We start from the raw sequence: 72089 nt of genomic DNA, 5'->3' as shown, positions 1-72089 counted from the left end.
GTGTTCCTAGTAATCCTTTAGGTGAGTGTATGTATATATATATATATATATATATACATACATATATGTGTATGTATGTATATATATATATATATATATATATATATATATATAAAGAGACAGAGAGAGAGAGAGATATTTTTAAGTTAAAAGTTCACCAGCAATAACAACGGTGCTTACCACAATATTGGTTTTGATTTTACTATTTCTCGACACATTATATTGCCACATATAGTGCAATCTGTAAGTTATGATTGACAGTCTGACAATAAGTCTAGCTTATTTTCCCCATGTACCCAGTGCAACCAATTATGTTGTATTGTAACACTATTACACCAGCCAGGAGAAAATAAATTAAAAGGAAAAGAGTAAGAGCCAAAGAGAACACTAATCACCATAGTGGTGATTTCACATGAATAACTTTTACACAATCATTTTACAAATTCATTACGATATGTTGTTGCTGTTGATTGTGTTGTTGCAGATGCTGGATTGGTTTATTGAGTCAGCCAGAATTGTTGGAGTTGCTCTAAAGATTTACGGCTGAAGCATTAAGATTTCTGCTGACATAAAACAAAGAACCTTCCCTCAGATTTCTTGAGGAACTGCCATGGAATTACTGGTGTGAGGATTTAAACCCCAAATAAGATCCTCTCAATTGACGTCATTGCTTTTAAATAGCTGAAGCAGGTATTCTTTTAACTCTTTTTTGGATATCCATATCCTCAACACTATGACATATTTAAAGCAGTTGTTTAAATATAGATGTACTGTCATCTATCCTCATGATAATAACATTCTTCTGTAGAAGAAATATGAACAGATCAAATGCACTGAAAATCTTGTACTGACAGCTGAATGAAACACAGACAGTCCACTGAGATTGTTCAACATAATGATATTGTATGTCCAGGTCAAGACTGTCTGGATTCCGATAATTTGTTGTGGACCCAATTTCATTTGTATAATAATGAAACTGTTTAACAGTCCATTGTGTTTTAATGCAAATGGGGCGTAGAGGTGAGTGCAAGAGATGAGTATACTCCTGCACATACACTCCCCTTAAAATGGACAATGTAAGAAAATTGAATACATTAACCTTTCCTGCCTTTGTTTTTATTCTGCTGCTTGATACTTTAAAATGAAGTAACAGTGGTCAGCAATACTAGCAAGAACCAAGGCAAACCACCTGATTACCTGACTCCAATCAGCCTTTAAAGGGGTCATCGGATGCCCATTTTCCACAAGTTGGTATGATTCTTTAAGGTCTTCATGTAAAGTTTGTAACATACTTAGATTAAAATTCCTTAATGGTTGTGTAAAAAACACCCTTTTTACATCCTCAAAAACAGCTCTGTTCACAGCGACCCGTTTCGGTGCATGTCTCTTTAAATGATAATGAGCAACTGCCTCTCTTCCGTATGGCGTGTCAACACAAGACACGTAAAGTTCTGCCCTGGCAACCTGCCTTGGTGGACAGTATACAAATGGCTGAGGGGGAAATATGCTAATACGGGACCATGAGCAATATGATATCATATTCACCTTATTCCACCCCACCCACTTTTAATACTTTGCTCTTCCGCATTTTGTCATCTGACTTCCGATAAACTGACACGGCACATCCGGTTGTTAGAAGATTATTTATAGCTAGCCAAAACTTTAACGAAATGACAAATAACGTTAATGCCGTAAATGTTTTAAATTGGGAGCATGGAGAAAACTTCGTACGACGATCAGATGGTCTCATATTGTCCCATCCATCGTCATTATTAACGTGGGTAGATGATATGAAGAAGTGGCCATAAGTAACCTATGGGGACATATTTAACTATTTCGTCCTGTCAGAAGGAGTTGATGGAGCAGCAATGACAAATTATAAAAGTACTGAGGCCTATCAATATTTACATAGTGGAAAAGTGGGTCGTGTACTCTTACACAATGAGGGTGATTTCGTCTTTTTAAAAGCAAATGTGCACCCCAGCCAGTCGAGCAGTCCAAACCACTCTGCGTGGGTGCTAGTTAGTAACCAGGGATCAGTGGAGACTACTGGATGTTCGTGCATCGCTGGTTTGGGAAGGTGTGTAGCCACGCAGCCTCAATATTATGGAAGGTAAGACTATCACACACTTTATTAGTATTTATTATTCATGATAATATCTTGCAACGTTCGTGTTTTTAACTTAAATATGTTATAAATGTATATATTTAAGTATATTAACGTGTTTGTGACATATACACAGCTGATGACCATCGGCAGGCTAAGTATCTTATCAAATCTCTTAATTGTACAGTGGAGTAAGCTAAGTGAATGGAGTCCAGGTAAGTACAGTGCATTCATAATTAATATGCAACTTGATTTTCAGATCATTTTTTTTTTCAAGAACATTTTACCAGTTCCAAACCTCATCAATCTTAATAACTACTATTAATTGTGTATTTTAATAGGTGTGCATAATTATTAAGCAGGTGTTCTTTATGCACATCTGACTATAAGGCAATTTTCACTTACAGCCTTCATGAACAATTATATATCACTTATAAATAAATAAATACAAAATGAATGCTAATTAAGATTTATGTAGTTTGGAATTGGTAAAATATGCTAGGGAAAATATATGCATGCACTGAATATGCAAATGTAAGGTAAAGGTAAATTTGGTAGGTGTACATTGAGTGTAACATTAAGTCAAATTACGCTATCCCCTGACATAAGGAATAAGGTATGTAAACATTAAGTGTAATAATAATGAATGATTTTTAAATAAGACAACTGTGAAAGTTTTGATATATCTTTTAAGTATACAAGCTCATCAGTGCATGTGTTTGGTCTCAGGTGGAAAATGTTGTGTCCAGTGGGCTCACTGGCATTGCCTACACAAATGAGCAGTGGTTCTGGAATGTGGGGACCTAGAGGAACCTCTGCCCGAAGCGGTTAATGGACATCACCTTTTCCCACCACCGAGCTACTGATGTACTGACGAGTGTCAGAGGTAATGCCCAACAATGTCCCTCTGCCTCCCACTCCTTCATTTTGCACCCAGGGTGAGCTGAGAGAGGGTCTCAAGCATCTTCGTCTGCCTGTGTCAAGCCTTTTGCACAAATTTCACAGGAGCCACAGGAGCCAGAACAGCCTGCACCTCACCACATGCTGACCATGATGGCACCAACATCTGCCAGAGGTGCATGTTATTTTATGGCAGTTTCGTGACCATTGATCTCAACAAATGTACAGCATTGAAGAGTATAACTCTTGAACAGAGTTCCTCTCACTTGTGGCATGACTCTCGTAAAGTTAGAATCACTGCAAGCACAGCAAATAAGGTCCCCATCAGAGTCAACCCTAAGACCTTTCTCAGAGAGCACCTCTACCCCAGGTTCCATGGGAATGCGGCCACTCACCATGGCTTAGAAAGCGAGGCATCTGCCATACAGTGGCTAGAGGGTTGTGGGTTTACAGTCAGCCGCAGAGCAGAGGCGCAGTCGTGTGTGTGCAAGCGAGCCCTGGCTGTCATCAATATCAGGTTTATAAAAATAACTAATTCACAACAGGTAACATCTGGTCACACTGTAAAGGTTTATAAAAATAACTGTTCACAACAGGTAACATCTGGTCACACGGTAAATGTTTATAAAAATAACTATTCACAACAAGTAACATCTGGCCACACTGTAAAGGTTTATTAAAATAACTACTTACACTATTTACACTGATTAGTTAAATCAAAACCAAAGCAAAAAGTATTGACAGACCTGGAACGCACCTACAAATCAACATTTATTCATCCTCTATATCAGAAATGATGTCGCTTCGAAGGTTGCACAGGGCTGCACAAATTCTTAGAATTTTATAAATTGTAGGGGTGAGGTTAATTGGAACGGTTTGAGACAGGACTTTTAAGTTTTTAAGTCGGCATATGACCCGCTCAACGTGGACACGTACATTGGTGATGCGCCTAGTGTTAGTGGAGTCTTCTTCAGAGAGTTGCATGCCTCTCTTGGTGAATGCTGGAAGGACAAGTTTCACCTTCCTTTTATAGAGGAGATCAGTAATGGTGAAGCCTCTGTCTGCCATTACTTCATCGCCTGGACGAAGGTATTCCAGGAACCCGGAATTTGCAGTTATGAACTTATCACTGCACCTTCCTCCATACACTGGTGAGATGAACATGATCAGTCCACATGGTGCAATGGAGACCCAGGTATTTGATGGTGTTCTGGCCGTAGTAATGGTTGTAGGACTCACCTCTCGAGTCAAGGTTGCGTGACTTTTGAAGGGGTGTCTCTGAACAGTTGATCTCACTTGTTGTGTTTGGAAATTGTTCTCTGAAACACTGAGGCATTGTTGCCTGAATGTATGAAGTTGGTGTATGAATTGGTGCTCGGCAAATGAATGGAATGCATCCAATGTCAACGCTGTGTAGAGCTGACAAAGGTGGTCGTTTCTCAGCAGAGTTATACAATGGCGCCGGCTCAACGCATTGTGTTCCCATTTCAGATGTAGGTGGCTTCAGGTTGAGTTGAGATTTTGAAGCAAAGTTGTGGTCAGTGACAGATGGATCCTCCCATTGTGTTTCTGCATTACAGGTCTGGGACATGTGGATGTGATCATTCTCACAGTTGTTAACTGCATCACTGACGCTCATCGATGCATCTATGAAAATAATATAACCATAAACATTTTTATATTAGTACTTAAAGGTGCTCTATGTAACTTTTCTACTAAAATGAATCCTTTTTTTATTGCCTGTGTGTGAAGGGGTTGTAATCACACATTAAAATGATCCACTTGTCGAGTTTTGCTATTACCTCTGAAGGCCAGTATTCCTATTTCTATGTGAAGTCTCCGGGTCGGATTTACCGCGAAATCCAACGGATGTGACGTGCATGCGCGCTCCCGAGCCTCTCTCCTTATATACAGTCTATTGTAGACGGTCAGGGAGTTACGTCCGGTTAAAGGCGCACGTTTTTTGGCTTATATTTCAGTCAATCCTTGATCAATATTCCCAAGACTCTAATCGTTCGTAGTGCTGGACGGGGCCTTTCGAACGAGCCCACCCCCGAGGTCCAACTCGCCCGGCTCCCCGAGTTATAGCCGTTCGAAATCGGGGGTCCCAGCGAACGGCGATCCGGTAGGGGGCATCCCCGAGGCCCGCCACTCTAGCGTTCGGGCAAGGGTTCCCCTGGGACCTCCTCCCCCGAATTTGAGCTCTCTGGGTCTTTGCGTTCCAGAGATACGAGCGATTTTCTAATGAGATCGTGACGTCACCGGCGTCCGCAATTTTGCAGCGCGCCCGATGGTTTACTGCTAACATCTCCGCGAAAACACCACCAAAAACTATGGAACTTATATGGTTCTTTTCAGCTCGACTAGATGGTCCCAACGAGCTCGGTGCTCGCCGAATCCGTCAAGTATTCGCCGAGATATTTGCGTAATAGATGGTATTGTCTATGAGTTTGAGCACGAGCGCTCTTGTAAAATTTGGTTGCAATCTGAAACATCACCACTAGAGGCCGCTAAAAGTTACGTAGAGCACCTTTAAAATAGATCATGACAATTAATTTATGATGGCACCCATACTTACACAAATGTAAAAATTCACTTTTATATGGTCTTTGCATATAAATGTGTCTTTGCAGTGTGTGGCCACAACCACCATACAATGAAAAAAATCCAATCCAATCACTCATTTTTAATGCATCTCTCTCTCACACACTGTTCTGTGTAAGTATGGGTGCCATCATAAAGCAATTGTCATGATCTATTTTAAGTTTAGGAATAGAGCCTATTATTCAGGAATAAAGCCTATGTTTAGTACATGTACTGTAAACGTATATAAAGGGGACCTATTATGCCCCTTTTTACAAGATGTAAAATAAGTCTATCATGTCCCCAGAAGTCTATCATGTCCCCAGTACTAAACATAGGCTTTATTCCTGAATTTTCAGCTTCATTACTCTAGTCTTCAGTGTCACATGATCCTTCGGAAATCATTCTAATATGCTGATTGTTGCTTCAGAATTTTTTTTCTTTTTGCTATTATCAAAATTGAAAAAATGCTGTTCATTGAACTTTCTATTTATCAAAGTTTCCACAAAAATAATTTTAACATTGATAATAATAAGAACCATTATTAATAATGAGCACCGATAATAAATAATAATGGTAATGGCTGCTGAAAATTAAACTTTGCCACCACAAGAATAAATTACAATGAATAATTTGTTACATTTATATAGTGCTTTTCTGCGTACTCAAAGCTCTTTAGATGGAAGGGGGGAATCTCCTCAACCACCACCAATGTGCATCATCCATACCTGGACGATGCGACGGCAGCCATATTGCGCCAGAACGCCCAACACATACCAGCTTACTGGTGGAGAGGAGACAGTGATGAAGCCAATCAGTATATGGGGATGATTTGGAGGCCATGATGGACAGAGGCCAAGGGGAAAATTTGGCCAGGATGCCGGGGTTATACCCCTACTCTTTTTCGAAGGACATCCTGGGATTTTTAATGACCACAGAGAGTCAAGACCTCGGTTTAACGTCTCATCCGAAGGACGGTGCTCTTTGACACTATAGTGTCCCCATCACTACACTGGGGCGTTAGGACCCACACAGACCACAGGGTGAGCACCCCCTGCTGGCCTCACTAACACCTCTTCCAGCAGCAACCTGGTTTTCTCAGGAAGTCTCCCATCCAGGTACTAACCAGGCTCAGCCCTGCTTAGCTTCAGTGGGCAAACCAGTCTTTGGCTACAGGGTGATATGGCTGCTGATTACAATATTTTCAAAACAGTTCTTTTAAATGGTATTAATATCTCAAATTATTTCTGTTTTTACTGTTTTGTTGGTCAAATAAATGCAGCCTTGAGCATAAGAGACTTTTTTCAAAGAAAAATTCTTGATACCAATTTTGATGATAGATAAGCTATATAGTTGTATAATTATTCATTTCGTGATATAAGATTTGGGTCATATTGCCTACCCCTAAAATGTGTGTTGGCTTTCAAACGCAGTAATACTTATGGACTAATATTAGTTTAACTATTAAAAGGAAATGTATCTCAACACTATGGTGGTAGAAGTTGCACTCCTTCAGCCACTGTGTTAGAAAGATCTCAAGGATAGTGGAGGACTCTAAAGGTCCTTTCAGAACATGCTGGAGGCATGGGCTGGAGACATGGTTGCCGAGAGCAAATATTGATTTTCCTCTCTTCCCACTGTGGGTTGCTCCTGCAGTGACAAGTTCAGGCCTCACCCACACTGTGTAAAAACCAGTGTGTGGGATTTAAGTGAATCAGCCATATGTCCCCTTCAAAAAATGTCCTCCCAGGCTTTCTTTTTCCACACACTCATAAGCAACTCTATCAACACATCCTTCAGAGATGTCTGTCTCCTCTAATTTAGATTTCAATCCAGCCTCCCTCGCCCCCCCATTTTCATGAAAGCTCCCAGATGCAGACATCGCAAGCACCACGAAGCAATGACAGCCACATCAGCACGCTTCTCCTAATGCCAAGCTCCTAGCTCCCTTCTGCTTTCCTCAAACAAAGCTTTCTCCTGCTAATAATATGCTGGCAAGAAGGAACCCTCTCCTCTTCGAGAGAGATTACATGCTTCAGAGTGGGGTGCATGGCTTGGTAAGTGGTGTCTTCCAGGGATTATGCCATTACATCTTTGTGTGTCAGTTGATAAATGAAGTAGCTCAACTGTGCATGTCGTATAAAATATCCAATTAAAATGAACCATGGGGCAAAAACTGAACTCACTGGTGCTGCAATGCAGTGGCATAAGGGCATGCAGTAGCAACCTGTGGCAAGTTGCTCTAGTAATTGTATTATGCCTTTTAGCAAGGCACTTTAAAACAGATCGCAATGAGCTTAAATGGTTTCGTATGAAAAGTATCTGTGAAACTATACTACTTAACTGAAGATTCTTGTTTGGTTTAGATAATGTTTTGTTGTACCATGTTGTTGAAAAGATACTTGCTAAAAAGGCACCTTTGTTTGCTTTTGAGTGTGCATATATGCCGCAGATTTGTGAACCATTGCCAATGATTCCCAATAATGTTAAGTGTAATGGATTATACAGTTATTAGTTAATGTAATTAAATTCCTTTTTTTTAATTAAAAATTAATAATGCAATTACTTTTTCCATTAAATAACGAGCAACATTATCTGATTACAATTTTAGAGAAGCAATTAATAATCTGTGTTTGTTTTATTTATGTAGGCTATTTATCTTTTTTTGTGCGAAATTTCCCAACACTTCTCCCCTAACACACACGTCATGGTCACCAGCTAGTCACCACCTCCTCACTACATTTCCCATCATCCTCCCTGGCCCTTGCCTGCATGCACTTCCCAATCACAGAGATCGCTGCCACCTGCTCACCATCTCCTCATCACAGGCAGTATAAGCACACACCTCACACAGTCACTTTGTCTGGTCTCGTTTTTGAGTAAGGACTCTCTTCCCGGTATCCCTTACCATCCCATTGATGTCAAGTGTTATCGTCTACCTTCCAGTGTTTCCTACGTCTCCTTTGTTCCAGTCTTCATCCCACAACTTACCTCTCTCCGTTCCACTCTGCACGTTCCAGCGAATCTCTCACTACAGCATCCGCAACCTCCTTCGTCATCTGTAAGAGAACTATAACCTTCAGTATATCCCATCGTCATTTACCAAAGACATTCTCCATTATTGTCAACTACTGGTGCTCATATCAATAAACCTGTTTCTCAATTGTAACCTTTTGTCTTGAGTCTCTGTTCCATAACACAGTCCTGGAAAGATAACTTATTACTGACATGTTTTCAGATTGATCCATTCACTGCTGCATAGTAAATAGAATACATTTTTTCTGGAGCATCAGGTTCCTTGCAATTGGGCTATTGATTTAAGTTCTGGTCTTGTTAGTAAGTTTTACAGTTCCTTTTATTCTAGTTTTTTTTCATGCATGAGGGATTAGGTATAGACATTAATCATTATGCCTACTTAAATACCAAAGAAAAAGAGATGTTCATGTCATCTTGTCCTGGGTAAATAATATAACTGCCAAACCACAGGTGTTTTACACAAGATTATTTGTGTCGGACAGTATGTCAAATTTGAGTTACCTGCCATTTTGAAGACATTTTGTGCTGCATATTTAGGGCAAATTTTTCATTATCAAGTAGTTGGTGTTTTAATACTGATGCATCTAAAGTGCATGAACACACACACACACTTACACAATTGTGGACCCTCCAGATATGATTATTATGCTGTACAAATCGTATATTTTATCCCCTTACACTAACCTACCTCTAAACCTACCCATCACAGAAAACGTACTCGGTTACTAACGTAACCTCAGTTCTCTCTAGAAGAGGAAACGAGTACTGCGTAATATCTTACGCTAGGGGAAAACCTATTTTCCACGAGATATTGAAGCCAAAAATTATCCTTAATTTTGAATTAATGTAAAACGCGTTGCGGCAGCATGCAGACATAGGCAAGACGGCTCGCGTGCCTATTGGCTGTCCTGCAGCAATTGCAGCAGCCTATCGAGAGAGGCCCTTGGTGACGTAGATCCAATGGGGGCGCTTCGCGCCCACTACGTCACCTCCTGCCTAAGCGGGCGTGGCCTGGGCCTATAAATATAGCTCGATGGGCTGATATAATCTGTTTTTTTCATCGCCGAAGCGAACCAGAGCGTGTTGCAGGCACGGCAAAGATACGCAGTACTCGTTCCCTCTTCTAGAGAGAACCGAGGTTACGTTAACCGAGTACGTTCTCTTACGAGAGGTTCTCTCGTACTGCGTAATATCTTATGCTAGGGGAACACAGTGTAAAACGCTGTGCGTGCTGGGATCCAACACCAAAGTCCCAAGGGCAGGTGCCCAGGGCTCATATAGTGCATAATCACCAGGGACTCACAGAGAGTCTGAGAAGAGAGGCTAGAAGCGTCATTCCCAATAATTTAGCGTCCTAAGGGAGCTAATCATATTAACAGTGTTCCAAACAGTCAGGGTGAAAATGTTCGGCCTGAACTGTATAACAGTATGGGTCTGTCTTCTGCCCATGGAGTAATTTTATCGATCAGCGAGCGGTGCTCAAGCGGTTGCAGTATTCTGAGCTGAAGCAACGGGGCAGACAATACTGATTTTAGACCGAAAGTAGAAATCATCAGGAACATCCTAGCCACTCTCTTTAGAAAAGTTAAAAAGCCTTTAATACTAGGCTTGGTCATAATTAACACTATTAAAACACTCCGACGAGGAGGTACATGGTTACATGGTTTATGAGAGGGAAAAAAATGGAACTCTCATAAACCATGTATACAAGAACACACATGTTGGGTTTCCATGTTTTATGGAGACTTTCCATAGACATAATGATTGTTATACTGTAGCTCTATATTTTATCCGCTAAACCTACCCATCACAGAAAACAAAAAAAAACCACCAAAAATGTGTACATTTTCAAAACACATTACTTAGTATGATTTATAAGCTGTTCCCTTTTGAGGGAACACGTGCTGCATCGGAAGTAGCGACGCTATGGGAACGCCTCTGTGTGATTGCATCTGAAGCACCTGTATAATCACTCATTGGTGGAACGTTGTGCCATGATGCACAAACTATAAAGGATGCCCGGACAAAGCATAGTCAGCTTCTGTGCCTTTAATGTGAATTGTTTCTTATTTGGTCTTGTTTGTCCCATTAAGAAATGAATAATTAATTAGATCTATGGGAAGTGACACACAGTCAGCTCTTGAGGGTGATGGCTGTGTTCATTCATAAAATGTCCCGACATTCATGCACTATCGGAATTTTAGCTCCACTCCTGTTGACTTTTTTCTTTCGGAGGGAAGAAAGTCTTAAGCACTAAAGAGTCGTGTAGCTCGGATCTCGCGTTTAGTGAGGAAACACGTAGATTATGGGTCCGCAAAAGATATTATATAATGCCGGAGGGAACTGAGCAGACGGGTGATTCTATTCTCAGACTGCGTGCAACTAATTATGTTTGCAAGAAATAATTTTATGATTCTTTATTTGTATATTGAAACTATTCTAATAATATATTCAGCCTATCGTCCAGACCGTTTACTTTGGTTTTTCTTGGCTGCATTTCATTTTGAGGAAATAAATGGTGAAATAGTTGTCTGGCTTTGGTATGTCTTTATTAATAGGCTATATATTCAGTAGGGTTGGGTACCATTCACATTTTAACCAGTACATCGGTACATTTCTGCAAGTCATTAATAGAAGTGTTATTGACATTGTGCCAGAGCTGCCTTGGTCACTGTCTGCCATTGTCTGTGATGTTTGTATATTCATAAAAACAACCATTTTAATAATTTAAAAAAAGAAAATTATATTAAATATTTTGTTTTCCACAAATTTTGTGTTGTGTAATTTCTGGTAATCAAATAAAGACATAAAAAAATTATTTAATTTTTAATCTTTTAATCATATGAAATGAAACAAACTTTTTTGTCAAACAACATGCTTCACAACTGAGCTTTATATTGTTAAAAATTAAAACATGGAAGAAAATTGTGATTATTTGTTAAAAAATAAAGTTTTGCAAATAATTTATTATTATTAGTGTTAGTATTATTATTACATTGAGACATATCTAAATTCTAATGTACAACAGTAATATATTTGTCAAGTTAAACCAATACTTTATTTTGACGGGTTGCGGTGAAGACCTTTGCGTTCTCGTGTGTTTATAATATGACGATAGTTTTTCTCTAATGAAACAGTACAATGCTGATGAAGTAACTCTCAGAGCGGGAGTCACTAATCCTTCAGTGTGTGTGTGTGGTAAATGAAATCGGGCGTCTACGCCATTGATTCACACAGAGACAAGCAGAACATGCAGGATTCGTATTTAAATAGTTTTACTCACACGCCCAGATTACTCATACTCATTATACGGTGCCCTTTTATCCTCGGTGCCCTCACAGGACCGTTCTGCCAACCCCACCATCCTTGATGCTTCGGGAAGCAGCGGTTTCTAGCAGGTTCAGGTCTGAGCCTCCACCAGGGGACTGAATCAAAGCGCTATGTTCATTATTCTTTCTATTGTAATGTCAGGGTGCTATACAGAGAGTCCACTGATACCAAAGTCTCCTCGGCTGTCATAGAAGTGAGGACGTGTAAGAAGTGGAGGGCTCAGGAGGCAGTTGACCAGGCTGAAGCACTGAAGAGTGCTGGTGGGGACAGTGGAGTCAGGATGTGCAGGTCTTATCCTAATTCGACAAGGCACGGGGAAAGGACAGGCATCAACTGGTCCAAGAAGAAATCCGAGCAGGGGTGGAGGAAAGATGCATCAGCAGAATGGTGAGGATGCGACAACAAGGGGCGTGCTGGCAGCTAAAGGTCAACCTGGGATAGCAGCTCAAATTCCCAGAAACCATCGCCATGACCACGCTTAGGCCTGACTTGGTCCTCCTTTCAGAATCATCAGCGCAGGTGGTCCTACTGGAATTGACTGTGCCCTGGGAAGACCTAACGGAAGAGGCGTTTGAATGGAAGAAAGCCAAGTACGAGGAGTTGGCAGGCGAATGCCATAACAGAGGATGGAAGACCCGCTGCCACCCCATCAAGGTTGGCTGCCGAGGGTTTACCGGCCAGTTGCTCTGGAGGGCCCTCAAACTGCACAAGAAGAAAGTCATCAGGAACATTACGAATGCCGCTGAGTAGGCATCTAGATGGCTGTGGATCAAAAGGGGTGATCGTGGATCACACAAGCTACCTAGACACAAGTCGGGGACTGATCATCCTTGGCTGGGTCACCTGAGCAAGGGTGTATGATTTTGAGAGAGCCGAAATACCCGATGACCCCAGGTTATATCACAGATGATGTGTCTAGGTTGCACCTGTAAGGTGAGTGTTAAAATCAGCAGAATGTCCTTAAACACTTATCAAAGAAATAAAATACCATCTGTTCTCTTTTGCGCTAGAACCGTTCTCTTGAACATTTTAAACAGTGCGAAAAATGATGAAATCTTGCCGGAACAGTGGATTGCGGCTTTGAAATCGAGTCCATTTGGACATATTCTCCCAAACTGTCTGTAGTTGTCAGGAAAACATGTTAACACCTCAAATGACACCTTTTTTCCACCAGGTCCTGTCGATGACCGCTCTTTGTATGAAGGAACTGCCCGAGCCCCGCTTACGCCTTCAACACAGAGAACAGACAAGATGACAGCATGATCGGCAAAATGTTGGTGACATTGATTTTCATGAAAACATAATGGGCTATATACTATATTGCGTCATCAAAAATTATTGAGGTCGTGTACATATATTGTGCGATAAGTTGATATATTGATTATTGCAACTACTATTATTATTATTATTATTAGTCTAGTTAATATTAGTATTATGTAGTGTAATGTAGACTGAGACACTATATCACAACTAAAAAGAGGTTTTAGTCCCCTTTAAAGTTCAGTTTCAAGTCAATGCACTGACTTTGTTCAATTTGTACACTAAATATGGGTTGAAGATCTAAATTTTGAACTCTCAAAGTGCACCAGATTTATGAATTAAACTTTAAAATGTACAAATTTGGGGACCACTAAACACAGTTTTACAAAAATTCTGTTGGAAACACTGAAATGGGAATGGTGGTTTTACAGAGGGGATTCTTTTTGTAATTTCTTTTCAACAAGGGAGATACCATCCCCCTCAAATCGAGCTGATATTCATGTCAAAGCATGGAGTGAGTGTGATATTGCTTTATTGCTTTTACACAACAGTTGACGACAGTCCATAAATAAGAATTAAACAGTGAGTAACTCATATTATTGCCAACATAATATTTCCAATTCTTTTGTTTTAGCTCAGCTAACGAAAAGAGTTTCAAATGAAGGCACAGCAGAATAAACAGTGCTGAGTGTGGTTTTGTACCTGAATGAACCAGTGGTTTTCCCTCAAAAAAATCGGTGTGAATGATTCACTGACTTATAAGACCACCGCATTTGTTGCTCCTAAATTAATCCATTTTTGAACAAATTTATTAAATGAATATTTCAAAAACTCACTCATAAAAATAGTAATTTTGCCACCTATACTGTGATGTAACCAACGCTATCTCACGACCAATTCGTCCGAATTTGATATGTGATTAAAAGATGGCTAATTCGTAACAATTCGTACGACCTCATTCGTACGAATCTGTACGATTTGTCTAAACCCACGTGATGGGTAGGTTTAGGGGCGGGGTCAGGGGTAGGTTATTCGTACGAATTCATACGAATTGGGCAACTCGTCAAATATGTACGTTTTAGCAAAAATCTTACTAATTTGTACAAGTGAGGTCGTACGAATTGTTACGAATTAGCCATCTTTTAATCACTCGTCAAATTCGGACGAATTGGTCGTGAGATCGGGTTGGATGTAACCTACAAAAGGAGTAACCACATTGGCAATTTGTCTAGAAACACACAGAGTGATACAAACAATGGGAAGTCCAGTAATGTTGACTGTTATAACAGCACTCATGAAAAAAGTTAAAATTACATTTTAGCAGTGCTGCTCTCACCAAAATTCTGTTATTGGATGTTTTAAATAATATAACTTAGTAGAATGAGTTTTATTTCACAGCAGACTAAAGGTTCTGAGAAGGGTTTTGTGCCGGAATAAACCAGTGTTTTGAACCGGTTAAATCGGTTGAGTGAATGATTCAATGACTTAAAACAGGGCTATTCAATTAGCTTCATTCGAGTGCCGGATTATTGAATCGAAAAGTTGAGGAGGGCCGGTGGGTTTAGCTGATTTATTGAAACATTATTTATTATTTATTGAAACATAACCGTATTAATAAATAAGCTAAATTAAACCAAAAAAGTATTGTATTTACTTGGAAATGTGGTACCCAACAGTATGCACATTTATAAGACCATAATAAATAACTTATTTACAGTTGTGTACAAATATATAAATTATACATGCTCATAGCTATTGGTAAGAAATATTTTATTCATAATTCTTATAGGCTTAAATTAAAAATTCTGACACTGAGACTTGGTAACCACATGTAAAACCATGCATGGCTACTCATTTACTCACTACCACTATAGAGAAATGCCTAAACACAGGTAAAAACTATACACACAACGAATTATAAATTCCTCTACCCACCTAATAAATCTAATGCAATATAATTTACTATTAGGGTTGGGTATCGTTTCATTTTTAGCGATTCCAATTCCGATTCTGCTTATCGAATCCGGTTCTTATCGATTCGTTTCCGATTCCAATATTTTTTGGAGAGAGAAAAAAGGGCAAATACTTGAAGAATAAATATTTCTACCTTTTATTCTTGCCAATTTTAAGCAATATCCAATAAAATGGCTAAAGTGAAAGGAGTCTCTTCATATAAAGGTGTTGATTACATTAATTAATTCATAAATACTTGTTTTACTGGAGTAATAGTGTTTGAATTAATGATTCAAATGAGTTTTTAAAAAGAAAGACTATTAGACTATACATATGTAGTTGTCTGATGTATGTAATCGTGATCTCCATTTTAAACAAAACAAAAACGATTTTAAGCCACATAGATTCCTGAATTAGGGACCGTTCACATATCGCGTCTAAAAATGCATGGAGAAGCGGGGCCGCGCAAACCTGACTCCGCCAGATGGATTTGCTCCGCATATCCATCTGGAAACCTTCCGTTGAAGTAGTTTTGGTAAGGGGCGAAAATACTGGTTAGCTGATTGGCCTATGTTGGTGATAGACGGGCCAAATCAACCAATCAGATCAACGAAGCATATGACGTACTAACAGAGCGTATCTTTTCCTCTGAGAAAAGCCTCCAGAGCAGTGTTTTGCTCTTCTTTCAGTGAAGAAATACTCTGTAATTCCGATAAAACTTGCTCGATAGCCACGCTGATGCTAGTTTCATCCGCTGAAGCCGACATGTTCTTTAGACTGAACTGACGCGCTTCTCGTTGCGTCACACCTCAACCCGCCTCAAAGCCAACGCTGATTGGACGTTCGTTTGGTGAACTGCTCCCAAATTTTCTTTAACGGAAAGTATCCAGACTGATCTGCGAGTGAAACCTTGAAAGCTCGCGAGATCAGGATGGTCTCACGAGGCTAGGGCCGCGCCGCTTTCTCCTCCTTTCCACAAGCGCTTGCGCTCCCGTGGCGTCTGTCGTTGCTATGCAACCATGAACTGCGCTCTCCATGATGCAGACGAGGACGTATCAGCAAAGGATTAATTGATTTATAGCCCTCGCATTAGCTTTACTAGGCTACTAGATATATTTATGGAGATGAGAAATAAAAACATGCCCTGTTCAGCTATGATCAGCTGTTTGGCCGAGCTTTCGATGTTACAGAAAGGTCGTTGTTTTTTGTCACATGACCTGCGCGCCTGCAAAAACGAGCGCCACGCACCGCATGCTCGTCGCTTCTATTATGAACGTGCTTGCCACGCGCCTACATTTGAAATAACGAATTTGCAACTGTCCCAAAGTCAGGAATCGATAAGAGGAATCATAATGCGTGCTTCTTATCGAATCCCCGGTTTTGGGAAATTTGTTACCGGTTCTAAAATGGAACCAGTTCTCGATACCCAACTCTTACTATAACTAAGTATTAAATATTCCAAATTTCTGCCCAAACTATGGTAAATTACTACAGTACATTCATGGTAAATGTTTGTAAGGCTGGTGATTAAGGGATTTAAAGTCTTCTAATTCATTCATGGCACAATGTTTCTGCTGTTACCTCATCAGTCGCGTTGGAATGTTGAGGCTGTTTCATCCGATTTAAAACTGTTAAATCATTGAGTGATTTGTGGCTTGTAACAGACAGGTGTGTTGAATTGAACCGCTTCTCACTAGATGTATCAACGCTGTTAAATAATAGTGTCCGGGACCGAGAGTAAACGCAACTCCTGTAAGCTTGCGTTCCGTTATACACTATGCTGCGAAGTTCAAAGTAAACTTGAGAAACGTTTCTCAGTTCAGTCTGAGCGCTCATGGTACGCAGAATACGTATATCCGTACAGCTGCAGGCGCCACTGCGGCCACGCGCATATCTAAACAAATTTAACCGCACCACCAGGATAAGAGGAGGAGGGCGGTTGGGGGCCGGATGGAGATGATTGGCGGGCCGCATGTGGCCCACGGGCCGCCAATTGAATAGCCCGGACTTAAAATATCATCATGTTTGTCATTCAATGAATCAATTGTTGAATGAATTGGTTGAATATTTCCACAGACTCACTCATAAATTATAGTAATTTTTGCTACCTACATGCATAATGATGTGATCTACAGAAAGAGTGATACAAATGGAAAAAAGTCCCAGTGCTGTTGGACTGTTTTAATAGCACTCCTGAAAAAAGTAAAAATTAAAATTACATTATAGCAGTGCAGCTCTCTGCTAAATTCTGTTAATGAATGTTTTAAATAATACATCTTTGGAGAATGAGTTTTATTTTGGCTGAAATCCAATGTAGCAGTGCCCTAGATGTGTTTCAAAAGTCATGTAATAGATAATGATTGACCTACAGTGTGGGAGTTCCAACAGTTCAAGGAAACAGCCAAGAACTGACTAGAGTTGTTTGTCATGGTAGATCAGTTTCTTCCCATGTTTTCATAAGGGTTTTGGCAGAACCGGGCTGATTTGCAGGAGTCTCATCACTCACATTCTCAGGTATATGGATATAAAGAACTCCGACTCTAAGGTATCATTAATAGAACTAGAAGGAAGGATAAATATGGCCATAACCTAGAATTAAACCTAGATCTGGACTGCCTGTTGTAAACAGATCTGCCCTGCTGGGTAATGGGAGTGAGCCAGCAACTGGAGGGTTACTGACATCACAATCCATCTCTGCCGTCAATATGTCCTTGAGAAAAGCACTTATAGCCAAGTTGCTCCATGGGGACTGTCCATGCAATTAATCTAGTGTAAGTTCAATTGAAAACGTGGCTTCTAAGTCAAAATGTTCAATTTTAAAGGTGACATCCTGCATTAGAGATCGCTTGGCAAGAGGGAAAGCTCAGATTTGACAAGGTGAAACATCTGGTACTTGGTGGGTGGTAAGAATACAAGTAGCCACTGGCAGGTCTGCAAATATACTGTACATGTGCTTTCAGAAGCAGGGAAATAGGAGAAAAGAGACTTGACTCTAATCACAGAGTGAAAAAGTCTAAAGTCATACAAGAAAAAGAAAAAGGCCAAATAATACAATGTGTGGCTAGCATAATAATGGATCAACTGCTGTCCTCTTGGGCACACAATTTAATACTTTTAATAATTCACGTATGGCCAGCTGGGTAAGTGCATTACATTAGAAAAGCAATGTGTAAAAATATATGTTTTAATTGCTCTTGTTTATTTACACATAATAGTTTTTAAATCCATCATAATAAGGAATCGATCTTTAGTATAAAGAAATGAAGACTTCCAGCCCGATCTCACGCCAATTCGTACGAATTTACGAGGTGGCCAATTCGTACTAATTCATACAACCTCACTCGTACAAATTCGTATGATTTTTGCTAATTCGTACATATTTTATGAGTTACCAAATTCGTATGAATTCGTACGAATGACCTACCCCTGACCCCGCCCCTAAACCTACCCATCACGTGGGTATAGACAAATCGTATAAATTCGTACGAGTGAGGTCGTATGAATTAGTACGAATTAGCCACCTTTTAATCACTCGTACGAATTCGTACGAATTGGTCGTGAGATAGCGTTGAGACTTCAGATGCAAAAGTCTCAAAGTGCCATCTGAATTTTCTATCAAGCTCGTATATTTAAGCTCAGTAATTTCACTTTAATGACAATTAATAGGTAATTGCCATTGCCATTGAAATGAAATAACTGAACATAAACATACAAGCTTGATAAAAATTATCATTCAAGAAGAAAATTTCAGATGGCACTTAGAGGCTTTTGCATCTGAAGTCTTCAAATAATTTTCACATTGTCAAAATAAACTAAATATGTCCTGCATGTCTTTGGGGGGTTGATATTATTATATTAATCAATACAAAATTTAATTTAATATAAATACACTACTGCTCAAAAGTTTGGGGTCAGTAAGATTCTTTTTAAAGAAATTGAGTAGCGCCTCATTGCAGTACACGAAATCCAGGGGGCGGAGTTGGATTTCGTGTTCTGCAGTGAGGACCATCTCAAGAAATTAGCAAAGTTCACAACGAACCCATCTAATCTTTCAATTAACTGCCGGAGCAAATAAGAAGCCGCTCACCTTGCTCTGGCATCAGCTGTTTTGGCATCCCTCCACCAACATAATTTAGGTATCTTGCTAACATACTCATCATCCAAGCATTAGTAGTCCCTCTGGTGGGTATATGTAAGCTTGAGTTGAAGCTGCTTCTTTGAGCCCCTCCACTGCGGACAGCAAGCCAAATACGCTTAACCTTATCAGCTTGAAGATTATATGGGCAAAGGAATTCATGAAATACTTTTATTCAGCAAAGGATACTATCACGGTGTGGTGTAGGTAGAAGAAAGGCGAAGAGGCAAAAAGCTCCAAAATAAACATTTACTACTATAACTCACAGGTGTACAGGGATGACGGGTAACACACACAATACAAAGTAACGGACAATGAACAAGGCAAAACACAGGGCTAAATACATGGGGAAACAGATCAGGGAAACGAGACACAGCTGACAAGACTAACAAGGTGACAGGTGAGACAGATGAACTAATAATGATAATGACACGTGACATGACGACAGGTAGACAAGTCCAATGAAAACAAACTAAACGGAACACAACTGTGACAGATACAGATTTCTATTCAAAAATCATGGTTTCCGAAAAAAATATTGAGCAATTGTTTTCAACATTGATAATAATAAGAAATTTTTTTCGAGCGAGTTTTTTGGCTAGTGAAACTTTCGCTTTACCATCAAAGAAATGTAAAATATTTTTTACTGTGTAAATGTCACTAATTAATAATAATACTAATATTAATTTGTGGATCTAAATAGCTGAAAATCTACACAGCTAATTTTGACAAAAAATTAAAAGAGTTAATAATGAAAAGAATCATGGCATCACTCCAGAGGCCCTGCCAAAGCATTACAGTGACAAAATAATTTCTGGCCCAGTTGAAGTCAATTAATATTAAATGGCTTATCTATAATTTAGCCGTTTATCTGATATAAATGTTTGTTTATCTGGGTTCTGTATCTGCACCAGCACTAAATAGAGTTTAAATTCAACTTCTAGCTAATTCAAGTCATGTAATGTGTGTACCCTGTCGTCGGCCATCACTCTGCAGGAAAAGCATAAACCCTGGAATGGAGGAAACACCTGTCTGGGAGCATTACTCTCTACTGGTGCCAAACTATGTTTGTCAGAGGTCAGCCTGGGGGAGCAGCTCACTCTGGTTAAGGTTTTAAACAGTGCACAGGAAGATGACAGACATAATTACCGCAGCTAAGTTTTGAGGGTCCCTTGTTTACTCTCGCAAACCAACAGCAATTGCGGGGTCTTTGACTTGATTGTCAGGCTTTGCCATTGTTTTCCGGCTCTGCCCTGAAGCAACGGAGCTGAATGGTGCATCACAGCCTCCTCTGAGTGGAAGGGGGTGCAAGGGGAGAGAAGAACAGGGGGGAAAGAGAGTGCAGGCGCCTCCATAGCTCGCACAGCCTCCAGGCATAGTGGCAGTATGGTGTTAGTAATGAGAGTCCTCCAGCAGAGCGGGGACCAGACACTCTGCCTTTTCCACTGCAGCAGATGTCACCGCAGGGACAGCTGAACAGTAAAGAGGCACGGGGCCAACCTTCTTCTCCTGCGCTATGATACAGATGCTGAAAGAAGAGCTTGGTTCTCATCTGTGCTTAATTACAGTGCGACTGCATGAGTGTTGTTTGCAGGCTTGTGAAAAGTAACAGGCTGAAAAGGAGGACAATAATTCTACCCCGTGGTGCTGGAAAGAGACATATTCATCACTCACACTGCTGTATGGATCACCGTCCAGAGTCCAGACTGAAAGTCACAAGAGTAGAACAAGTGGTGTTGGCTTTATTAAATCCCCTTTCGCTGATTTGTTTTTCATTCAAATGGATTATCAGAATTACTTGAGTTGCACTTTTTAAGTAAAATGCAAATCACATATTCATCATGCACTGTACACGTCATAGCCTGTCTCCCATCCAACCAATGGCTATGCTGTAAATGTTGTGTAGTGGGAAAATCTCAAGGTTTGTAATCGGAAGGTTGCTGGTTTGATTCATGCCATGCATGAAGAGCACAACCTTATAGCTAAACTTGGATTCAACAAACACAATATGGCTGAAGCTGCTTAATATAGTTGTGTGGAACCACGTGACTTTATACTTTAAGTAAATCCAACATTTCATTTTTTTCATTTTTTTTAAGCTAGGAGAAATTATCATATGCACATTAAAATAATAAAGTAATGGACAATAGTGTTCAATGTGGTTGTGACGCACCATGGTAGAATGAATGAATATTCAGACACAAAAGAAATCCAAACAAAGATGTCTGAAAGAAAAACATAGTAGGTAATCAATATACGGATCTCCGCGCCGTACTACTAAACATATCTGCAAAAATAATGATTGTTTTCAATCATCAGCTTCCTCCAACACTCCCACTGTCTGCCATTGGTCAGTCAAACAGATAGATCCACCCCAAACTCAAGGCATACAGCATGTTTTATGATAGAGTTCAGGGCACTTTTAAGGGCAACTCAACCTAAATGGATTATTTATAGTCGTCTTTGCATTTTAAGATGAGAAGGGACATTTATTTTAACATCGGAAAAAAATCCACATTAAAACTTTAAATGCCCCCTTAAGTGGCGTACATGACACAAGGACATTTTCTTTCTTGTTTGTGCGTATTACTTTCTTTTCCAGTTTGGAACAATCTTTTGGTCTAATTTCACAGGCATACAGGTGAAGTTTTTTTTGTTTCCTTCTAAAAGTAGACTTAAATTTCAAGCCTTCTAAGCAATGATTGTGATCCTAAGCAGAGTGCCATGAATATCTTCTTCTCATTATCTGTGACATGACATAGCTTTGTCAGTGGGAAGTTGCTATACTGGCTGACAGAACTCGGGGTCTGTCCACCGAAATTTGCACCATTCCGCTTTGGTTTTCTCCGGGTTGTTGACAGGTTCATCTGCACCTCTTTGGCATATCTCACAATGAATCTTTCAGATGGAGCCCCACAACTCACTAGAAACTGTTCACTGCCACATATCAGGGTTTCAACAAACAGTGCAGCCCTTGTTGTGTATACTCTGGGGTTTCCTTTCCCCATTGATCTGTCATTTCCTCCATTTAGGGCTTTTAGCAACATAAATTATGCTCTCTAATAAACAGAACAATATGAAAACACAGAGTTTATGATGCAACTGGTTTGCCAAAAATAATTGCATTTACCACTAGAGAGCATTTTATGCATTAATTAAAGCGGTGTGCATGCTGAAAGATGCCAAAGCTCATCTGGTATTCATCAGAACATGCTCACTTTGATTGAGAATGCAAAAGGGCATCTCAGAGCACACTGTGTCTATTCACTCATTACCATCTTTGGGCCACTCTGGGTTTTTTTATAATCTAAAATTTAAACCAGACTTTACAGGACAGCAGGATAACACAGAAATCTATTTTGTGACGACAAAGATGTTTAGCAGATCTTCTCTATGATCAACTATGCAGCTTAATAATGTATAGGGTTAGGCTGGGGAAGAACAAAGGCAATCTAAATGTGTCTAGTTACTTTCAGAGGCACGTTCAGATGAGGTCTCCAGAAGGGCAACAAGCATGACAAACTCTGTCATGTGCTAAATGTCACTTCTTGCCCTTATCACAAGATTACTTTGATGGCAAGTTATCTAGATATCAAATTCATGGGGTTAGTTGGTTCTCACACTTTAAACAGGATCATATCTTTTACCCCTCTCAGAAGTTGCAAAATGGTTTTAATATAAAATAAATACAGTTAGAAATCACTGCAACTGGTTAATCAAGTGTCTTATTAAAATGAAACAATTTAGCTTTTACTTGGGATTTTCTTTAGTGACTCTTCCCTACATCATTAATGAGTTTTAATGAGTAATTCTGTTTTAATGAGTGATTAATTCAAAACACTGATTCATTCAGGTCTTTCAGGTTATTGAACCATTCACTTAGCCAATTTGTTTAGAAATACTGGTGCATTCAGGATTCAGGCATAAAACAAGTGACTTATGCATGAGTCATTGAATTATCCACTCTTCTGGTTTGTTGACAACACTGATTAATTCAGACGGTTAATTCTGCTATGGCTTTATTTTGAACTGTTTTTATTGGAAGAGCAAAAATTCACAAAGTAATTGGCAATATTGTGGATAGAATGTAAGTTTCTCCGTATTAATCTCATGTTTTTTTAACTGTCATTGAATCCTCCATTCTTTGAACCATTTATTCAATCGCTTAATTCAAAACACTGGTTTATTCAGAAATGAAAACCTTCAGAAATACCTGATGGTATTAATTTAATCTAAATCATTGAATTATTTTAAAACCTGGTTCATTAATAAGTCATTGGTAAGAAACAAGTGATCAACCCGATCACATTAAATCATCCACTCTTCTCATTCATTCACAACATCGAATAATTTAGATGGTCAATTCTGCTGTGACTTTATTTGGAACTGTTTTCGCTAGTGGAGCAAAAACAGACAAAGCCGCTGCATGTAATATTGTATTTAGAATGTAAGTTTCTCAATATTTATCTCTTGTTTTTTGAACTGTTGTATGGAAGAAATATCACAATCTTACATCAGCACAGCCATGTGGTATCACTTAAATATGTTATGTTATTTCATATTTGTCTTTTTTATTCTTTTTTTAAATTTAAAATAGTATGAATACAGAACATTGAACATTTGTCTGATGTTATCATTTAGTTCACACGCATTTGTTAAAATGTAAGGCTTACAACATATGGGTAAACATGCTTTATTGATCCCTGCGGGAAACTTAGGTGCAGGGTAAAGCGCACAAGATATATATCCTCTTATGGAAATTAAACAAGACAGAACATGATGCAGTGTTGTAGAATTACATACATTACAGTGAGAGATATGAATGTGTTATCCATTAATGGGTTATTGCATGAGAAAGAGTGACCTTGCTCAATGTCATTACTTCTGACTAGGGGAACTGCAGGAGTAATGTGTGGAGAAGCACGTGAGAAGGAGACAGCGTTGTACAGCCTAATGGAAGCAGGCAGGAAGGATTCCCAGTAGTGTTTCTTAGAGTAGAGTGCTGGAACAAGCCGACGGCTAAAGGTGCTTCAAGATAGCGGACTGTGGAGAGGGTATGAAGAATTCTTTATTATGAACTCCAATTTTGTCATCATCCTCTTCTACCACTTCTCTACCACAGTCTGGTAAAGTAGCTAAACTTCTCACAGTTTGTTTTGTGCAAATCCATGTTTCTTCCTTTGCAGTTTACATGTTGTCATATTAGAGAGGATACAAAGCTCTTAATTGTTATGCATCACATGTTGTATATTTTTGAATTTCCCGAGGCATAAACAAAACAAAGGCTACATTTGCATGGATCTGGTGATTGATCACCTCTCTACAAGAATTCCGTCCCCAGCCACATGAGACTTGATGTTTCATTCGCGACCCATAAGTCACTTTGTGGCATTGCACGACGGCGCCTGTGACAGTAGCGTGAGCTGAGAGCCGTACCCCTGATCTGTCTGAGACTGGCATATTCAGCAGAGTCGCTGTAGTTCTGTGCTGATCCCATTAGTTTAACAGCATGGAATAAAAAGTGTCTTGGAGGGAAAGAGTGACTCACCACCCTATCCTTGTCTCTCGTCGACGATTACTGTGTGATGTCACAAAATTGTGAACTCTTCCATTTCTTGGCTCTTGGGAGGTGAAGAGTCCCAGTCATTCTGTCAACACAAATGTGTTCTTGTACATATGTTTGTGTGAAACACCAGCAAAGGAGCAATTACTCAACAGAAGATACTTTTACAGTGGATCTAAACATAGTATCTATGAGATAGAAAAATCAATGGAACCAAATACTGGAAACCATTTAGACGAAGCCTAAAAATGGACCGAAGCATATAGCAACACAAATAATATGCTGTAATATCTCACACCAAAAGTGTAGCAGGTTTAGAGCAATATAAATGCAATTAGATATTATTCATTTATGAGAACATTTAAATGTAACACTTTAAAACAATATTAAATTTGTTGGTATTATGGGTTTCATAAATTAACAATAAACAACCTAATTTATGAATACACTATTGTTCACATTAATTATTCATATAAATTCATAATACACAAACTTTATGTATTCAATGTGAAATATTAATTATGCATTATTATAGAAATGAGTATTAACAAAGACAGGCTGTATATATGGAGAAATTTGTATACATATTAATATACAGTAAAATGTTATGTTCATCATTCAGTTATTGCATTAACTAATGTTAATGAAATGTTACTCAGTTTTATTTTGTTTGTTAAATGTTAAATGTTAAAATGTTCATAATTCCTGCATGCGATCTGAAAAAAATATTGAGCTTTTACTACTAGTACTTTGGGTACTAATCACCGTCTGTAATGGATTCACAGGAAAATTACTCATTTGCATTACCTTTGATTATTTATGTATTTTATTTATTCGCAATGGTCTGAGAAACCGTGCAACTTCTTTCCATGCACTAACTTGTCACCATCTTTAGTGCCTTTTTTCCGGAGTGCACTCCAAACACAGTGACTTGTCGATAAAGGAGCGTTTATAAGCCATTAGTCTGGATGTATATTGCTTCGACAACATTTGAGAGGTGAGTAGAGGTGGAAGCACTTACACTCCATGAGAAGACAGGCAAGCAAGGGCGCACTGAAGAGCTATTGTGTTCCAATTCATTGCAGGTGTAAAAAAAAAAAAAAACTAAAACTAAAACTACATTAGTATTCCTGATGTCAGCAGTGAATCCTCTCTTTTCAATCAGTACCTATTCAAGGTTTTGTACAGCTTCACGGACCGCCCCAGGGACTTTATCCCGGCCAATCATTGACATAGATGACATAAAATGCATTGAAGATCAATGATTCTAGGCATAAAAGGCAGCCGTTGAATTCCCAAGCAAATACACTTGTTCTTCCCAGGATAGAAGATCTGTTAGTAACCCACCAACTTGATCAAAGATACTCTTGGGCATTCATCAGTTATAACAGAGTCTCTTTATCTCATGAAGATGTGTTCAACTTTCACTTCCAGCCCATTCCAGTTGGTTCAATCGAGCACTGTGGATAAAAATATCCAGTGAATTTTTTTTCTCTCACTTCACTGAGCAGGAGCTCAACACGGCTTGCTTTACCTTAGACTCCCGCAGAACTCAGCCATCCACACACACACACACCCACGCTTACAAAGTCGTGCAAAGCGAGGGGTTTAATCCCTCAGGGTGTGATGGAGTGAAGAGAGGAAATGCGCTAGAGGGTTGGCAATGGTTAATTTCATGTTGCAGAGAATCGACAGAGTCTACTCAGTTAGAGAGAAGCACTTTTCTAGGCAATACATAAAAACAAGTTATCAAAAGCCACTTCGGCTGTAATGAATTTGAGCTCTGCAGGGCTCAATCAATAGGCACCCCAATAGGTGCTTTATGATACAGTTCATTGTATGGTCGGTGCACAAAAACATTGCATTAAATCCACCATATAAAGAAAGTGTTCATGACATTTCACCAGCCAGCTCTTTTCTTCAGCAGGGAGTCATAGGTAGCACTAGCATCTGCTCCAAACATCAAAACAAACCACATAAAAGACAAAAATAGTCATTCTTCCCTGTCTCTCAAGCAAAATGGATCATTACAGATCCATATTCTGCCATTTAGGTCCAATACCTCCGTTTACCTCCATTAGAGGACTCTGTGGAGGATCCAAGAAGCAGATGGGCCCAATTAAAGCTTGCAGCCTGTGTTGAAGTCATGCTTGCATGCAAAGGGAATCACATCGCCAATCTAGCTAAGATTTACTGATGTTCGGTCTTTGGGGGCAAAAAGTAGGTCAAGGAAAATACCAATAAAAAGTCCAGTATTAAACAAATTGGTGAAAAATCTAGTAATGTAGAAATGAATATTAACAAAGACAAGCTGTAAATATAGATAAATTAATATAAATATTAATATAGAAATTTATTTTTTCCTTACAGAAATAAAATCTGGAGCCTGTATGTATAGAGAGCAGTATGTGAGTAGGCCTAACCCATTTATGAATGTTCATTTCTTACTGTTCCATACGAGACATTTCCAGGATGTATCTAGGCTGTGGAAAAAGGGCTGCATTTCACTTGAAGGAGATAGCATTTAGGATCTACTTTGTTTCTTGCAAGATTTTAACCTGAAGGCATATTCTGTTTTCAGTGACGCCACTCTAATAATTTATTCACTTTATGTAAAGGTGTCTACTCAAAGCCAGTGGGTGATCAGAATTGTAAAATTTGATAATGTTTTGCTGTTTTGACAAGGGAGAGAAGAAAGGTCAGTGAAAATGCTGCTCCCTGCTGTACATTGCAAAATACTGCAGCCGAGTTTAAAAACAGTTTATGCCACATTCAGAAAGATCTTTATTTAATAACACTAGGGGGATTGAGAACTTGAATGTGCTTAAATCAAATGCAAAATTTAATCAAAATCAAAATTTAAAAGCATCCCTTTTAGAGCATGCAGGTAAACCTTAAAAACAATGTATCTAAAGAAAATACAAAATGTTTTTTTTCCTAAAATCAGAGCCTATTACGACTTAAGCTTTGGTGACTATTTGAAATGCATAGTAGGCCTATATGGAATCTAAGGGGCCACTTACACGACACTTTTTTTTAACTAAAAACGTAAACTTTGTATACGTTGTGGCCGTTTATTTACACAACAACGGAGTTTTGGGGGCCTGAAAACGCAAACTTTTGAAGAAGTGCAAGTTTTTGAAAACGATACCTTTATCATCTCCGTGTAAACCACAAAAATGTGAATTTGTGACAACAGTGACACCATGTGCATGCATATTACGTGTTCACTCAATAGGCGCGTATAGTCTTTCTTTACATCGTGACTGCCAACTACTGGCCTTGCAGCATGATACAGCGTTTTTAGTCGGTTTCGCGGATCCATGTGTAAACAGATAGTTTTGACAATGGTGACGTCTATACACGAAAATGCAAAGGAAAGACTTTAGTTCATCTAATCACGACATTTAGTACATTGTCGTGTAAACATGCCCTAAAACTGGACTCAGTTATCTCATTACTTTTTTAAAAGCTGCCTGCACGGGACAACATGAAACAGCATAGTAAAGAGTACCTGAAAACCATACTTAAAGGGGTAGTTCACCCAAAAATGAAAATTCTGTCAGTAATTACTCACCCCCATGTTGTTCCAACCCCATAAGACTTTCGTTCATCTTCGGAACACAAATTAAAATATTTTTTTGATGCAATCTGAGAGCTGGCTCACTCGGCTTCTATGTAATTTCATTCTGCCGGCCCAGAAAAGTTAGAAAAAACATCATTAAAATAGTCCAAGTGACTAGAGTGGCTCAACCTTAAAGCTGCAGTCCGGCGTTTTTCCTCTTTGTCGCCATCTCTGTTCGAAATCTGTAATTGCAGTCATTCGCGGAATTATCAACTTTACGTGAGTTGTACTTCAACACCTTCGACATGGCACAGCACGGATGAACACAATGTTTTGAGGAGACTGTGAGGCTGTCAGTCACCGCGCCGGTGTGGATACTGGCATTCAGAAATGATTATTCTTTTTGGAAGTATGACCAACATAAGAATTTTCACCGGAAAATGTCATCTGAACTAGTAGAACCTTTGTTCTGGTTCTGACATTGCAGTAAATCGCGCTGATTAAATCGAACAAGTTAGTATATCACGCAAAACCGTGCAAATTATACTTTGTTCTCAAATTGTTAATGTTAGCAACGTCAACATTGTGTGACTACATGTAATGTCTTTCCGATATGTATCCTTGTTGTTTTCGCATGGGTCCGGTTGCAGTCTCTTTTTTTATGTAGCCACTCCGAAGTCCGAACGAAGACTTTTGCATTTTACAGCGGGTGAATCGGTTGTCACTGGTGATTGTCGTTTGAACCTTTCTGGATCCGCCATCAAATTGATAAGTTTAATTATATCAAGTGCTGTGAGAAAAGGCTATAAATCTCCACCTCCAGCATCCTCACACGCAATATAGCCTACTAGCCGAGACCCCTTCTTTATGTGTACAGATGTGACGTAATGACGCAAAGACATGCTCGAATCTCCCGCGGAAATCCACCAGTACCACTGGAATTAAAAACATTATTACAAGCTTACCGCTTTGAATCGAGCTAAGGCAAGCAGAGAGTTTTGAACACTGGCTGGTTATGTATTTTCTCAAATATGTATTTGGGATAATTTTTAACCCAAAAAAAGCTACGGACTGCAGCTTTAAGTTTATAAAGCGATGAGAATACTTTTTGTGTGCAAAAAACCCCCCAAAATACCGACTTTATTCAACTATTCATTTTCTTCTGTGTGGGCCTCTGAGTGAGTTTACGAGAGCGTCACGACGCATGCGGGAGAACTGAGAAGATGACGCTCACGATCATTTGATGGGAAAGTGTGAAAGGTAAGCAATTCATTTTGCGGCATTGGTAAGGCACTTTTACGTTTTCTCGTTGGTTTCTCACGATTCGGACATCCAGGAAATGCACACTTTAGAACCATTGAACCAATGTTTTTTCTAACTTTTCTGGGCCGGCAGAATGAAATTACATAGAAGCCTGTGAAGGAGTGAGCCAGCTCTCAGATTTCATAAAAAATATCTTAAATTGTGTTCCGAAGATGAACGAAAGTCTTACGGGGTTGGAACAACATGGGGGTGAGTAATTACTGACAGAATTTTCATTTTTGGGTGAACTAACCCTTTAAGTAAGTGCGAAAGTACAGATACCTTACAGCAAAAATGACTCCACTACTAGTTACAAGTCACCAATTCCTATTGAGTAAAAGTCTTGGAGTATCTGATTTTAACAGTGCTTAAGTGTTTTACTCGTATTGAATGTAGGCTCAAAGATGTACTAGTCCTCAACACTTAAAAGACATGCCAGTTAAAAAAAAAAAAGAAAAAAAAGAAACAGTTGATTTGTGAGGAGAGCAATCATTATTTTCTAAAATAAAAATAAAACTGAACACCTCAATATTGCAATAAATCAAAGTCGACACAACAGCTTTTAAACAAACACTCAAGTATCAGTTAAGCTCAAGTGCTCAAAAAGGCATTTGTAAACAAATATCCTTCAAAAAATGTCTCTTCAATATAACAAATAATTAAACTAATGTTAAGTCAAATGAAACAGTCAAAGCCTACTTTCAATGGACGTCATCTGCCTCATTACCAGCTGCAGCTATGTCCTTGCCTCGTATATAAAATACGATATGATGAAATATGTGATTCAACCACCACCTGCTAATGCACTTGCATTCGTAGCCTTGTTGACAAGATTGGGTAAGTGAAAAATGTACAAGTTATAGTACCTTTAATGCCCTTTAGGTGGTGATATTGCTCCTTTTGTAGCAGAAATAAATTGCTGCAGAAAAAGTTAGGTGCTATGCAAAATGTATGGATTGCATTACTCATCACAAAAGTATTGGAGTAAAGAGTACATAGGCTACTTATTCAAAAATGTAGTCAAGTGGAGAGTAAAAGTTTCTAATATATTTTATACTCAGTCAAACTACAAAGTAGCCAAAAATATACTTAAAGGGGTGGTTCAGAATTTTGGACATCGGGCCTCATTTCCAAGTTAGCCTTAGTGTTATTTATCAGTGGAGACAGTTTAAAAAAAAAATTTCATCCAGTCGTTCCAGTTGCATAGTTCGCCGGTGCTAGGCTAGCGCGAGTCAACGGTAACTACTAGCCTGCCATTACAAACAGTTTTACCCACTCCACAGTACACCAAAAGCAAAAAGATTATAACGCCAGACTATCGATGTAAATGTCTGTTGAGAGAATAATGTTAGAAATCAAACTACCCTTTCATCGCATTGCAATACTTAGGCCTATACTTTGTTCCCTGTATTTATTAGCGCAGTCTACAACAGCGGCGGAGTGATATTAAGTTACCTCGGCAACCGAGAGAGGTAGTGAGAGAGAGAGGCAGAGAGAGGTAGTACAGGTAGTCCCGACTGTAGTGGGCTTCTGTTCTGTGTTTACTTTTCGGCGCAGTACTACTAACCAGAGCAAAGTAAAATTCCACCGCTGCTGAGAAACTAGTTCCTGTAAATGTATTGCGATCATTGAGATGCAAGAGTAGTTTGATTTTTAACATTATTCTCTTAACAGACATTTTCATCGATAGTCTGGCGTTATAATTGTGGGTAAATTGTGGAGTGGGTAAAACTGTTTTTTTTTTAACAGTAAAACTGCAGGCTAACAGTTACCGTCGACTGGCGCTAGCCTAGCACCGGCAAACTATGCAACTGGAACGACTGGATTTTTTTTGTTGAAAACTGTCTCCACTGATAAATAACTCTAAGGCTAACTTGGAAATGAGGCCCGATGTCCAAAATTCTGAACCACCCCTTTAAGTGCTTTAATTATGAACTCCAGCATTTTACACCACTGCCCCACAGTCATTCTTCTCATGCAACTCTGAAAAAGCACATACAGAGATCCCTCAATAGCATCAACAGGAAGAGATCATCAAGTTCTCTGACCTTATAGCAAGTCTGGTCATTGTCTGCACTCTGCAGTACTGAAAGTATTTGAGGATAAGCTATGTTCATGATCTCTGCCTTCATCTCTCTCTGGCCTATCTTAATATCTACTTGACAACAGTATCTGTCATCACTTCACTTCCATGTGACAGTATTTGAAACCTGTGTCTCAGTAAATCAATACCTTCCTGACATCTCAAGGGTGAGGCAGCAATTCAAGGTCATGCTGAATGAAACTGCACCTTCACCTTTGTTTAAACATACATGCCCGCTAACTTTTTTTTACTCACTAAAGTTTTTTAAATGTTCATCTGGCTCTCAATCATTCCAATACCAAGAGTTTTGACTTTATACTGACATATGAATGCATGATATGTGCGACTATCTGCTGTCATTTCACACCAAAGCGGTCTATCTTTTTCTACTTTTTGTCCATGTCTTTCTCCATCTCGTAGTACACACGTCCACAAAACAAATTGTTAGATTCATGTAATTGTTTTTTCGACGTTTTGTGCTTTTTCTAGTTTAAGATGGTATGTGGGTTTATCTGTAAAGTGAGAAATGAGGGGGGAAAAGTTTTATAAGTGAACACATTTTTATTAGCAACTCAGTTAATTGCTTGACACAGCTGGTCATGTGATCTCAACATGGCGCTGCCCACTAGGGCGACCCACTCCATCTAGAATCTAGATACAACCCTTTATTCTAGAAGACTAATTAATATTCATATTATAATATTATATTTTTATATTATAATATTAATATTATAATAATATTTTTATTGCATTGAATTCAGTCTACAGAAACGCACTAGAATACTACACTATATTGATATTGAGTAATCCCTAATTTACCTTTGTTGGCGATGGCATGTGCTTCCTGGTACGTCACTCACTGTTGCGTTATGAGTATTTATGTATGTGGTAGACACAGTCAAGTGATGGGCTGCTTCAGTCGTTATGTTGCCTACTTCTCTGCCAGCTGCACTTCACTCTCAGATGCTGCTGTTCACCATGAAACACGAATGAAGCGATGCAAAAAGTGCTTTCTACATTTTTTGAGCGCAAGAAAAGCAAGGAATAAAGACAACCTGGACCAAGTCATCTGTCACTGTTGCCGTCACACCAAAAGTTGATATAGTTTTAAATTGGGTGCAGAGATCAGGCGTGAAAGTCTCTACTCAGTAGCAACATGACCTCTCCACCTCACAGTACAGCGTCAGAGCCTTCATGGACTATTGGACCTGCAGAACTGGAGATGAACGAAAGTCCGCACATGCGAAACGAAAGTGTGCGGTTCGGCAGGACCTCAGTGATCACTCAGCGCCAGGCATCTCACCTCCATCCCCGCATGTCCGTGTACAGCGCAACCCGTCCCACACTCTCTAGGTCCTTCTTTCAAGGACGTGTATATAATTTCTTGGAGAGACCAACGGGTTGGAAATGCTTTGTGTATCATTTTACAGTGTGAGTACCGGTATTTTATTCTGATTGTTACAGAGAATGAGAAATAGTCTACAACGTCATCATGCCATATTTTTAGATTAAGAAATACGCCTATTTATGTTTAAAATTTGATAATTTTTATAAAATGTTTGATAATAGTATTTTTTTTTTCACTTTTTGCATGACACAATCCCTTTAGTGCAGCACTTCATCATACAAAAACTACACTTTATTAATATATTAAAAAATGTATTCATTGCACTGCAGTTTACTGCATTTATTTTCAACATAAAACTCATTGATGTTTTGTTTCTATTAAGGTTTTACTGGTGTATTAAGTGAAAACTAAAGAAAGAGAATGATACCCTGTATAAAAAAGGTTATTGTAATACCAAAAAATTGCCAAAGCTTTTTTGACTTTGGAATGAATATACTTTATTGTCTAGGAGGTAATTGTTAGCAAAAGTAAAATTACTTGAATTATTATCAAATTAATGTATATTAAAGTATATGATAAGTTATTAAGGGGTCTATGTAAATAGTTCCCTTTATTTACATGGTTTTACATTTGTTTCAGTATTATGTGCTGCTACATCTATGAGGAATGTCCATAAATGAGTGCATGCCTTAAGCCTGGTGCACACTGTACAATTTTTAATAGTGCTTTAAGACTGTTGCTTGTCAGACTGTACAAACGTTATCCCCGCCCGCTGTAAGCCATGTCACACAGTAGGATCTCAGACAGTTGTCATTCATGTCAGACTGTACAGCAGTCAAGACACATAAAAAATGGAAGAAGACATAAGAAGACTCATCCAGAGTTGTACAACATCAATCCGTGATGCGTTCGTTGACTGTGAGCTGCTTTTACATGCAGGATAGAAATGGTGGCTAGCAAACAAAAACAATCTCTAGCTTTAATTTGGATCATGGCTTGTCTTGAAAAGAAAAATGGAAAAAAAGCGAAGACGATGTGTGTGGAGCAAGTGGTGATTTGTTGTTGTCTCAGTAATTGCGTCATCAGGTTCTGCTCTCATTGGTTTTTGATTTGACGGTTGTCGTAGGAGAAGCCACTCTGCAGGACTGTGCGTCAAATCTTCTGACACTGCCATCATTCAGATTTTGACCTAGGATCACAAGGATATTTTAGGATTTTCAACATTTGTCTTTCAACATTTAGGATTTTCAACATTGTCTCATATTTTAGGATGACAACATTTGTCATTTTCAACATTTGAAAGCAATGTGCTGGTAGTTCTCATCTAAAGAGATGACATCACATGAGTAGCCTACTCATTACATGAATAAACACTCAAACGGTGACCTCAACACTTGATACATGAAACACAGCAAGTTCCTGTAATTCAAACAGTAGAGCAAGATCCTTGGAACGCACGAATTAACACAAAAGGTGTACTTTAAATTCAATGTAAGTTGCTTTGAATAAGAAGACAACAAATGGCAAGTGATCAAACAATGCAACCATATTAATTAATCATGCCCTAGTGCATGATATTGTCACAGTTATGCTTAGTTTTGGTTTCGTTTTCTATCAGTCGGTTTAATCACCTGTTTACCTGTGTTGGTTTGTTCCTCTTTTCCCGCCATAATCAGTTTGGATATTCATTTAATCATCACAGCTGTTCATTATTTAGTTCATCACCATGAGTATTAAAGTTCCTCACCGTCACTCATTTTTGGTCCGGTATTGTTTGTGCATGGCACACTGTTTCTAGTTGTTGACTTATGTTTAATGAAGACTGTCGTTATTTGTACCTTCCTCTTCATCGTTGGACTTAAACTGTGACAGAGTGAAGAGGGCAAATGGAACTAAACCATTAAAAAAATGTGCATTAATCTACCTAACTTACAATTCTTGTTGGTTTGGTTTAACCTAGATTCGAGAGTTATGTCCTTATCCCAATTCTCTCTCCAAGCCTTGCTTTATGTACTACACTTTACTAAAATAAAAAGTAAAAGCTGAAAGTCCATAAAATAAAAAAACAATCAGATTATGTTGTATTATAAAAGCAGCTTTGAGATGCATTAGTTGAGCTTCTGTAAACTGCTATAATTTTGTAATAGTAGCCTAAGTAACAAAAAAAAACAAAAAAAACTCAAAATCAAGTAAATCAATCTTTGGCTGTATGGCTTTGTCTAGTATGAACTGATCTAAGCATCATTATTACAGTGTAATGAATAAAAAGGATGCTTTGCAGCAGAATGTAGCTGTTTTGTAATTGTCAAAATGACTCAACTCATTGGGACCTTTCATGGTCTATATCTCTAGCAGGAGAGGAGGTGATAGTGGGCAGCTAAACTTGGCTGCAGAGGTGACTGTGTTCAGCAGGGGCCCTGTGGGTTTGGTAACCCTGTGACTCAGTGGTGTTGGGCAGAGATGCCAAGAGAACATGGGAATCTGAGTGTTAGGGTGTCAGATGCTGCATCACTGTACAAAAACTGTAAAAGATCGTGGATCATTTAAATGATACTTTGGTTTTATGTGTTTGTAAGAATGACGAGCATGAGGCCGAGGGTTGGAGGTTAGTCTGTAATTAACTGGTGGCTTGTCATAGCATATGCGCTTTATTCAAAGTGATTTACGGTGTACTAATATTGTGATGGTCCCTATGGAGCAAATTGAGGTTAATTGCCTCGCTTAAGGGCACAAGTGGACTCTCCGGGCTGCTCAGTGCATAATTCATCCCCACCTGTTGCCTTAGTGTATGGCCTTGAGCACTAGTTGACCACACTGTCATCCGCAGCAGGAAATTGAGGAGTCTCGCCTGAATACGAAAGCGTTATGGAAGTGTGTGTGTAGGAGGCAGGGTATGTTAGCCAAGAATGTGCACATGCTTATCACTGCTTCAAAGACTGCAAAGCCATGGGGGAATGAAAGGCACTTATCGTCAAGTGTGAACCTTGTTTGTGAACATGTGCACATGCTGTTGGAAAAACTAGTATTTGTGCTCCATACAATTTTATTGTTTTCTGCACAGCAGTGTATGTGAATGAAATGTCTTTCGATGTCATGTAATCTTTACTAAGCACATCCATCCATCCATAATCTGTCCTTCCATTCATCCATCAACCCTTCCATCCATCCATCTTTCTAACTGTCTGTTTCATCTCTCCGTCCATCTATCTGTCTGTCTGTCTATCTATCTCTCTACCTGTCTGTCTGCATATCTATCTATCTATCTATCTATCTATCTATCTATCTATCTATCTATCTATCTATCTATCTATCTATCTATCTATCTATCTATCTATCTATCTATCTATCTATCTATCTATCTATTTGTTTCAAACTGGCAAACTTCAAGGCTTTTTAAACAATTTCAAAACTTTAAAACAATTTAGGCTTTTTCAAGCCAAAAACTTTAATTTTCTGGTTCAAAATGACGGTTATTTCTTTGAATTTAACTTCAAGAATTCCTGTAGCTGAAACAGCAGAGCACGGTCACGGGTTTAAAAAATGGGTTTGATATCCCTTGAATGCATTGTAAGTCACTTATCTATCTGCCCAAGATGCAGTGTTCAATTTAACCTAACATCCTTACACTCAAATTCGGATTTCAATTATGCATCATGTTTGCTACTTCAATTCAAATGATATTGGGACTGAATTGGAATTTAAAAGGCATTCTGAATTTGATTCTGAATGCTGCACAATGCTGATAAATACTTATTTTCAGAACACTACTATACAGCTACATACAAGAGACACCAGTGAAGAGGCAAATATTTATAGGGATTCCAAATATTATTTATCAAAACTGCTCAAATATTATAAATTTCAGTGATTTCTGCAGGTATGAATAGTTAAAATGGCCTCATGCAAATTTGATTCTGTTTAGATCCAGTCCTCAAAATACGATTTCTCATTGCCCTGATTATTTTCTGTTTATTTTATCTCTAATTGCTGTGAGCTGTGCTGTGTTTATTATCCCTGACTAACCGCAGGCGGATCAATTATTTGTTGCATTGTACATGTTATTTGTACAATTATTTGTGTTTATTGACATGTAACTTCTCTCACAGACTGCTTGCGTCAGGTTCAAGGTCATTCAGTAGTAATAATTACATAATAAGATAGATATTTGTCAGGCAGCCATCGGTTATATGTGTATGTTTACCTACATCTCTGGTCCCTCCCTCTGAATTTGTGATGACAGGCAACAGCTGGACACTGTTTGTCTGGCAGCTGGGTTTCATACCTCTTGGTGTTTCATTTTTATTGTTAATGCAGTCAGACTGATGAATTATTGAGCTGATAGAGCAGTTGTAATGGGTTAAGCATCATTGCCAAAAACAAACACGGAGAAATAGCTGTTGCTGCATATTAGCGATGTGCATTTCAGAGAAGATTAAAACACATTTTTAATTACAAGATTAAATGTATTCCTAATTAAATCAGTAGATGACTTTCACACCTGATGTACCAACAAACTGTTTTTGTCTTCTCCTACATATGCTGTTGGAAATTATGATTACTTTATGTTGGCAATTATGATTACTAAATTAAAACAAATAAACAAGTTTAAAGCAGAGAATATACTATTTGCATAGTTGTCTGTGAACAAACTCTCTTTTCTCTCCAAAATAGCATTTTTTTTTTTTGTCTCAACTTTGTTTGTTTAAACTGAGAGTACACATGATGTGTTTAATCTAGAGTATTACTGTAGATTCTGCAAGGGTGTAGAAACTGAACCCTTTATAGAATATTTTTTTGGCATGTTCTGATTTCTTTGAACAGACTATTATAGTCTGTGAATCCGAGAAAAGATACATTTCCTAAACTTAGTTGCTTATTAGCATGCATATTACTAGGATATTGGCTGTTTATTAGTACTTATAGAGCACATATTAATGCCTTATTCTGCATGACCATAATCTACAACCTGTAATCTATACCCCATACCTAAACTTAACAACTTACTAACTATCAATAAGCAGTAATTAAAAGTTTATTTAGACAAAAGTTGTAGTTAATTAGTTAAGAATTTAGTTAAGAATTGCACCCTAAACTAAAGAGTGATGAAGAAAGTATCTATTTAAACACACACTCTCTCTCTCTCTCACTCTCTCTCTCACACACAATTTCAATGTTTTTTTGGGACTTAGATATAATTATGTCTATACTGTACATACTGTATATTCTATCACCTAACCCTAAACCTACCCATCACAGAAAACTTTTTTTTACATTTTCAAAAAAAATAAAATAAAAAGAAATCTCACTATCATCAGTATGATTTTTAAGCTGATTTCCTCATGGGGACCAAAAATATCCCCACGAGGACAAAGATTTTGGATATTGACATCTTTGTGGAAGCATTTTGTCCCCATAACTAGGGTTTACCAGCACCACACACACACACACATTTTAGTATTTAAATGTTAAAATGGCATATTGACATTTCTTCCTTTCCCCCTGCAGATTCCTCATTGTGCTTTCTTGCCTGATCCTCAGTGTGCTGTCCACCATTGATGAGTATCAAACACTGGCTAATAAAACACTATTCTGGGTGGTGAGTCTCACTGCTTTAGACTTACAGTGTGTCTATTTTTTTATATGAAACTAAATTATTGTGCTGCTTTTTAAGGGTTATAATAGGCCAATTATATGTTTGTAAACATTCGGGATGCGCGCGCAACATGGTTGCAGAAGAGAGAGCGCGGGAGAGGAGTTAGCTAGCAAAATAATACGTTACGTTATACACATAGTAGTTAGATATCAACATTACATTTTATATTGATTAGATGGTACATATTTAAAATGTTCTCCGCGTACTACAACAGCTTGTCGCCCAGCGATAAGAACTGTTATTCAGCTAAGCTTACCTTAATGAGTGGGATACGTCTTACAGATCCGTTTGCCATAGAGCCTTGTCAATGGTCAAACGACGAAACGAAATGGCCAAGCATTCAGTGGCCAGAAATATATAATTACCTGATCGACACTCCAAGTGTTTATACCCAGGAGAAGTTGAAAGCGTACAAATCTCTTGATGCCTATAATTTTGTTCTGTGTGGTCATGTCCAAGACATACAACTTCATGATTACAAAGTTCAAAACTTCGTTGTGCTTAAGACGGAGGTTCTGCCTAGTCAAAGACAGGGTAAGAAGACGGAGTTGTACAAGGCCTGGGTTATCGTCAACAAGACCAACAACTGTATTCTGACTGCAAACTGCACCTGTATGGCTGGGTATGTAACATAAGACATTTATGAAATATTACATTTTATTATTATTTATCCAACCCAGTATTTGTCAGTAAGATAATCTAACTCAATTTCACTGCTTATTTGCTGAAATCTTACAGCTGCTATTGACATGTATAGCCTAATGCACCACTTACACCAATGTGTTTCATTCATTAGATAGCTAGGAATAAATCATTTTGTGCAGGTTAGGGTCATGCTGCAGCCATGCAGCTGCCCTTATGTTTAAAGTTGAGCTGTGGGTCAGGATGGGAAAGACGGAGAAGTGTTGTACTTCAGGGACAAATATGTGGCTCCACTCATCCAAGAGAGAGGTGAAGCCAGCCAGACTGAGTAAGATCAGCTTCAGAAAGCCTAAGAGGACAGACACCCAACTGCAGCCAGCCAGAGCAAAGCGTAGAAAGAACAATGTGAAAGGTAGACACAATCTGAATTTAGACAAGATCAGGCCATGTACATATAACAAGTTAACAGCAGGTATAAATGATCTATTTATAATCTTATATTTATAACTTTTTTTAAGCCATTACTATCACGTCATTCATATAAAAATGTTATAACCAGCACCAAGGTACCATTTATAACATATGTAACCAGCTGTAGTTGCAATTTGTATTAAAATAAGTTATCTAACTTATATTTTATTGTGTATTTAGAGCTGACAGATGAAGACATAGCATAATATATTTATAACCTTATATTTATAACTTTTTATTAAGCCATTACTATCACGTCATTCATATAAAAATGTTATAACCAGCACCATAACATATGTAACCAGCTGTAGTTGCAATTTGTATTAAAATAAATGTGTATTTAGAGCTGACAGATGAAGACATAGCAGATCTGAAAGTCTTGGCACCTAACGCAGCTGTGCTTACTAGCATGGACTTCAGTGACACTGATTCTGCATCCGAATCCGACACAGAGACCGGAGACCTGCCAGAGCCACTGGTAGCTCTGTATGATGTCACTCTGAGAGGCCTCTGCCCAAATAAAATACAAGAGAGAAGTGAAGATACCTTTGCAAAACTGGGGCGAGAATTAACTAACGAGCAGTGTGTGAACCTTGAGTTTACAACTAGAAACCAGTCCCAGTCTCAGGCCTGGCACACACACAGAACTGGCAGGATAACAAGCACAACCCTACATCGTGTCTGCACTGTAGAAACCGAAAAGGCAAAAACAAACCTTGTAAAACAGGTTATGCACTACAGCAATCAGGACTTGTCCCATGTCCCAGCAGTACTTTGGGGAAGAGATATGGAGGACACAGCCAGGAGACAATACACAGAAATAATGAAAACACAACATCACAACTTTGACGTGGAACTCTGTGGTCTTGTTGTGAGGTCTGACAAACCACATCTTGGGGCATCGCCGGATGGAATGGCACACTGTACCTGCTGTGGGAAAGCAGCTGTAGAGATTAAGTGTCCATACAAATACCGTGATGGTCTGATGGGAAGCAGTGAGGACACACAGTTCTGCTTAGACAAAGCACTACACCTAAAGAGGAATCATAAATACTATCATCAAGTTCAACTTCACATGTTTGTATGCAACATCCAGTACTGTGACTTCGTAGTGTGGACAAAGCAAGATGTCACTATCAATCGCATCAACAGAGATGAAGAAATGCTGCAAGCAGTCCTGCCGAAAGCTGAAGTGTTCTTCAAACAGTGTGTTTTGCCCGAGCTGTTAACGCGCCGCATGGATCCACTGATGCAAGCACCTACAGTCTGCCCACACTGTGAAAGACCAGACTTTGGGATGATGATTGACTGTGCAAAGTGCAAGAACCATTTCCACTACACATGCGCCAGAGTAAGGAGAAAGGTTGTGGAGTGGTACTGTGAACAGTGCAAAAATTAATGAGTCAGAATGAAGTGTAAATAGAAACAAATTATTTAATACACACTAGTATTTTACATCGAAGCACAATCAAATAAAAAAAATGTACAGCAATAATTATTACCAATATAATCAATTATAAATACATTAATATAATAATAATAAATATACTATAAAAATGTATACAGAAAATCTGATTATCTGTATTAATTGTTCTTCTATTTTATTTATGTTTTGGGTCTGCCCTTTTTTTTACTTGGCAAGGCTGCTATCACTATATCAGTTTGGTTTTGATAATACTGTTTTCTCTGACATTTTCATTTGGACTGTTAATATGTTTGTTTTGTTTTTTCAAATTAATTACATTTTTGTTGTTATTGTTAAAATTATTATATATATATATATTATATGTACATATGTATATTATTACTCATAGTCTATTAATGTAATTTACTTAATTGTTCAGTGATCCTTCTCTGTTTTGTTGCGGTCACCACCACCTAAAAAATAATAATTAAAAAAAAAAAGTTAACCACTCCAAGTTATCTTCTTGGGACTATGCATTTACAGAGGTTTGTTAATGCTCCACACACAATCACCATGTCATCTAAGAGGTCAACCTGTGTGAGTGGAATAACAGTTGTCAGAATTTTGAAGTTTTTCCATCTACCAATTACTCTTTCAATGTGTATTCTCACATTAGACAAACGCCTTGATGTGTCAACTTCTTGAGCAGAGAGCTGCTTCCTACCTTTGGTAAAGTGAGGGATCTTAAGGGTGGCACCGCGTGTGGCAAGCTCATCTCTGATGGTAAAACCACGATCTGCTAGAATCTCATCATTATGCTCTAGAAGGTCATAAAATCCAGACTCTGCTGTAATTTGTTTATCGGAAACACGCCCGCCCCAACCTGCCGACAGAAAAGTAATGGCTCCTGCAGGTGACATGCCAACTAAATATTTTACAGTGTTGTGGCTTTTATAAGTTGAGTACGTCTGGGCTCTGGAGGTTAAATTTGTGGGTCTGTTTATAAAAATTTCTGTGCAGTCAATAATGCACCTGCAACGCTTATATTTAGGTTTAAAACATTTTGGCATATTCTTTAATATTGCATACTTGCTTGGCCACTTAATGAGAGGTTTTAAAGTCGCAGACATGACAGGGAGCCAACTTCTCAAAATTTTCGAGACGTCACATTCTGTGACATTAAATCTAAAAGCAATATCCTTGTTGCTGAGTCCTAATCTTAGTTTCATTAGGGTAACTAATAGATGGTCCTCTAGGTTCATAGAGCTACGCACAACCTCTACACTGCCTTTAAGTTTCTGAATCAACCACTCAAAAATGACACTGGTCAGACCTGTGAAAAACAGAACATGCACCGCTTTGCTCTTGATAGAGCTAAAGGAAAACTGTGTTTTTCTGAGTGTTTCCTTTAGTTCCTCCTTCTCTGATTTCAGTTTGTTGATCTCTGAACGCAGGTTGACACACTCTGCAGAAAGTTGGCTGTACTTGAGTTTCAGCTCATCATGGAGAACCTTCGGGACTGTGGCTTCTGAAATACAGAGTAGATTGTTGTTGACTTCTAAAAGATGCACTGTTACTTGTTTTAGCTTAGATTTTCTCTATTATTTAATGTATATTTTCAGACAGCATGTGCTAAACAGAATCATTTTCAACTTTATTCACAACATAGTTATGCTGTATTGAAAAATGTATAAACAGGGTGACCTGATTCATCATAATAGTGACTGCCCTACATTAGTTAAAATGTTAGAAGTTCTTACCGATGAAAGGACCAGCACCAGGCTCCATTCTGCAGTCATCTGAGGACAGGCAAGCGGCTGAGGATTCTGATGCAACCTCATCTGTAACTTCTGTGGACAGGTGGATGTGATCTGTTGGTCTGTGTGTGGTTTCCTCTCTTGTTCTTTTCCTCTTAAATCTGATACTCAGAGAAGAGAGCAAGCAGTCAGGCCAAAATAGTTTAGTTGCTTGGTAGATCACAGAGGCTATCAGTTCCCCAAATGAAGTCAAGTGTAAATCACATAGAATCCCTCAAAGGACTTAACAAGAAAATGCAGACATAACAGAAACGATCTGGTCCAATAAATCCTCTTGGCAAAAATAATGTGACATTAAATTACTGGCCATAAATTCCCTGCTCTTCAATGCATGCAGAGAATGGATGGTGAGTAATGATGTGATCCCAGTGAGCAACTAAATGAGGTGAAAGTGACAATATTTACCTCTCAAGTTTTGCATCGCCTTTGTTTGCTTCACACTGGGTTGAGTAGGAAAAAACAGACGGGACAAAGTCAGGACTACTGAAGTCCACGGACACCTCTCCTGTACAAAAAAGTTAGGTCTGTTAGTGTTACAGTTAAATTTAGTCTGAGTTCGCTATAACCGCGTTATTAGCCAAATACTAAGTACATTTGCTAGATACTAGACCAGCTAGCTAACTGTCAGGTTAACTAACGTTACCTAGCAAGACAACGTAACGCAACTGAACAAAGGTAACGTTAAATTAGCTAGTAATTTAAGCTAGCTAGTCTCAAACTCATACATTGTTCGTTATTCTATTGTTAGATAAGTGTACTTAATACATCAGAGTTTTTGTTGTAAACTAAATCGAGTGATGATGTGGGTGATTTAGCGCAGCTTACCTGATATGAAGTGAGAACTGCAGAGTCGGGCGTTTTTAATTAGGTTGTCGTTCCAGTCGATTCTTCTGAGGGCTTGTAACCAAAGACGTCTGCGGTTGGCGTTAAAAGGAGTGTGAGTTGATGGTATTCGGTAAAACCTCAGACCTTTGTTTACAGATTTTCGATTCTGGCAACCCACTGCACAACACGACATTTTCCCGGGTTTGTTTCAGCGGCCAGCTTCTGCATCCGACATGCGCAGTTGCACCTGGGTGACGTCAGTGTGACGTAGTGTGATAATTCCCCTATACCTGGTGGCCTTGGACAATTGATTCAAATTTTCTGACCTGTAAACAGGCAGCATAAGTAGCAAACAGGCATATTGCATGGGGACATATTGCCAACTTTGACTGGACATTATGTCATAGATTTTATGTTCAAATTTAACATAGCCGCCCTCTTGGTGTAGCTCATGGTGTTCTCTGCCCTTGGTTTTATCCAGCAGAGGGCAGCAGTTCATCATTTTGTATGTTCCATTTGATGCAGTGGCTTTACATTGTTTGCCCCCCATCTAATGTAGAAAAAAGAAACACTCACATTATTTATGTTTATTCATTTAGCAGGTTCTTTTTTCAACGTGACTCAGAGACGGAGAAAAAACAAACAATTGAATGCAATGGAGCCAATAATTTTAGCAGTGGTTAATGCATGTATTGCTTTATTATATAAGGAAGAACTCTCCCAAAAATGTAAACTGTCATCATTTACTCACCTTTTTTATCTGTGGAACACAAGAATGAGGGATGAGAAGATTGTCAAGCTCCAAAAAGCACAGTAAACTATCCGTATGCCCTATTCCAGGTCTTTTGAAGTCATATGTTTAAGGAAGAGTTGCTATTCACTGATAATCTTGCTCTTTTTGCCATTCAAAAAGATTTTCTTGGGCAGCCCTCCTTACACTCCTTGCTTTAAGTACTAACACTGCCTTAATGAATTCAAGGCCTGATAACCCTCTCAGCAAACAGACACTGCAAAGTCTATATCACACAGGCAGCTCAATTCACAGAAGATGAAGGTGTTCTGTTGTCTAGAATGGCAGCTTGAGCTGGCATTCTTAAATCATTCTGTTTACTTTGTTCAATAATCCATAGCAGTGTTTCTGCTACGCATTAATTGCTTCAGGCCTTGTTAGCGCATCTGAGGCTTTGTTTTGATCAATATTCAGATCACAGTCTGTCGAGTAATTAATGTGCTCGCCGAAGCATTTCTCCTGACAGAGGCTTGGTTAAATATGAACTTAATCAATACCATCCTCAAAAACAATAGCTAGCATTTGTGTCGAAGGTCAAGAGCCTCAATGCCATATGTGCATATTAGTCAATGTTCCCCATGCAATATGCCTGTTTGCAAGCTTAGGCTGCCTGTTTACAGGCCGAGGAACAGAGACAAAAGAGAATCAATTGTCTTAGGATGGCAGAAAAAGGAGAAAGGGAGGGATAGAGATTATAACCCAGTGACTGCATGTCAGAGGTCAATCCGACCACCGGCTAATGGGATTAAATCTATGCTTCATGTTCATTAGCCGATGCCTCGCATCACAAGTTAATTCTGCAGAGTCTAGGGTTTGATGCAGAAAAGGCCATTTCGGATTAGATATCCGGCTGCAGCCCTGAGCTTAACCAAGCTTACAACAGGTGTTGTCTGTTGTGTGTTAAAAAACAATCATCCAAAATCAAATAGCATACGTTTAGGATGGGTAGATACTACAGTCACTTGAGGGAGCAGGGTGTTCTCACAGGAAGTAGAACACTTGTTTTAAGGGCTGAAACCTTGCGTTAGACCCAATCACCATGTCATCCCTACCCCCCTCGTTCACACCCTATTTTAATGAGGCACGGCCCTCTACATTGCGTCTCACAGCTGTTGAGGGAAACAAAAGCAGACTTGCCCCTTTCTACAGCTTTTCAAGACAGTCAAACTGCTCGCTAAGCCATGATCAAAATTTATGATTCTTTACAGCACATAAGATGTTTATGGGTCACAAACATATAAGAGTGTCCATGATAAAAAATAAATAAAAAACATCTTGTTTAAAACACATGTGCCAAGTTCTTTGCGATATAGTCTTTGTATTCATGTGGATAATTTAATATGGTGTTACCACATAATTATTGGTAACACTTTATAATACTGTTCCATCATTAATGTATAACTACACAGGGACAAATGAGTAATGCAATATTAACATTCTAGTAACTACTATACAAGAAACACTGATGTAAGTTGTAGTGCTCAGTTGAATGAGGTAGTTCACTATTAGCTAATCAATAACTACTATTTTTTCCATACCTCCCAGAGGACTACTAAGAATACAGATTCAAAATTAATGTGAATAATGCATAATGTATAATTAATTCTGAAGTAAAAACTTTAGAAGCAGTTACTATCCAAAATGTTACAAAAACCTCAAATGCTTACAATGACTTCAGTCAGTATTAGGGAGTGATCAGCCTTTTCACTTTAGTAAACTGATACAAATAATTAGTAATTCATTCTGAAGGATTTGATGATACTCGAGTCATCACTAGTGGGTTACCATGATCTTCTTTAGAACTAATTATACATTATGCATTATTCACATTAATTATGAACCTGTATCTGGGAGGTATGAAATAATAGTAGTTATTATTGATTAGTTAATAGTGAACTACTGCATTCAACTGAGAAGTATTATGGATTTGTTAATCATAGTTTATTGTTACTATTAGAATATTAATATTGCGTTCCTCATTTGTTCCTGTGTAGTTATTCATTAAAGACAGAACAGTGTTCTAATGTGTTATCTAATTATTATTTATTATTTTAGATATATTTTTTCATTGTAAAAAAATAATCAAGTTTTTTTGTGAGCCCACAACATAAAAAAGTCAAATTATCTGATATTTTAACCGATTTATTGATTTTGACACAGTTTACAAGGGTCCTCTCTTTGATATAATCAAAGTTTGATTTAGCGGACAAAGAGGTTTTGTATATTAATTAGCAGTGGAGCATTTTGTTGGGAAAAAAAATCTCTAAAATAATAATAAATGATTATCAAACTACTAAATAATGTTTTCTTTTCAAAAAAATTTTTTTATTGTGACATCAGAACAGTCCATGCCCCCAAATAAATATTAAAATATTTTTTTTTACACATTTAATTTTTTATGCATTTTTGAACAAATCAATAGGTAAAATGCATAATTTACCCCCTTTCTACTGGTATAGCAGAGGTAGGATATAATGGTTAAGATCCCAATTTTTTTTTTACTTTGAGTAAGTGCTTAAGTAAATTAAGCTAAAGCTTATCAGGCAAACCTTACTAAGTGCAAATTAATCATTAACTTAAATCAATTGTTCAACACTTTTTCCAGTGTCAGCCACTAATAGTCTTGATAGGCCCTGTTAATCTATATTAGCATGACATTGTTTTACAGTGAGCAAGGAGAGCTACTGCACATTAGCACCACTTACAGCCACACACATGCTGCTGACACTTATTAACTGAGCCTATTCTGAGAGGAAAAAAAGACTATTGTGCATGTCACACTTCTGGGGTGAAGCCTCAGAGATTGATCAATACCTGCGCAACAGTGGTAGGCGACAGAAGTCAGTCACACAGGACGTTACGCCACACACGGGTGCTGGAAGTCACACAGGACACTAGACTGACCCGACAGCACACACACTGAGAAATCCCTCACCCGAGGATTGTGTTCTCACATGCTTCCCTGTCCCCCAAAAAGTGTCATAGCTGTCACCAAACTTCCTCCATATGCTAAGTGTGCTAACACATCCTCAAGCTCTGTCTCTAGGTGTTGCGAGGAAAGTAGTCCTGCCACGGGGTGCTAACTCCTTCTCCAGGCAATTATCAGTTACAGATATAACCCTCCCCTAATTAGACAGAACACAGATGTCTCTCTCTTTGTCAGTGTTAACCAAGGCCCACCATGAATGGCTAATAAAACTGAAAACGAACAAAACCTATAATGATGAAATTTTCTATTTGAAAGCACCATGAATATGTAATGATCATTTATTGCTGTATTTTAACAATTTGCTGTAATGTTTTAACCCTGGGTCAAAAGAGCTTTTAGGCTTTTTGTGATTCGAGTAGCTAATAGAAACTAAACATTACCCAGTGCATTTTAGCTTTCTAAAAGCAAATTTTTGTGATTATTTGCGTGAAGGGATATTCACTGTTATGAGGTGAACCCACAAAGTTTTAAATGTTCATTTCTAACGCTGTGAGTGTTTGGACAAATCACCTTTATCTCATTTGCACTGATAAGACACTGCATCTAGTCAGTTACCCTCCCCCAACACAGTAGCTAATGCCTTTCTGTTGTGTGTGACAAGATGCAAAGGCCTGAGATAACAAATAAAACTGCGTACTTTTTCAAACAATGTTTTAATGCGTAACGTTTCAGTCAGAAGAGTTAAATAGTTCACCCAAAAATTAAAATTCTGTCATCATTTACTCACCCTCATGTCGTTCCAAACCTATACGAGTTTCTTTCTTCTGTTAAACACAGAAGAAGATATTTTAAAGAATGTTGATAACCAGACGGTTAACGGCACCCATGACTTCCATAGTATTTTTTTCGTACAGGTTTGGAACAACACGAGGGTGAGTAATTAATGAAAGAATTTACGTATTTGGGTGAAATAGCCTTTTAACTTCTTTCTTAAGAAAATGTTTGTGAATCTGGCCCCTGGTCTTTAATAATGTTCCCAAAATGTTAGCACAAAAACATTATTTATACATCGTTCATGAAACATTTTATTTGGACGGTAATGTAAAGTTCTTTTTTTAATGTTTCAGAACATACAAAAGAAACGTTTCCCCCATAATGTTGGCAATATATATATATATATATATATATATTAATGTTTTCTTAACGTTTAAATAACCCCCCAAAAAAGCTCTTTTAAATATTTTAAAAAACTGGACGTTTTTAATGTTCAGAGAACTTTTTTAGAAATAACATTTTCATAACTTAATTGGAACGTCAGCAAAATGGTCTTAGAACATATTTTTGTTAGCTGGTATGACTTTGAGTTCCTCTGCGGAACAGAAATTGTTGGGGGGGGGGGGGGGGGGGGTGTCCACTTTCTTTAGAATATTATCTTTTGTGTTCTGCAGAAGAAAGAAATTCATACAGGTTTGGAACAACATGATGACAGAATTTTCATTTTTGGGTGAAAATATCCCTTTAAGAACACATTAGTTCCTTTCAAATTCCCACTGTCACACCAATAATATATTTGCTTTGTGTCTTTTTAAGTGTTAGTTAATGCTATTATTTATTATCAGCCTTCAAGTGTTTGCTTTGGCTAGAGCACAAAAGGCTGGAGCAGAAAAAGTCTCTCAATGCCAAATCACGTGCTTCATAGTAAGTCCATTTTTAATATTTAATGTAATCTTATAAGATTGAGGACAAGGGTCAGCTGACCCTTGCTGTTATTACAGTGAACCCTTCCTCTGCTCACCCATAGCGACCGCATTCCAGCTGCGTTTTGGATGGGATATCTGATTGCCATGGTAACTGAGAGAGGCCCTTGCATCTGGGGTCCTGTTTCCTCTCACCCTATACCACCCCTCCCCAAAACTGATCCCATGGCCTCTGTCGCCCACTGGCCGTCCACCCAGACCTTTCATATGCCAGCTGGTCAGTGTGATCACAAGCCTAGATTTAATTAGATAGCACAGAGAAACCCGGAGCATGGAGACAACAGAATGGGCCTTGCTAATCTGACATACAGTTAGAGTGTTAGAAAAAAACATTTTATTTTTACTATTTAAAAAAAAGTTTAAATAGTATAAGTGTATGGTTAAGTTTAGGGGTTAGTATATTGCATCAACTTATTAACCATTTGATACAATATTAGTATATTGTATCAAATTGTTAAGTTCATAGTGTCAGCAGGGTTGAAATAAAAATGAAAAATAAAGGCAGGATCTAATCGCATGCGGTTCTTTAATCAAAACAAAGTCAAACTAACACATCTCCAAGAATACATGAAACAAAACACAGGAAACAACCACTTTAAGATAGATGAGATCTGACAAAGACTAAGGGGCTGTGTTTACGCGACACCGCTTTCAACTAAAACGTAAAACTTTGTATGTGTTTTGGTCGTTCATTTACACAACAACGTCGTTTTGGGTGCCTGAAAAAATAGTGGATCTCTGAAAACTATGATGTCATGCACATGCGTGTTCAATCTAGAGTGTTTCATCGCCATCTAACGGCTTGGCAGCAGAATAGAGCGTTTTAGTCATTTTGGTGGATCCGTGGGAATGGGGATCGTTTTGACAATGGTGTCGTCTGTACGCGGAAAACTCAAAGGAAAAACTTCTCCGTTTTAAGCATATAGTTGTCGTGTAAACGTACCCTAAAACAAAAACAGAGCTTTAAACAGGGAAAAGGACTGAACAAGACAATTAACAAGAAACAGGTGAGACTCATGAGGGCAAATCAAAAACCATGGCAACAGAAAAGAATGAACAAAGAAAACAGGATTTTAAGGCCATGTATTATAGCTGATTATTGTTCCTAAAATATTCCTAAAAAAAAAAATGTTAAATTGCATTTGACATTGTAGACAGTGAGACAACCTACTTTCAGTCTAGTTTCTTGCAGCCTCTTTCCTGTGCTGTGACCTCTGCTGGTTCGACTCACTTTTTCCACCTCTCATGTTCTGTCTGTTCCCACAGGATAGGGCAGTGCCTGTAATTTAATTTCATTTTGGAGGCGCTTTAGACAGGCTAGGCAAGCGAACTGGCCGGCTCTGTGCCAGGATCTGTCCCCAGGCAGCTGACCAAGCTCCTTCTTAGCCTCTTCTCAGACCTGGATCCAGCTCTCCAGACTGCTTATGTGACAGAGGGCTTCACGGCCAGCCTCATAACTCATACATGTCTGGTTCCTCGCAGCTCTCAAAGGGCCTGTGCTCAGCGGACTCTCAGGCTTCTTTTGTTTTCTCTTCTTTAAGAAGGAGACAAGGGCAACTGCTGTTGTTGGCCATGACCATGAACCGCCCGTGTGTGTTTTCACACAACCCTGTGTCAGGGCTGTGAATTCTTAATATGCATCTGTTACATGCATCCCATGTATATTATTATTGTGCTTTATGCATTGCAAACTACATTCCAAATGATGCATGACCAAATAATGTAGAATCTTTTGTCCCATGCAAACTACAAATATGGTGAATTCAATGGATTCTTTGTCCATAGAGCTGTCATTATATATCTCGGTCATGGGATTGCAGCATCAAGTTGCAATAGGTGCACAGAGAACAGTGGAGGATTTTGTTCTAGACATACCTCATAAATATTTTAAAAGGCAATATATTGCTCATGAGGAATATCTAGCCGAGGAGCTCCACAATGACAGCCATTCTCATTTTCCACACAATAAAGCTTTATTGTTAAACCCATTCTCAAAGCAGACATCTCATTGCTCAAATAAATTACTTCTCTATACTTACAGAGTTGTATTATTGCACAGAATTTTACATTATGTCTCAGTCGAATCAATTAGCTCTTTATAACTACGTTGTTATGTTCTAATAAATCTCACATTATGTTTCAGCTAAATCATTTCTCATTGTCATGAGCACATAATATCACTATGATATGCTTTTAGTGCACTTTTGTGTAAGCACAGTGTGTCTGTCTCTTTCATTCTGCAGGAATTTGTGCTGGTAGTGTTCTTTGGTGTGGAGTATGTGGTACGTCTGTGGTCAGCAGGATGCCGGAGTAAATATGTTGGAATTCTGGGCAGGCTTCGCTTTGCCCGAAAGCCCATCTCTGTTATTGGTGAGTGTGTGAATGAATTTTCAAAACGCTATTTTGTATTTTCTGGTGCGTTCATAAAAGCATTGTTGTTTTAAACTTGATTCTGTTGTTGCAATTAACATGTTTGCATGTTTTTCTTGTTCTAGACCTGATTGTGGTGGTGGCTTCCATTATTGTATTGGTAGTTGGCTCTAATGGTCAGGTTTTTGCCACCTCTGCTGTAAGGTAAGGTTAATGTTTTAATATATAAGTCGCTGAAGTCTCTTTGTCCCTTGTGGTACAGGATTAAGCAGGCTTAGATGTACTGTAACTCTCCTGTATTGAAGTCATGACATGATGTTGTTTACAGAGGAGTTCGGTTCCTTCAAATCTTGCGAATGCTGCATGTGGATCGACAGGGAGGAACCTGGCGGCTGCTTGGATCAGTGGTCTTCCTACATCGACAGGTGAAGCATATGTCTTTTCATATTTAACGTTTTGTACTGCGGAAGTAAAAATTACTGCGTGAAATTTCTATAGAGGTACTCAGGAGACCGAAGCAAATATTACTTTTGCATTTCCATTTGCTCCAACAGAAGAAAAAAAGAAAAGAAAAAAAACTCGTCAATGATGTTCCAAAGACAAAATTATAGGGACATGCATGGCAGTCAGGAGAAAAAAGATAATACATTTACAGTTACCTCGTCGCAAAAGTGTTTTTTTAATAGTTTAAAATAGTGTAGGAATCGGTGAAATTAAAAATAAATAATTCTTAACAGATTAACGGTCACAATATTGATTTGAAAATGCTGATAATGCTAAATAACGGCAAGAAACGTCTTTCTGTTGAGTTAAAAAACAAACCTAAGCTACTCTAATGATTCACTGACAAATGAGCCATTTTCAGTGAATCAAAAGCATACCAGTGAAGCACGATTCTGAAAATAAATGGCTCTTTTGAGCCATTATTATTTTAATAAATATTTCAGAATGAACACACTGCAGCATTAGCAGAGATAGCACTTCATAATGAGATGTGAATGTGTATGCAGAATAACTGAAATAAACCCAAAATGAATCTGGACATTTCTACCCAGCACTAGAGCTGCAAAAACATAATTGAAGAATCTTTATTTTTAAGATGGTAATAAAAGTGAAAGTTTTAGTGAGTGTTTTCTCTTTCTAGGAACTGATCACAACTCTATATATCGGATTCCTTGGGCTCATCTTCTCTTCGTACTTCGTGTATCTGGCAGAGAAGGATGCAGTGGATGATAGAGGTTTCACAGAGTTTAGCAGCTATGCTGATGCTCTGTGGTGGGGTGTGGTAGGTAGATCCCCACCCATACCTTTCACTGACACAATGGATAATTGAAGGCATACATCAAAGAACTGGATCAAGTTGAGTAATGGGTGTTGCATGTCAATGTCTTTTCTGTACATATGCTCAGGTGACAGTAACCACTATTGGCTACGGAGACAAGGTCCCTCAGACCTGGATAGGGAAGACCATTGCATCATGTTTCTCTGTCTTTGCTATCTCCTTCTTTGCCCTCCCTGCTGTAAGTTACAGAGATTTAATAGCCATAGCAATTGTTCCTCGCACAGCAGGCAAGTGTATGAGAAGAATGATAGTATTTCCCCACAGGGAATCCTAGGCTCCGGTTTTGCTCTGAAGGTACAGCAGAAACAGAGGCAAAAACACTTCAACAGGCAAATTCCTGCAGCTGCATGTCTGATACAGGTGTGCCTTACTGTTGCTTATAAAAGTAATATTGCTTATTAGTTGTCAGTCACGAGGATAGTCAGACCTTCCAGAGTTAACCTGTTTCTTTTATTCTCATGATAAAGGCATCCTGGAGGTGTTTTGCCTTAGAGAACCCTGACTCTGCCACCTACAAGTTATTTGTGAAGAAGAACCTCAACAACTCATGCTCTAGCCCTAAATTAAAGGTAGGCCCACGTACTTAAAGATGCTTGCACAGATGGACTGGACAACAATTTGCAAGCACAAATGTAGAAATCTGAACTTTATTTTATATTTTAAACACAAAAAAAACAACAACATAATTTTAATGTGGTTTCAAACTGTAGTACCAGAAAAGAGGAAAAGTTTTTGTCGATTTTTACTTGGCACAGATGAAGATGAGGAGGAAAATTAAGAGTAATGACAGGGATGATGGGCTGAGTTCTCCCACCGTACCATCCATAACCTATGATTCCTTAGACGATGGAAGGGACGTCGGACAAGATTCAGTGAGCAGTATTCAACAGTCAGGTATTACCAACAATAAACTAAGATACTGTTGACCTTTTCTACCTCTTTTCTGTTTTTTCACCTTTCACATCTCTCCTCTGATATCTTTTATTTCACCTCTCCGTTCTCACAGAAGGGGCAAACACACTCAGAAGATGTGGTGAGCTTCTGTTAGTGTCTGTCTTGTCTGTACTCACTTGCTATCTACTATTCCCTATTTTAATTGTTCCTTTTTTTACAGACAAATGTCTAATATTGACTCTTTAAACGAACCATATGTTTTTTTGTTTCTTTAAATATGCATGTCTATCACAGCATCATTTCTTAGCATGAAATAAAATGTATACACATGGTTCGATTTGAAATATGCTGTGTGAAAGCATCAAGCTTGATCTCTCTCCTCACAGAACGGGTGCCATCCTGGAACTCTCTGTCCTCTTTCCAGTTTTCTACACCTCCAGGTGGGTAACAAAACAAGTTGAAATTGGAATGAAATGTAACGCGTTTTCCATTGGAAAGACAGGACTCTCCGTCTGCAATGATGTGTGTGTGTTTTCTGTCTTTAGTGAAAAAGCCTGGGATTTTCGAGGTGTCGTCTCGGCCCACACTCCAGAGATGCAGCAGCATCGCAGATGAAATGGAGACTGAGCCAGAGCGAGAGATTTCGTTCGTTCCAGTCACTCATGTGTCTCAGTGAGTAAAAACGTACCATTTTTAGCGCAATTTAAACCGAGTCTACCTGCCGACCGTAGACAGCAGACAGTCAATTATTTAAGTTTCAGTAAGTTTCCACTACTTATAATCTTTCAGAACTCTTCCAGATGGCATGCGATATCGAATGGATGGGCAATTAAAAAAGTGTTAGCTTGATGGCGTCAGAGTTAGCACACTCCTGCAGTTCACACTCACACTATCGCATCTGTAAATACAAACGGGGTCTAATCATCCTGCTAATCTTTGCAGTCACTGGATTCCCAGTTCAAATCTTTAAAACACTTTTAACACATATGCGCCATCTCTGCTGGAACAGATCTCAGCTTTCTGAGCCCACCCACCTCAAGTGAAAACATGGCTAGAAGAAGTGCACAGTGTATATTTCAGAGCCCCAAAGCATTCCCATGAAGAGTGGTTATGTTGCAGGCAGTGTTTTGCCTGAGAGGGGGTCATTATCAGAATCTCTTTGCCCCATTAGCTCGTCAGCATGTGGAACAGCGTAAGAGCCTGTGTATACTGCAAACCATTTACTTACGCAGGCAATGGAGCGATCCCGTCTCTGAATAATCTAATGAACCATGTCTCTGTTGGGGGTTTACAGTCCATTAGATTATCCAGAGTGTCCCTTTCCATTTGTGATGGGATTCACCACTCTACAGCATCTAACCTTAGGCCTCTATTACACTCTAAATTATGTGGAATACAAAAGCGTTCAGATTTTTTTGTACAAACTTTTATTTATTTTGAGAAACCACAAGAGGGCAGTGGAGGTGCTTTTGTAGACCAAACCCTTCTCCTGTCAGATTAAAGCATAGTTTATCTTGGTTTACACTGGCAAAATCATACTAATGCTGCTTTAATGTGTATTATACAGGTGATGTAAAAAAACAAATGCAGAAAAAAAGTCTGGTCCCACTTTATATTAGGTGTGTTACACTATGTACTTGCATTTAAAAGAGTAATTGTACAATGTACTTATTGTGTTCATATTGTATTGCAAAACACTTGCTGCAATTGAGGTGGATACGGTTAAAATTAGGGTCAAATTTGGTGGTATGGTTAGGCTTGTGTAAAGTGAGGGTCAGCAGTGTCATACAGAAATGAATTACAGCTGCAATTTCATGCAGGTGTTTTTTAAATATAAGTACAATGTAAAACATGTATGTACACAATAAGCCCACTGTATCAAATGATTAATTCAAATGTTAGTACACACTACAGTAGTTAAAGACACATATAAAGTGGGATCAAAAGTATATTTTTAAACACAATCTGGGAGATATCGTAGACTAGGTTTCGTTTTCTTCTAACTTGCACTATCCTTGTGTATTTATATTGACTTTGATAGGGCTGAAGTGATAATATTAATCTCAGAATTGACACAATTACCAAGTTGCTTGTACACTGAGATTAATTGTAATCTTCTGGAAAAATGTAGGTGTTTTCCACCAAAGCAACTTAAAAGAGTTTTTAAATTTTAATTAGCTAGATCTAATATTTTTAGAGTCTTAAGTATGATTCCTCTCTAAATCCTCATTCTTAGGAGACATATTGCATCTCCTCTACAAAAGAGCCTTGTCACTACAAGCTTTCATTTGATCTTTGAAGTTTAATGAGCTTTCATTCGCCTCACACTGAGATGCAATGGCAACAGCTGGCTTTTCTCTCCCTCTCTTTTCTCTCTCTCTCTCTCTCTCTTTCTTGTCCTGCTCAGTGTGGGTGTGAGTGCATGTTTATTTGTTTATGTCCAGCAGAGCAGGGTGGGGACTCAAAAAGTCCAAAACCATAACGCCGCCTTGCATCTCTTCTCCTCTCCTCTCGGCTCATCTCTTCTCCTCTTACTCCTTCTCATCTCATCTCCTCTCCTCTCCCTTAGGACGTTTGTCCTGCTCTGACCTTTGACCCAGGCTGTTAACTCAAGAGGCAGAAGAGGCACAAAAGCCTCCTCGTGCCTGCAGCTGAAACAGTTCGGCTGCATTGGGGGTGGGGGAAGAACAATGCCACAGAAACATATCTCTGACCGCTGCGCTCCTAACACACACACACACTCACACACACTGGAGGATATCGATACTACCTACACACTTTTATCTATTAAACCTTGATAAAGAACAGGACTGTTTCTGCCACAGTGCGATTTTGTAAAATGTTGTCATTTCAAACTTCTTGAAGTGTCTTGAATCAAGCCATTTGGTAGAGAGAGTCACAGTTGTTATTTCATATCAAATACAAAGGCGTCTTTGGCAGCTGCCCGGATCAAAGAAAATAAACTCCCGTCTAGAGCGACACAGGTATAAAGATGAAATCAAAGCAAACGCAGGTGCGTCTGAAAGTGCCCATTTGTACTCGCACGTATCTGCTGTTGCAGTCTTGTAGGGCTGTGGTGTGAGGTTTACCAAAGGAGACCCGAGCTGAAAAGATTGATTTATTCTCAGTAAACAGAGAAGGACTTCTAGTGGCGGAGGCCAAGCCAGGCCGTCTACACTGGTGCAGAGACAAAGAGCCATTGTCTGCAGCTCTACACACGCCGACAATAGCCTGATTGACAAGCGGCCCTAGTCGTAATGGCCTTCTGGGCTAAAGAACGCAAAAGTGACTTTTGTTAGAAACACTCTTGTCTTCCAGAGCAATAATCTCCATGTTGGCAATTTCACAGAAATTGTATGTATGTATGCATTATATACATATTTTTCTAAGAGCTAAACATACTACTATACTATTTATTTTTGAGTGTCACTTTTACTTAAAAGGTGTTTTTGATTCAGCATGTATATGGAAATATTTCCCCAGTCCAAAACGCATACAGCCTCACGTTCGCCTGTTAGAAGTGAGTAAATGTGTGTGATTTGGAGTGTGTGGCGGAGTGTAAGGCGTGCTGAATGGGACAGAAACATTGGCTCACTAATGCCTCTTCAGCGCGGCTTGCCAGCACAAGTTTCTTTATCTTGCCCGTCACGGCCCCTTTTCTTCCCCCTTAACAGTAATTGTGTTTCGTTACAGTGTGTTAGAGCTAACGAGGGACATGGAGCGAGAGTCAGCCAAGCAGTGAAAGACAGACAGAGAGAGAGGGAGAGTTGCTCAGCAAGAAAGAACACATCCCAGATGATTCTCTCATTTGCTGTCAGACCAAGAGCCCAGCAAGACTCTCTGTAGAAGTTTGTAACAGAACACTGACTGCACACGGTCAACTTGACAACTATTCAGACAAATTCCTGTGAGCAGCGGATGCCAGCAACAGTGCTTTAAAAAAAAATCTGCCTAACATTATGGATAGTTCACCACCCAAAACTTTTTTTATGATAATAATAATCATTTACTCACTCTCATGTCGTTCCATACCTGTTTGACTTACACTTTTGAATAAAAAAGTGGAGGTTTTCACAGTGATGCCATAGAAGAACCATTTTTGGTTCCCCAAAGAACGTTTCTGTGAAAGGTTTCAATTTTTCTTTTTTGTTCTTTGTTCTTCTGTGAAGAACATTTTAAGAATCTGAAAAACCCTTTTCCACCCTTTGTTTAAGGTTCAATGGATGTTAAACGTTCTTCAGGGAACCATAGATGCCAATGCCTTTTACTTTACTGTTCTTTTGCTTACACACACACAGACACACACACACACACACACACACACACACACACACACACACAAATATTTTTTTATTTGTACATACACTATAATGAAATTCAATGGGGTCAACTGTTTTTGGACCCAACTGACTTTGATTTTATGTGCAAAAACAGTTGAAACATTCTTTAAAATATTTACTATAATATTCCACAGAAGACAGAAAGACATAAAGTTTTGGAACGGCACAAGGGTGAGTAAATGATGACAGGATTTTTATTTTTGCATCAACAGTCTCTTCAAAATTGCAGTTTTATCTACCGCTTAAAACAGCATTTTCAAATTCAAAAATGCCAAATAATACATTTGTTGTCTATGAGCACCAATATTTCCGTTTCACTTTGTGAAATTAATATCAATGTGCCATATCAGGTTTCTTTCAGAGGGCCCGGCTAAGTTAGTGACTTTGTTAGCTGGCAACATGATATGACAAAAGGCACTGAGGCCCCTGGTGATGTATAAGGACTTGCACTGAAATGAACGCTGTCAGTTTCTTTGCTGTTGTAATGTTTAGGATCATATGAGGCCACAAGTTTGGGACATAAGCCATTTAGTCATGGTGTATAGCAGCGGAGGACTCAATGTCAGAGTGAATGCTACATCCCTGTGTGTCACTCCTCATAAGGACATTTAATACTCTCCGTATTTGCCTGGCGCTTTGATGCTCGGGATGAAAGAGATCTTTGCTTGGCTGAAGCCAGAGGAACCCCTGCTGTGTGTGTATGAGCATCTTGTGCACGCACGTCTTTGTGTGCACATGTGTGTGTGATGGCTTCTGGCCAGCGGCCCAGACTCCACCCCGGGTCTTTACCCCAGTGTGCAATGTCCAGCCGCTGGTCAGCAATAATCAGTCATTACTGCCTCAGTGGCCTTTATCTCAGCTGACCACTTAATAAAATGTCATTTATAGGTATTTGAACTAAAGGGGGAAGATGGAGCTGATATTTGGGATAATGTCCTGTACTGCGCAGCAGAGCCCTCTAAAGCTTGTGATTCTCAGATGGTGGCTAATCAGAGCGCTCTTCCCCTCCTCTTCCACAGAGCTATTCTTAGACACACAGGGCCCCCATGAGCCTTTTAGTGCCATAGTGCCACAATCCTGCAGCCTGTGGCGCAACACCGCCACACAAAGGTCTTCATCCTTTGACTCGCTGAGACGAGTCACAAGAGTGCACATGGCCTCAGTGGGGGACTTTGTGGTAATTGACATGTGTTTGTGATTTATCATATGATGTAACAAAACATTGGGGAGGTTTTGAGTATGCAGGCCGTTTCTTTCGGATAATTGAGTTGTAAGTTATATCATCCAGTTAAAGTCTCTGAACTTTAAATAGCTGGTCCCACTATAATTAATTGCTGCTTAAAAAAAATAAAATCAGTATATGTTTGTTTTAAGAAGTCTCTAATCCTCATAAACAGGATTTATTTGGTCAAAAAATTGAATTAATTCCTGTGATGACAAAGCTGAATTTTCAGCATCATTACTCCAGTCTTCAGTGTCACATGATCCTTCAGAAATCATTCTAATATGCTGATTTAGCACTCAAGAAACTTTCTTATTATCAATGTTGAAAATAGTTGTTCTGCTTAATATTTTTGAGAAAATCACAATATATATATATATTTTTTTAGGATTATTTTATAAATAGAAAGTTCAAAGTATTTTGTTACAAGGTAAAAATCTTTACTGTCACTTTTAATTTCATTTATTGCATCCTTGATGAATACAATAATTAATTTCTTTAAAAAAATCATACTGACCCCAAACTACCCCAAACAGTAGCATATAATGTTAGAAACTTTGGGCAAATGCTTTTAAAAAAAACTAAACAAAAAACAAAACCTAAATTAAATCAAATTTACAACCTGTAGTTTTTGACCCCTTTGTATTTAATGCCTGAAGGTAAAACGCTGAAAACATACAAAGAATGGAAAAATAGATTATACAATGGATTATTGTATCTCTTAATTGTCATCCTTCTGAAATTTTGCATGCTCTCATTTAATAGTCACACAACTGTCTGATTGAGTTTGTCTTTTTGCAGTACCACGGAGACCATGTTGGTGTGAGAGAGAGAGAGAGAGAGAGAGAGAGAGAGAGAGAGAGAGAGAGAGAGAGAGAGAGAGAGAGAGAGAGAGAGAGAGAGAGAGAGAGAGAGAGAGAGAGAGAGAGAGAGAGAGAGAGAGAGAGAGAGAGAGAGAGAGAGAGAGTCCAAAACCATGTGTATATGGATGCTTTTTAGTGATAAGATTAGTGTAAAGCCCGGTGATTGTTATGTTTCCTGTTTATCTGCATTTGATTACACTCAGATTAGCTGAGGCCCTTTAGAGGGAGGTCAAATAACAGGCACTTTTTCCCACCTAAAACACAAAAACACCCTAGATAAAATGCCACTAAATTTCATATCACCCTTGTAGGTTCAGTTAGCTTTATATAAGACCTAATTTAGTCAATAATATATCCTCTCTGAAGCTTCTCCTTCCCCTCTGAATTCTTGCTATCCATCCCCAGAATCAAATCAGCGTAGCTCTAATCAATACAAAAGATGCTGCACATGTTGCCCTAAGCAGTGGTCGCTGACCTCGGATCAGGTGTTCTCTCATCTAGCCTCCACTAATGAGTGTTAGTGGATGCACAGAAGGGTTGATGTCATTTTCCAGACGAGATCACCTCCTCAGACCAAATGTTGTAGAACACACCCCGTTAGAGTTAATTGGAGGTGGGGAGTAAGACCCTTCGGCCTGAAGTGTTGATGGTACTAATGGCATGTTTATTTCCTGTCCCATGATGTACTTCTTTGATCTTTATTTGGTGCGGTTATGATGGCTTTTTTCACAAATTTGACATCACTTGCTATTTACATGGACTAGCACGCAAACTCAGACCTTGGCTTGTCTTTTGATCATTAAAAACGTTACAAAAAGGGTTGATTTTGGGGTTACAATAGATTGAATTTATGGTCTGTACATTACCATGTAGGTAAAATCCCTTAAAGGGATAGTTCAGCCAGAAATAAAAATCGTTACCCTCAACCTCATATCCTTCCAAACTTGTATTATATATTTAGAAAAATGACTCAGTTTTTGTCCAAGCAATGAAAGTCAGTAGGGTCAACTTTTACTGTCTGGACGGAAAAAAGAGTAAAAAATAAAACATTCTTCAAAAATATTTTGTTTTCCACAGAAGAAAGAAAGTCATGCAGGTTTTGAACGTTTTTTTTTTTAGTGAACTATAGCTTTAATACTTTTCTCACAGGAAGCGTTGATTGTAATATTCTTCTTGTGGGATTATGTTAACGCATTGTTTTGTGTCAGTATACATTAAGGTACAAAATGCAGCGTTGATGCACAATGTTGATTTGACAAACTACTCTTGTCATTCAGTTACTTTCACATCTGGCTGCTTTTGTTTAGCAGACTCAACAAAAAAAAGATTGGCAACGGAAGAGAAATTTGCAGTCTGCCTTCGGCAGAAAGAAGACCTCATATGATCGCCTCCTTTTCTCTTCCTCTCTCTATCTGTCGGTTTGTCTGTCTCTCTCCATCTTTTTCTTTCTTTCTTTCATTCTCTCTCTGTCCCAGTGGGAGTCTTTCTCCCTTTGCGTACGTCTCCACCAGTGTTCGCCATTAGCCAGGCTTTGTGCCAGCACTAGAGGCAGATGGTGACCCTGCTGAGGTCATGAGACCAGCGTTGCTATGCTGGTAACCATGACTGGAGAGAGGAAGTGGCACTGCCTCAGGGACAGATGGGGTGGTTCCCATGTTCCATCTCTTGTGTCCCCCACCTCTCTCTCTCTCTCTTTCTGTCGTCTTTCCCTGCTCCATTGGAATGACAAACAGCCATGGAGGTATGATTCCTGAACTCAGATTGCTGGCATATCCCAACTTGAGTTTATCAGTTTGGATTCTGTAGTTTCAAACGAGTAATGTTCCACCAAAATGTAACCACCCTACCATATTAAGCTCTGAGATGCATGTGAATATCAAACTGATCATTTATAGCTCAAGAGAGTCGTTCAGCACTTGACATGAAAAATAAGTTATTTCCTCACAGTTTCCACAAAAATATTAAGCAGCACAAATGCTTTCAACATCGATAAGAAGAAGAAATGTTTCTTGAGCACCAAATCCTCATCATTTCTGAAGGGGACACTGAAGACTGGAGTAATGATGCTGAAAATTCAGCTTTGCCATCAAAGGAATAAATTATAATTTAAAATGCATTAAAATTGAAAACAGTTATTTGAAAGTGTTGTAATATTTCACATAATTACTGTTTTTTCTGTATTTTTCATCAAATAAAGGCTGCCTTGGTAGGCAGAAGAGACCTCTTTCAAAAAATTTTTTAAAAAAGTATATCTAAAAGTTTGGACACACCTGAGTGAATGTTTCTCATGGTCTAAAGGTTTTTTGAGGTTGCTATAAATTATATATTTAAATATTTACATACTCGAAATTAATTCAAACTGGCAATATTAAATTATTTTAATTGTTTTTAGAGATAAGTTGGAGAGTGAAGAAAAAGCAGTTTTGATTTAAACATGGTTGGACATTGTTGGTTACAGCATAACTCCAAAACTTCCATTTTTGTTATAGGCCTATTCGTTTTGATTAGTTAAATTAATGATAGCTAAGAGTTTAGCTGTGTCCAGATGTTTGACTATATGCATGGAAATAGATCATAAACTAAGTCATACTAAGAATGCAAAATAGCTTCAGTTTTTGTTATCTGGAGTTTCCATTACCACCTTTCCTCCTTTTTTAATACTAACTTAACAGACATTTGCATTGCTGTGGGTATGATCATGTTCAAGGCTATTTAACCACTGGCAATATTACCCAGAGGGATGCTGGGTGAAATCTAGAGTATGGCAGTAAATTGGCAGTTGCCTGGAGCACGGCATATGCCTTATCCCTCATTTCTCTGTAGCCCGCAGCCAGGGAGAAACCAGAAACTGTCAGCCAGCCATGTCCATTAAGTCAATGAGGCTTGATAGCCTGCAGCCAGTCTACTGCTAATGCATTTTAAAAGAACTTGTGTGAGTGTGCTCCGTCTTTTGTCAGAGTGACATGCAACAGACACGAGCCTTAGCATGCTAACATGATACAGGCATGGATCACATCGAGACTGGCACGCGGGAGCCGACATGCAAGGGAAAGTGTACTTCTCCTACTTTGTCTTTCTTGGAGACAATGTTCCATTCCCCTATAACCTTGGGTCTCCTGGGAGTCAATGCCCTTCCCCCACCACCAAATCTCAGTGCTGTGGTTTTTGAAAGCTTTGAAAAGCTGAGAGAGCCTTGTATATTCTCTTAGACACTGTGTCCTGGCCGTGACCCTTGTGCTCAATGGCCACTTGCAAAAGTCCTATACATAAACAGCATCTGGAGTGGCTCAGGGCTGCACCTGAAGGCTTAGCAGAGACTGATAGGATTGTTTTGCAAATGATATTGAGAATGTGAAAGGTCAGTGATTGTGCTACGTTAGTTAGCGGTGACATGCAACCAACATGTCAGAGACCACATATGACCATGAAATATACATTTAAGATTTAGTTCTCATTTCCTCACTATGTACCTTAACAACTCAATCTCATGGCAATCTAATTTGTACGTTTTCATGATGGCCTTACCCTACTCTAACCCCAACATAACCTTAACATGCTTACTTTTTTCTAATAATATTAATACATTTTTAAATGATTCACATCGTACAAATCCATAGGAAATCGCCACATTATAACATACTCACGTTTTCTTGTGAGATTAGGTTGACTAACAATGATATATAATAATAATATTATTAAATATTTATTTGACAATCTTATTTTTTTGACAAAAATGACATTTTTATTCACCCTCATGTCATTCCAAACCTGTATGGCGTCATTCCTTTTGTATAACCAAAAAAGAAGACATTTTAATGGAAATTTTGAAGGATATGGACTTTGATTGTATGGGGGCAAAACAACATTTTCCTAATTATTTTTCTGTTGCAAAGAAAAAAACGAAAGTCATACAGGTTTGAAATGTTATGAGGCAATGATGACAACATTTTCATGTTTATGTGAATTAACTGCTGCTAGGTGATAAAGTTTCATTTTGATTTTCATTTTAAAATCGAATGTTATGTACATGTAAAATGTTAAGTATCTTTCTTAATACTAATCACAACACATAAACACACAGGTTGCGGGATTCCCATCGAGCAGCCATCCGTGTGATCCAGAGAATGTACTACTTTGTGGCCCAAAAAAAGTTCCAGGTAAGATTATTTGTTTTCTATTTGCTATAACCAAAATGTTATCAAGTTAGCATGTTACATCGCTAAAATGAGCAGAAATGCAGATTGTTCTTCACGTTTCCAATCGTGAGCATTCCTTGATCAATTTCAGTGTAGTGAATAAGGTGTCTTTCAACACATATTGAAGAGAAGAGCTTGTGTTGGGCCTCATTCAGTCACAGCAGATGCTCTGCCTGAGTCCTCAAAAATACAGGCTATAATGTCAGAGGATTACCTTAATAGCTGTCCTACACACTTTCTCCTCCTTTGTGCGATTGTGCGACACTTGATACTCGTTACTGCACTTTGTTTGTCTTCTCTCTTTACCCTCCCATCCTCTCGCCCATCCATTCATTTGACCCGGTTGCCTCAGTCATCTCTCAATCCCCTTATTTTCTCCAAGTCCTTCTCCCCTCCTCTCACACACTCTTGCGACACAGAACACACACTTTGCAGTGTTTGTCAGATGCTGCTGGCTAGATTTGCTGTGTCTGATGTCATGACAATGTTTACCCTTCTTTGAACGGCTTCTTCTCCTGAATTGGGTCATTTGTGCCGGAGATGTGTGAATGTTTGGTTATTCCACCAACGCTGATCAAACTGAGCTTAAGTTCTCTAGAAAACTGGAGCTTCACACATCTTCCCCATGTTAGTCAGGAAGTTCAAATAAATTAAAATAGCTATAAGCATTATCACCTGCTCAATCTACCCCGAAAGCAAAGATTAAGCTTTTGATCAGAGTGTTCGTTTGGTTTCAGCAGATGTGAATCATTTTCCTCAAAGGTGAGAATCAAGAGGAAATATTTCCCCTCTGGGCTCGTTTGATTTGGGGCTGGTTGTATCAAGTCAACCGACTAATAAAACAGACTTTATTCATAAAGCTTCACTCAACCAGTGGGTTTGTGGGGCCCTAGGCAAGATTTGATCATAAAAATCTATGAGTCTATGAGGGAAAGTCAAAGAGTATTTAAATTGATTCTTTAAATTTAGAATCACTTTTTTATCTTTTGCAGTTCATTGAATAGTCCTGCATTGTGAAAATGTAATTATGAAAAGTATAACAATGCATTCTCTCAATTAATGATTTCATAGAAACGGCATGTGTAGGAATGATGCAATAAGAAAAATCTTATTCTTTTTAAATATAAAAACTGTATTATAAAAAATAAATTAAGTATAGGTCATATGCACATAAACAAAACATAACAAAACATATATATATATACGTCCATGTATTATATTTATATTTATATATATATATTTGTTTTATTTTAATATATATACACTCATTAAAAAGTTTGGTGTTAAGTTGTTTTTTTTAGTAATTCTTTTATTCAGCAAGGATGCATTCATTTGATCAAAAATGACAGTAAGGACTTCTATAAATATTTCTATCGCACAATATCCTGTTCTTTTGAACTTTTTATTCAATATTTCATCTAATCCTGACAAAGAAATGTTTCACGGTTTCCACATACATATTTCTATCTCACAAAATGCTGTTCTTTTGAACTTTTTATTCAATATTTCATCTAATCCTGACAAAGAAATGTATCACAGTTTCCACATAAATATTAAGCAGCAACGGTACTATTATAATAAATAACTATAATAAGAAGAAATGTTTCTTGAGCACCAAATCAGCATATTAGAATGATTTCTGAAGGATCATGTGACTGAAGAATGGAGTAATGATGCTTAAAATTCAGCTTTGGTATCACAATATTACCGTTTTTACTGTACTTTTTTGATCAAATAAATGCAGCCTTGGTGAGCATCAAAGACTTCTTTCAAAAATGTAAATAAAAACTTTTGACTGGAAATGGCAGTGTATATTTATTACATATTAGTATTTTATTATAATCATTATATTATATGTGAGAAAAAAGCAAATACAGTGAGTGATGAGTGCAGATGTTATATCGGCGGGTTTTTGTATGTATGTGTGTTTTTGCAGCAAGCGCGTAAGCCGTACGATGTGAGGGATGTCATTGAGCAATATTCTCAGGGTCATCTCAACCTCATGGTGCGCATCAAGGAGCTACAAAGAAGGTGGGATGAGGACTCGCTTTATCACCTAGCAGCAGTTAAGCATATTGGGAAAAGTGTTTACTTTAACATGGCTATACATGGATGACATTTTATAGGAATAAAAGCAATATAAATGACGGTTTCATGACCTTTGGGTAAATAAAGCTGGGGAGTTAAGAGTACATCCATCTCTTGTCACTATTCCTCTCACTTTTCATCTGCCATTTCTGTACATGAACATTTCACATGCCGCACGCATGGTCCTAACAGACTGGATCAGTCCTTAGGGAAGCTGTCTTTCTACCAGACAAGTTCAGGTAAAGCTAGGTCATTCATTACACTTTCTGCTCTCACATTCCTCAACCCCACACCATGTTTTGCTACAGTTTGACCCCTTCGTTGTTCTTAATGTTGCTGTTTATTGTTGGGTTGTAGTCGTTGTGCACATTCGTGTTTATGGAGGGTTTTTATTATGTTTTTCTTGGCTCTATTTTCGTCTTCTGTAGAACGCTTGAAAGACAAAGGCACAAACACTATTGGCTCCAGACTCAACAGGATGGAAGAGAAGGTAAGCACTTGGATATTTGTCCTACAGCCAGAGCAGGGTTTAGCCCGTATCTGAAGAAAACACCAAAAACTCACAATGCTTAAAAGAGTCCAAAAAGTCTTTGTGCGTAAACCAAAATAGGCCAAAAGTTGTAAAAAAAGAAAAAAAGAAAAAAAAAAGGGGTCCACAGAATATAGAGGTGAATAAAAAAGCCAACAAAAAAGCCACCGATTTATTGTGGAAAATCTGTGCTTTTTCCTCACATTTGCTTGTTTGGATTCCGCTATCTGAAATATCTCTTCAGACAATATCACATGCTCTTGAATTTTAGCAATAAGTGTCGAAACCAATCGCCTCCAACAAGTTAATCATTAGTAAAATAATAACAAGTTCCATGTCTTTAGTTTACGTGCAAATGCACACAACACCGTTGGTTCAGCAAGGATTCTATAGATAAAGATCTTTAAGCTTCATTCATCAAGCCTTACCCTGGAGGCAGAAGAAATCTTTCTCTGCTTTCAATCAAATATCACTTTTTGAAGACTTCTCAAACATTCTCCATGAGTGATGTGTGCTGATAAGGGTGTTAAGACTAAAAAGAACAGCTTTCTGGCTTCTGTGTGTGTGTGTGTGTGTGTGTGTGTGTGTGTGTGTGTGTGTGTGTGTGTGTGTGTGTGTGTGTGTGTGTGTGTGTGTGTGTGTGTGTGTGTGTGTGTGTGTGTGTGTGTGTGTGTGTGTGTGTGGCCTCCCATGGCCAATAGAATGACGGGGATTCAGAAGCTCTACAAACACTTTGTCTACTCCTGTTCATTTGCCACTCCAGCCAATAAATCCTTTTACAAACAGCTCTCATCCTAGACACGAACTCGAAACAGCATACACACTTGTTCACATGATCTCTCTCTCAGACTCGTTTGCTCTTTCTCCCTCTCAGAACTAGCAAATTGACTAATTTTATGAAATGCCAGAAAACAGCCTGTTTAACCTGTTTAAAATTCTTTACTGAGAAAGAATAGAAAAAAAAAACATTTTAAGAAGAATTTGATCTTTTTTTTCTGTTTTCATAGCTGACATATCTTTAGGAAGCGATACAATTTTTCTTTTCAATCTGGCTGCCTACAAAAAGTAAAAATCAGGTGACTTAAGGATTGTTTTCGATCTCATTGACTCACTTTTATTGTCTTCATCATGCTAGCCATATCTCTCTATGACAATGCTAGTGATTGATGCATTGAGTAGCCAAATTACAAGTGTTTCCCAGTTGGACACGTCGTAAAGAACTGCTTGAAAATGTTTCATTAGCTGTAGAGGCTGTGGACAGGATACCCTGCCCCTTACAGTGTCATTCTTCTTCCCATAATTCTGTGGTAAACAGGAAGCAGGCAGTGTCTGGCATAAACAGGAACAAATAGCCTTAACTTTTATGCAAACACCCATCTGTAGAAACTCATTACTGCATCACTAACACAGTCTTCTGCCTCCACTCTGACTGGATTCTCTTCGCATTTAGGGCATCCCTTTTTTTTATATTACCTTAAGATTTTTTTATTTATTCAATCATACTCTATATTCTACTGTTCAAACGTTTGGATTGTGTACGGTATTTTAATGTTTTGTAAAGAATCCTCTTATGCTTAAAACAGTATTATTGTGAAATATCATTATAATTTAAAATAACTGTTTTATATTTGAATACATTTTAAAATGTAATTTTACATTATTACTCCAGTCTTCAGTGTCACGTGATTCTTCAGAAATCATTAGAATATGCTGATTTGGTGTTAAAGAAATACTTATTATTATCATTATCAGTGTTGAAAACAGTTGTGCTGCTTAATACTTTGTAATAGATATATTTACATATATTTGAAATAGAAATATTAAACTTATTTCTTTCAAAAAAAAATCTTATTGACCCCAAACTTTTGAACAGTGCTGCTGTAAATGTTTTTATGGAATAAATATTTAAAATACATTTAATCTGTTTAGACTATGAGGAGCAATGTATTGCATGACTTTATAATGTTTTCCCAAAATATTTCCCCATCAAATTTATTTGAATGGCTTTCTAGTATTTATTAGTAAATAGGGTAACACTTTATTTTACAGTGTCCCTGTTACATGTAGTTACTATAGTAATTACTATAAATTTTGCATAATTACATGCAACTACTCTAAACCACTAATGCTAAAGTAAGTACATGTAGTTAATTAATTACCCAGTACTTAAATGTGTAATTACACTGTAACATGGACAGCTTAAAATAAAGTGTAACCGAAACTAGTTCTACGGTTTGCAAGTAAAAACCAGTAAATGTAAACTTTTATAGTATTATGACAAACTCGTAAGTGTGAGTAAATGTTGAAAGAATTTTCATTTTGTGTGAACTATCCCTATAAGTTTCGACTCAAGATCTTGTTTTTTTCTCTGTGGTTAGAAGTGTGCATGTTTGCATTCATGTCTATATGGGGAGCGACTGCATATGTTTACATGCCCGAGTCTCCAGCCGTACGCTATATGTTTGTGGATGTGTCCATGTGTTTGTATGTGACTGTGGTGCCACTATCATTGTGTAAACTGTGGTCCAGCATGGAGACACTCGTCTGGTTATTTCTAATGGGGTGTAGACAGCCCTGGCTCCACACGTCACTTAGCTTTAACCCAGCGGAATGACATTTGGCTCCCCAACTGTAAAATGAAGAATTACAAGTATTTCTCTGACAGTTTTCTTCCTCTCAGACATGAATCCCTTTAAATATTTAACAACAATTCCCACTGGTTTTAAAATATGGATAGCTTTTTAGGCACATAGACAGTTACATAAACAGTACAGTAAAAAAAAATGCTTTGAAGTTACTATTAATACTATTTTAGTCTTTCTGCTTTAAAAGTTCACTTTTACTTCAATGTGTTATTTGGCATTTTTTTGTAATTAATTGTGAAATTTACTATCTGGTTCTGAGTGAACATTTGTCAGTGTGCTCTGACGTTTAAAAATTGTTTATTGTAGTTATTATATGAAAATGTCACAATTTTCTTTTCTTTTAAAAAAAAATAAGTGTAGTTCTGACTGTATTATAGTTTCCACTCAAAGTTCAACCATGTGATTCAGTTATAACAAAACAGCATCGCCTAATCTTTTCATTTAACTGACCTTTTTTCGACTATTCATTATCACCTCTTTGATCAAATTCTAATCTCATTTACAGCATATATAAGGATGGATTTATTTCTTTTGCTAGACTGTTTATACAGATGGGACCTTTTATCAGTTGCTGGCGTTTTACGGCTTGTATGGACACATCGTCTCTTGTTTGTGACGTTATTTACCCAGACACCATGATGACGTTATTTTAGACAGTGTTTTGAAAGATGTGCTGAGACCACACACTCGTTTCCCCACAGATCACACACATGGACAGGACACTTAACAGCATTTCAGAATCTCTCAACCTGATGTTGGCGAGGGAGAGACGCGGGGATCTGGCCAAAGGGAAGGAACAGCGTGGCAGCTTCCACCGACAACCAGCCACCCTCAGCCTGTCATTGCCGGACAGACAGGACAGCCTGCCCGGCTTCGGGCAACTGTCCACACCAACTGTTATTCATGAGGACAGCTGAGTCTAAAGCTAAAGGATGACCACTAAGTCACAAAGTGCCTGATATTTGATCAGTTTTGGCTAGAGTTAATGTAAGATATTGGGTCTGGCTCAGGTTTAGCATCAGCTGATTTTAAGATATCTTGTCTGACTAATTCTGTTCATCTTTATATTTTGTCAGACAGACGAATTTCTTATAAAGCATCACGTAAAGCAATGTGTATACATATTTTTAGCATACGATTGTGCAGACTTTGAGTTTTTGATATTGATTAGTTGGTTAGCAGTTGTTCTCTTTCAAAAGAAGAGAGTTCCATACTTTTTTGTGAGCGGTTTGCCCTCTTAAAAAAAAAGGTTCCAAAAGGGGGTTTTCGCAGCAATGCCATATTTGTTTTGCCCAAAGAATCTTTCAATAAACAGTTCTTTAGAACATTTTAATATTCTAAAGAGCCTTTTTCCTCATTAAAGAAATTGAAAGTTTCCTCATGGAACAAATGCCAATAAAGAACCTTTATGTTTAGGAGTGTAGATGTGAATAATTATGATGTTATTTTGGAGTGTTATGAATTGACAAATGTCTTTAAATGATTACTGTTGGCAGGAACAAAATGTGTGCGGCTTGTGTTTATGAATCACTAATATAGTCTTTTTAGAGGCACACAGATTTGTGAATACTGTTTAAATTCAAGCTGGATAAAGACTTTTCACTATGTCGTCTTCGCGATCAGGTTTTTTATTTATGTTCATTCAATAATATTTTTTTTTTAATTGTGAAATAAATACTGTATCCTAAAACAACACTACTAATTCATTTCTCCAGTAAAATCCATTACAGCAAAAACAGCCCTAAAACTTCTGCGCCAAATACAGAAGGAATTTAGTCAAGCAAATGACTTTGGTTCTTAAGCTCAAAAACGTATCAATGACACCGATGACGATGTAAATCGAAAACTTTTTGTCTTTGTATTTGGCCTCCAAATAAGGTTGTTTGTACTAGAAAAATCTGCCGTTTTTTTCTCAGTCTAAAAAAACTGGTCCTAAGTAAACATCTTGTTTCTTCTTTCTCATGTTTGCAGTACTTTAATTTCCACCATGTTTTCGTGGGGTCAAACGCCCTGGCTATTCAAACACAAGTGTGTGGGCAGTTCGGCTTCCCGCTCTTTTCCTTCACCGTCAGGCCAGAATGGTGCTATTTATGCCCGTGTGGAGGCATTTATGGCCTTCAGGAGCAGTTGTTGTCTTTTTTTCTAA

General features: G+C 38.3%; 2 protein-coding genes across 3 annotated transcripts; one reads left to right on the top strand and one right to left on the bottom strand.

Annotated features, from left to right (window-relative positions):
• Window positions 1-32752: 32752 nt before the first annotated feature.
• Window positions 32753-71536, top strand: kcnq1.1 (potassium voltage-gated channel, KQT-like subfamily, member 1.1). Of its 2 annotated transcripts, XM_056242343.1 has the most exons (18): window positions 32753-33248; window positions 38671-38761; window positions 51698-51824; window positions 51950-52028; window positions 52153-52249; window positions 52969-53109; window positions 53234-53344; window positions 53431-53526; window positions 53634-53735; window positions 53922-54060; window positions 54176-54199; window positions 54447-54500; window positions 54606-54732; window positions 64567-64642; window positions 66618-66712; window positions 66962-67008; window positions 67198-67259; window positions 70645-71536. In XM_056242343.1, exons 1-18 carry the CDS (start codon window positions 32974-32976, stop codon window positions 70858-70860), a joined length of 1959 nt encoding a protein of 652 aa, XP_056098318.1. In that variant the 5' UTR covers window positions 32753-32973; the 3' UTR covers window positions 70861-71536. The 2 variants fall into 2 exon arrangements, with proteins under 2 accessions (XP_056098318.1, XP_056098327.1); XM_056242352.1 differs by lacking the exon at window positions 54176-54199.
• Window positions 41724-43615, bottom strand: LOC130077218 (uncharacterized). The gene is made up of 2 exons (XM_056242385.1): window positions 43097-43615; window positions 41724-42864 (listed from the first exon to the last, which is right to left on the bottom strand). Exons 1-2 carry the CDS (start codon window positions 43122-43124, stop codon window positions 41852-41854), a joined length of 1041 nt encoding a protein of 346 aa, XP_056098360.1. The 5' UTR covers window positions 43125-43615; the 3' UTR covers window positions 41724-41851.
• Window positions 71537-72089: the final 553 nt, after the last annotated feature.

This window comes from Rhinichthys klamathensis, unplaced genomic scaffold, assembly GCF_029890125.1.
Source record: "Rhinichthys klamathensis goyatoka isolate OS25496 unplaced genomic scaffold, OSU_Roscu_1.1 h1tg000022l_1, whole genome shotgun sequence".
Taxonomy (NCBI): Eukaryota; Metazoa; Chordata; class Actinopteri; order Cypriniformes; family Leuciscidae; genus Rhinichthys; species Rhinichthys klamathensis.
Note: the sequence above shows the minus strand (reverse complement) of the source record. Positions and strands in the feature narration are given on the sequence as shown.

Bases quoted from the DNA above. Each gene is read 5' to 3' on its own strand.
- kcnq1.1 (XM_056242343.1), top strand. From the start codon at position 32,974: ATGACCTCTCCACCTCACAGTACAGCGTCAGAGCCTTCATGGACTATT. The intron at 51,825-51,949 runs GTGAGTGTGTGA...TTCTTGTTCTAG, and splicing joins AAAGCCCATCTCTGTTATTG to ACCTGATTGTGGTGGTGGCT. The intron at 53,736-53,921 runs GTAGGCCCACGT...TACTTGGCACAG, and splicing joins GCTCTAGCCCTAAATTAAAG to ATGAAGATGAGGAGGAAAAT.
- LOC130077218 (XM_056242385.1), bottom strand. From the start codon at position 43,124: ATGGAGCCTGGTGCTGGTCCTTTCATCG. The intron at 42,865-43,096 runs GTAAGAACTTCT...TCTGTATTTCAG, and splicing joins TGGTGCTGGTCCTTTCATCG to AAGCCACAGTCCCGAAGGTT.